This window comes from Rhinatrema bivittatum, chromosome 13 (assembly GCF_901001135.1).
Source record: "Rhinatrema bivittatum chromosome 13, aRhiBiv1.1, whole genome shotgun sequence".
Lineage (NCBI taxonomy): Eukaryota > Metazoa > Chordata > Amphibia > Gymnophiona > Rhinatrematidae > Rhinatrema > Rhinatrema bivittatum.
In genome coordinates, this window is record NC_042627.1 from 1,588,263 (window position 1) to 1,660,351 (window position 72,089).

At 41.4% G+C, this 72,089-nt stretch overlaps 1 protein-coding gene and 2 pseudogenes across 1 annotated transcript; 1 reads left to right on the top strand and 2 right to left on the bottom strand.

Moving 5' to 3' along the window:
- Nucleotides 1–2,915: 2,915 nt before the first annotated feature.
- LOC115075268 lies at nucleotides 2,916–3,851 on the top strand (annotated as a pseudogene).
- Nucleotides 3,852–10,768: 6,917 nt separating this feature from the next.
- LOC115074716 (olfactory receptor 1020-like) lies at nucleotides 10,769–11,632 on the bottom strand. Its single transcript, XM_029574475.1, has one exon. It carries the CDS (start codon nucleotides 11,630–11,632, stop codon nucleotides 10,769–10,771), a length of 864 nt encoding a protein of 287 aa, XP_029430335.1.
- A 6,169-nt stretch (nucleotides 11,633–17,801) lies between these two features.
- Nucleotides 17,802–39,131, bottom strand: LOC115075269 (annotated as a pseudogene).
- Nucleotides 39,132–72,089: the final 32,958 nt, after the last annotated feature.

Below are 72,089 nucleotides of genomic sequence, written 5' to 3' on the forward strand. Positions count from 1 at the left end.
TATATTGCAGATCTTAGTATCATCCGCAAATAATTAATTAATTAATAATGTCACTCACAAAGATATTGAACAAAACCGATCCAAAAAACATACCCAGTGGCACTCCACTTAACAGAATATTCTCTTCAGATCAGGTTCTAATTACCATTACACTCTTTCTCCTATCAGTCAACCAGTTTGTAATCCATGCCACCACCTTGATGCTTACTCCCAAGCTTCTCATTTTATCCACAAGCCTCCTTTGAGGGCCCATATCAAAAGCTTTGCTGAAATCCAAGTAGATTACATCAAGTGCTCTTCCTTGATCCAATTCTCTAGTCTTCCAATCAAAAATCAATCATATTTGTCTGACAGGACCTTTTCCTGGTGAATTCATGCTGCCTCCGGTTATAGATAGTTCACTATCCTTTCCTTGAACATCATCTCCATTAATTTTACCACCACCAAGGAGAGGCTAACCAGCTTGTATTTTCTGGCCACCTCTCTGCTACCCCTCTTGTGAAGTGGGAATACCGCTTCTCTTTTCAATCCCATGGCACCACCTTTATTTCCAGGAATTCTTCAGCCGACCTGCCAGCACATCTCTGAGCTCTCTCAGTATCCTGTGGTGTATCTTATATGCTCCCATGGCGTTCTCCACTTTCAGTTTGCGTAGCTTCTCCCCATTCATTCTCTTCTGTAAATGAAGTTTTGTCTACTCCAAGCCTTGGCAATCTGTTGCGCTGGAGGTGGACCTTGGCCTGGTGCAGGATTGGTATGGCTCTCTGAGTTAGCTGCCCAAATGGGTTTAGCCAATCCCTTTTTGGATATATATTTTTTTGCTTAAACAAACACACAGCAATTTAATGTAGCAATATTAATATCTAGGAAAATATACAGATAAGGCAACCACTAAACAAAAAACAGAAAAATATAACAAGCCCTCTAAAATAAGGATAAATTAATCTTATTCCTTAGCTCTCCCCAAGAATTTGTACTTATATCTGTCTTCTTGACGTTCAAAGGACTGAGGACTGATTGCCTCCTGCAATGCACTATGGGGCGGATTTTAAATGCCCTGCGGGCGTAAATCCGGCCAGATTTACGCGCACAGGGCCCTCGCGTGCCGGCGCGCCTATTTTGCATAGGCTGCCAGCGCGCAGAGCCCCGGGATGTGTGTAAGTCCTGGGGCTTCGTAAAAGGGGTGGGGAGGGGGCGTTCCCGAAATGACACGGCGTTTCGGGGGGCGTGATGTGACGTTTCGGGGGCGGGCCCGGGGGTGTGGCACCGGCCTGGGGGCATGGTCGAGGCCTCCAGACCAGCCCCCGGGTCGGGTGATGGCACGCCAGCAGCCCGCTGGCGCGCGCAGATTTACGTCTGCTTTCAGCAGGCGTAAATCTGCCAACAAAGGTAAGGGGGGGGGGGGGGGGGTTAGGTAGGGGAGGGGAGGGGAGGTGGGTGGTAAGCGAAGGAAAGTTCCCTCCGAGGCTGCTCCAATTTGTTCGTGGGCGCGTGCACGTCTGCGCAAAAGTACACGATCGTGCAAAAGTACACGATCGCGCACATTTTTAAAATCTACCCCTATGAGTCACCTGCCCAGAGCTGAATAGCCAGATCTCTTTTTTTGTTTGTTTTTTAAATTTGCTTAAGCAAACACTCAGGAATTTCATGCAGCAATATCAATATCTAGGAAATATAGAGATTATAAGGCAAGCACTACAGAAAATCAAAAAATTAGGCAAGAAGCCTTCTAAAATAAGGAGAAATTAAACTTTTTACGTATCTGTTCACAAGAATGTGTAGTTATGGCTGTCTCCTTGAAGTTCAAAGTAGACTGAGGACTGATTGCCCCCTGCAATGCACTATGAGTCACCTGCCTAGAGCTGAATAGCCACATCTCTTTTGTTTTTTATTTTTTTTATTTTGCTTAAACAAACACACAGCAAATGAATGCAGCAATATCATTATCTAGGAAAATATAGAGATTATATGGCTTGCACTACACAAAACCCCCCCAGAAAAATATAACTAAGAAGCCCTCTAAAATAAAATAAATTACCTCTCTCACCAAATCCTGCACTCCACTAAGAAGTAGATCTAAAATATCTTCTCTCTCATCACTTCCTGACCCAAATTCTCCCTAAAACAGTAATTTATTCATCCAGGAACTTTATCTCTCTAGCATGTCCTGATATTACATTTGCCCAGTCAGTATTGAGGTAATAATCACCAAAAAAGAAGTGGAAACCAAAAATTACATATAGTATAGCCTAGAAGGTGTCAGCAAACCTGACGTTGTGAAACTTATAAAGCAATCAACCGGTCTTCTAATCATCCACCTTCAAAAACCTTTAATGCAAAAAAATATTTTTTTTATATTTATAAATTTTCTTAAAATGTCCTGTTTTCAAAACAGTGTACGGTGAAAGATCCTATAATGCTTTTTATCCAACCAGCCCAACACGGCCATTGTTTCGCTGTATAACTTCTTCAGGGGCATGCAATCATTTTATATATAAAGAGTCATAGAGCTTCCACCATCTTGAAATGGACATAGCATCTCGATGCCTCTTCACCAGGGACAGGGTAAAGGGAACCGATCCTTATGGGTGATAGCATTTAGCCCACAGTAGTCGATACAAGGCCTTAATGACCCATCCTTCTTCTTGTGATTACCACATTCCCATCAAACTCATGCTGCTGTCACCATTCAGAAACAGGACACCGGTGTTCATGCAAATTGTAAGGAAACTGATCATACATTAGGAGGGTCAGAGAAGGCCTGGATTAAAACATCTACTTAAAGGGTAGTGGTACTCTTGAAATATATTCAGTGCTCAGATCTATGCATTTACTTAAATGAATGTAGTAATAATTTCTGATTTTCTTTCCTTCTTATCCCAGCAGTACAGGTCTCACTCTCTTTCCTGGGGAAAATGGAAGCCAAAAACCAAACTTACGTGACCGAGTTCATCTTGTTAGGATTTTCTGATCTTGCCAAGCTACAGGATTTACTCTTCATTGTGCTTTTAGTCATGTATATTCTAACTCTTATGGGAAATAGCAGCATCATAACCGTAATTAGGATTGATCCTCACCTTCATACACCCATGTACTGTTTTATCAGTAACTTATCATTTATAGATCTCTGTTATTCATCAGCGATCACCCCAAAGGCATTAATCACCTTCAAAGCGGAGAAAAAAAAATATCTCTCTGCTGGACTGTGCTATGCAGATGTTCATTTTTTTTACCTTGGCAGCTGCAGAGTGTTTCCTGCTGGCGGTGATGGCTTATGATCGTTATGTGGCGATATGTAACCCCTTGCTTTATTATGTTGTTATGACTAGGAAAGTTTGTCTCCAGCTAGTAACAAGTGTATACATAGTTAGCATGGGATATTCATTGATACAAACTGGTAACATCTTTTCTATGACCTTTTGTGGCTCCAATGTGATCAATCATTTCTATTGCGATGTCACTCCACTGTTACAGCTCTCTTGCTCAAATACATTTTCAATGAGATTGTGCTGAATACTTTTGCTGGCATTGTTGCAGCTCTAATTGTTACAACAATATTCATCTCTTACATTTATATTATTTCTGCTATCCTGAGAATCCGCTCCTCAGATGGCAGACGCAAGGCTTTTTCCACATGTGCTTCTCACTTTATCACTGTGACTTTATTTTTTGGGACTCTTATCTTCATTTATGTAATTCCAACTTCCCGCTACTCTGTTAACACAAACCGCGTGCTTTCTGTGATATACACAATGGTAATCCCTATGATAAATCCAATGATCTACAGCCTCAGAAACAATGATGTTAAAAAAGCACTTAAAAAAGTGTTGGAGAAAAAATGTTTTTGTTAAGCAAAGAATTCCAATCCTGATTATATTAAAGCAGAAGTGTTAACGCTAATCAGCGGATGCAATTCTATGCCCTTGAATAAAGTTTTAAAGTTGATTTTTTTCATATATGTATATAAAACAGAGTTACTCAGGGGTGAGTTTAGCTTATTGGGATGTTAGTTAGGATATTATATAATTTGTAATAAGGTTATACATGGATTATAAATGAACTCTGATAAAATATGCTTAGTTCATTTAAATGTACTTTGAAGGTGGTTCACAACATTATAAGTACAAACAAAAATATTAAAACACATAGGGGCGGATTTTCAGAGCCCTGCTCGCGTAAATCCGCCCAAACCGGGCGGATTTACGCGAGCAGGGCCCTGCGCGCCGGGAAGCCTATTTTACATAGGCCTACCGGCGCGCGCAGAGCCCCGGGACTCGCGTAAGTCCCGGGGTTTTCAGAGGGGGCGTGTCGGGGGGGTGCGTTCGGGGGCGGGCCCGAACCGTGCGGCGTTTTCGGGGCGTGTCGGGAGCGTTCCGGGGGCGTGGCTACGGCCCGGGGCGGCCCGGGGGCGTGGCCGCGCCCTCCAGACCCGCCCCCAGGTCGCGTCCCGGCGCGCAGGAGGCCCGCTGACGCGCGGGGATTTACGCCTCCCAGAGGGAGGCGTAAATCCCCCGACAAAGGTAAGGGGGGGGTTTAGACAGGGCCGGGCGGGTGGGTTAGGTAGGGGAAGGGAGGGGAAGGTGAGGGGAGGGCAAAGGAAAGTTCCCTCCGAGGCCGCTCCGATTTCAGAGCGGCCTTGGAGGGAACGGGGTAGGCTGCGCGGCTCGGCGCGCGCCGGCTATTCGAAATCGATAGCCTTGCGCGCGCTGATCCAGGATTTTAGCAGATACGCGCGGCTCCGCGCGTATCTACTAAAATCCAGCGTACTTTTGTTTGCGCCTGGAGCGCAAACAAAAGTAGGCTATTCGCGCTCGTTTTAAAATCCGCCCCATAAAGAACAAAAAACAATACAATCTATAAAATAACTGTAAATCAAAAAGACATTATGAGTAAATTTTAAAAAGCCAGTTTGTAATCCACGAAACGACATCGCCTCCTATCCCATGACTTTTTAGTTTTCGTAGAAGTATCTCATGAGGGACTTTGTCAAAGACCTTCTGAAAATCCAAATACAGTACATCTACCGGTTCACCTTTAGCCACATGTTTATTAACCCTTTCAAAAAAATGAAGCAGATTTGTTAGGCAAGACTTCCCTTGGGTAAATCCATGTTGACTGTATCCCATTAAATCATGTCTTTCTATATGCTCTATGATTTTGATCTTGAGAATAGTTTCCACTATTTTTCCCGGCACTGAAGTCAGGCTCACTGGTCTTTTGTTACCCGGATCTCCCCTGGAGCCTTTTTTAAATATTGGGGTTACATTGGCCACCCTCCAGTCTTCAGGTACAATGGATGATTTTAATGATAGGTTACAAATTTTAACTAATAGATCAGAAATTTCATTTTTGAGTTCCTTCAGAACACTAGGATGCATACCATCCGGTCCAGGTGATTTGCTACTCTTTAGTTTGTCAATCAGGCCTATAACATCTACCAGGTTCACAGTGATTTTGTTCAGTTCGTCCGAGTCATCACCCCTGAAAACCATCTCTGGAACTGGTATCTCCCCAACATCCTCATTAGTAAACACAGACACAAGAATTCATTTAGTCTTTCTGCAATGGCCTTATCTTCCGTAAGAGCCCCTTTAACCCCTCTGTCATCTAATGGTCCAACCGACTCCCTCACAGGTTTCTTGCTTTGGATATATTTTAAAAAGTTTTTATTATGAGTTTTTGCCTATATGGCCAACTTCATTTCAAATTCTCTCTTCGCCTGTCTTATCAATGTTTTACACTTAACTTGACAATGCTTATGTTTTATCCTATTTTCTTCAGATGGATCCTTCTTCCAATTTTGAAGGATGTTTTTTTGGCTAAAATAGCCTCTTTCACCTTACCTTTTAACCATGATGGTAATCGTTTTGCCTTCCTTCCACCTTTCTTAATGCATGGAATACATATGGACTGCGATCTAGGATTGTATTTTTAAACAATGTCCAAGCCTGTTGAACACTTTTAACCTTTGCAGCTGCACCTTTCAGTTTTTTTCTAACTATTTTCCTCATTTTATCAAAGTTTCCCTTTTTAAAATTTAGTGTTAGAGCTGCAGATTTACTTATTGTCCCCCTTCCAGTTATTAGTTTAAATTTGATCATGTTATGATCTCTGTTGCCAAGTGGCCCCACCACCATTACTTCTTTCACCAAATCTTGCGTTCCACTAAGAATTAAATCTAAAATAGCTCCCTCTCTTGTTGGTTCCTGAACCAATTGCTCAATGAAGCAATCATTTATTACATCCAGGAACTTTATGTCTCTAGCCAGTCCTTTATGTCTCTAGCAAGTCCTCAGTAAACCAGGCCCTTGGTTAGCTCTCTGCTATATAAAGTTTTAATGCTTTTCTGGTAGCCCACTCCAGAATGAGAAGTTATTGAAAAACAGGTAAGTTGGTGATATGACATTTTTCCAAAGAGTCTCCAATGAGATAAAGGAATTTCCACAGAAAAGTTGACCCATCATTTGAAGACCCCCAGATTGCCAAAGAAAGAAATTCTTCCTACTAAAGTGACGTGGAAGATGAGGATTAAAAAAGGAGAGACTGAACATGGAAAAGAGAGCTTCATTAAGACAGACATCTTATTCCTTACTGTAAAAACTGAATCAATGAGATGATGAGAAGAAGGAAGACAATTTCTTAAGTTAGGAGAAGCCTAAAGAGGAATTGCAAGATTTTTGTCTATGACTTAACTCCCTTAAATCCAATACTTATCAGGAAAGTTATTTTATCAGTATACTCTTCAGCATGGTTACCCAATAATAAGCTCTAAAATCAGGGAGTCCCATATCACCTTCACCTTTTTAAGCCCAGCTAGAACCTGAAATCACACACTAGGCTTTCTACCCTGCCAAAAAAAAATAAAGACTGAGATCAGTTTGTGGAGCTTCTTGAAAAACTAGGCTCAGACTTGAATAAGCAGCTTATGAAATTAAAATATTAAAAACCTTATGTGCTTTTACCTCATCTGGAAAATTTAACCTCAGTAACTGTTGTCTTCAAATAGATGACAAAGGTGAAGTAATTGAAGAGATCACCCAAAACATGATGTCAATTGCTCATGTACCTGTGCAAACCTGGAAAGGCCTTGATGTCAGTGATCCATTTGGATCTCTTGGATCATGGTTCTCTAGCTTAGGTTCAGGATTCAAAATTCTAATTGGCTCCATGTATACGATTGCCTTACTGGGACTTGTTGTTTGCCTCTGCTTGTCATGCCTTTGTATCTGTTTACGGAGATGCCGTGACCAAGTATCTGAAATGTTGACATCTCAGACCAAAGCATAGATCATGTTAAACCAAGCTGAAATCTTGAACCTGATGCTCCAGGATTCCAATGACATCAACACATCATTCCCCACCACCAATAAGAGCTATCTGTGAAAAATGAGCACATTGGTACTAGGATGGGTAAGTCTCTAGCCACCAAGGAATAGCCTTGGTCAGGCGGAACAACCTAAGACAGGCGATGTGCAACGCAGATAGGTATGAAGGGTTCCTAGGAGAAACCCTTCAAAGGGGGGAATGTATGAACATGGCCAGTACAAGTAACACCAGTGCTGTGAAAATGAAACTTAAACAGACTGATTTCCTGGAAACTACAGCAAGTACAGCTGTCCCTAGCAACGAGGCACGTATACACATGCAAGATTTATTAATTGGACAAGGGATAAGGGGTGGATACATGCAGACACCTGTTGATTGGCTAAAGGTAACCCTTTATAACGCTTTGCACTAGCAGTGTAGGGCTGAGTAGGTTTCGGGCTTGCATCCTTTGCTTGTAATGTCTGCTGCTCCTGAAGAAACCATGCCTTTCTTCATAATAATAAACTTCTCGCTGTTTTGACTTTTAAGGCTGGTTTATTGGTCTTCATAGCCAGGGTTTAAAACACCTCCTATAGAGATATAAATAGATGCACACAGTAATCCCTCCCCAGAGGCTTTCTCTCTCTCCCCCCCCTCCAAAATTTATTGCAGATTGCGTTATGGCCCTTTCAGCATATCGCACAGCTTAACGCCAGGAAAAAAGGTGCATTTATTTCTGGTGTTATGCTATCAAATGGTGCGATAATATCCCTCATTTAACTAAAACCCGCCCAAACTCTTCCCAAAAATTTGCATTCACATCATGTGTTACAGTTTTTTTCCCCATGCGTTATGGAATTAATGCACTCGTTAACACATTATTGTGTGTGTTAAGGCCATAACACATTTTGATGAATGACCCTGCAAGTGTGGCAACATGAGTGATCCTTGGGTTAACCAGAGAAAAGATTCAGGCTGGACTCTGGCAAATCTAGAATAAACTTCTTTATTTAATGACAAGCAACAAAAAAAAAGCTACTCTGTTATTCTTCATAGTTCACCCAACAAAATCAGAAATATAGTTTACAATTTAGCAGTGTTTTCCTTCTCTATGCATCCTTGTCTGCCCAGGCCCTCCCTCTTTCTTCCTGGGCCTGCCTAGTTATACTTCTTTATGTTTCCACCCCAGACCAGGATTCCCTGCTGTATTGGACTTAAGGTGGACTGGACCAGATCCAGTTCTTTAAGATGTTGAGTTTTCTCCTATATACTCCTTCACAGTATGTTTATGAAATAAAAAGTTATTTAAAAGAAAATAATCTACACTAGAGAGTACAATATCTGTGTAAAAATACCTGGAGACCAAAAAGTAATTTGAGAAATATACGTGTTGAATTAAGGTTATATGGCCTTGAAATTTCACTTTATTTCATCTTACCTTCCATTTTCTGTGTGTGATCTAGATTTTCATCGTCTTTGTGTTTCTAATGACAATTAGGTGTTCAGGCATTTCCCATCAAATAGATGACTTTAATAGAAATGCTGAAAAAAATTTAAAGTTTAATTGGCTTTATAATTGCTCATCTTTTCAAAGCAGACCTGTATGGATAAAATGAAATGATTGGAAACCTTTTCACAGGAAGTTCACTTGGAAAGAAGAACATTCTTTTGATATATTCTAAAATAAGCTTCCTCTTAGGGAGAATAATTTAGCCAAATTCATGCCTTCTTAGGAGTGAATTTTCAAAATATTTTGCATGAAAAATGTGCATATACTGGAGAGAACAGAAGAAGATGTCTTCTCTACAACCTCATAAAGGTCTGTGGCATCTTGTAAGTCTTCTGCATCTTCCAAATTCTAAACAATACTCAAGACTTGCCTCTTGCAAAGGAGGACATGGGAGAGGAGGACTGGAAGGAGATAGAATACCAGACTATATGAAAGAAACACTCTGATAAAAACAAAGTTTATTAGTAAATGTGCATTTATTGACACATGAAGGGAGATGTATGTGCATTGGACATTCATTATATTTTTCTGGGCAATCTTCTCATTTATTTATTTTTTTTGTGGGGGGGGAGGATGGGGACTCTTATCTTTGACTGTGGCCTAGACTTGCGTGTGTATGAAGGGGTGCACAATCACTGCTGAGTGTGACCTTGAAGGCTACATATATCGAAGGCAGAGGGAAGGTGAGTGAGACATAGGAGTGCACAGGAGTGAGAGAGGCTTCTGAGAGCTTTGGTTTGGGAAGATCCCAGAGGAAGATGGACTGAGAGTTCTGGTGTGGAGGATGATGACATAATATGGTTAATACAGACAACTGTGTGTCAACAAGAGTAAGAGGCTTCCTGGAGGTGGCGAAGCCATAGAGGGAGGATGCATCCTTGGAGGTGTCGGACATACAGGAGATTGTCCAGACTTACTGTTGGTCCAACTGTTGAGGGAGCTTAAAACCATGACAGTGGTGTATCTGCAGGAAGGAAGAGGCTGTATCCAAGGGACCCGTGGCTGCCAGAGAGTATCTATGATGGCTATGGCTGCCATTAAAGCATGCTATGAAGCGTCTCCCACAAATGCATTGCTAATGTCATTTAGGGATGTGCATTTGTTTGAAATGAAATGGTAAAAAGAAACCAATGAGACCACTTTTGTTTCATTCATGGACCCCCAAAAAGAATGCAGGGTTCCCATGAATTTAAACAAAAAAATGTGGTTCATTTTTTTATAATTTCCAATCAAGTCTTTGTCACAATAAAAAGTGCTATCATGAGAAATCTGCAGGGATTAACTGGTAACTATAGCAACCAGCAATTGCCTGTGTCAGGTAGCAGCCAGAAGGGAGTCAAGGCAGGGGAAATAGGCAGGTAGTAGGCAGGATGGGGGACCAATCTTTGTAGCAGGTTTTAAACTTGCCAGTAACTGCCATCTGAATCGACTGACTCTTCTTGTCCTCCCACTGAAATGACTGAGATGTGAAAACACACCTCATTCTCTCTGTTGGACTTCAGAGGAAAAGCTTGTGTTTTAAAAAGATATCTTAGAATTAAAGAATTAGAATTAGTAAAGGGTTTTTCTAATCTTCACTGCTGCAGTCACAGTGCTGTTACTGTGACAGAGAGACAGTCATTATTTCTCTCTGTTCAATGGTGTAAGATAGGACTGGAGATACAGAAGCAGTGCCAATGAAAACTGATTTTCTTGTCTCTCTCTGTGTGCCTTCTCAGTTTATTCCCTTTCTATAAGTTTTGATTTCTGTGTGCTGGGAAACATTTTTATATACATATATGAAAAAAATGAATTTTAAAACATTATTCAAGGGCAGAATATTGTATCTGCTGATTATAGTTATCACTTCTAATTTAATATAATCATGACAGAAATGTTTTACTTAACAAGAACACTTTTTCTCCAGGACTTTTTTAAGCGCTATTTTAACATCATTGTTTCTGAGGCTGTAGATCATGGATTTACCATAGGGATTACCATTGTGTATATCAGAGAAAGCACACGGTTTGTGTTCTCAGAGTAATAGGAAGTTGGGATTACATAAATGAAGATAAGAGTCCCAAAAAATAATGTTACTGTGATAAGATGAGAAGCACATGTGGAGAAAGCCTTGTGTCTGCCCTCTGAAGAGCGGATTCTCAGGATAGCAGAAATAATATAAATGTAAGAGACACATATTGCTGTAACGGTTACAGCTCCAACAATGCCACCAACAGTATTCAGCACCACCTGATTGAAAAAGGTATCTGAGCAGGAGAGCTTTAACAGTGGAGTAATATCACAATAGAAATGATTGATCATGTTTGAGCCGCAGAAGGTCAAAGAGAAGACATTACCAGTTTGTATAGAAGAATATATCATGCTAAGAATGTATGCACTTATTACTAGCTGTATGCAAACTCTCTTAGTCATCACAACAGGATAAAGTAAGGGGTTACATATCGCCACATAACGATCATAAGCCATCACTGCCAGCAGAAAACACTCTGTAGTTGCCAAGGTAACGAAACTGAACATCTGCATAGCACAGTCCAGCAAGGAGATGGTTTTTTTTTCCACTTTGATGTTGACTAATGTCTTTGGGGTGATAGCTGAGGAATAACAGAGATCTACAAATGATAAGTTTCTGATAAAATAGTACATGGGAGTGTGAAGATGAGGATCAATCCTAATTATGGTTATGATGCTGATATTTCCCAGCAGAGTTAGAATATACATGACTAAAAGCACAATGAAGAGTAAATCCTGTAGCTTGGCAAGTTCAGAAAATCCTAAAAGGATGAATTCAGTCACATAAGTTTCATTTTTGTCTTCCATTTTCCCCAATAAAGAGATCGAGCCTATACTGCTGGGATAAGAGAGAAAGAAAAATCAGAAATGAATCCCACATTCATTAAAGAAAATCCATGGATCCAAGGCCTGAATACTTTTTAAGAATGCTGCAAATCCCTTTAACTAGAAATTTAAATTGTTATTTATTTCTTTAATAGTTTTTTTTTCTTCAAAATAATTTTTATTGTATTTTAATAAATACAAAAATATAGGACAACTTACAAAAATCAAAAACACATAAAAAACCATAATATCAAACAAATATCCCAATATATAAATCATAGTATCAATCAAATATCCTCAATCACACAACTTTCATACATTATCTTTCACCCATTTAAGACCACACCACATTCAACACAACATTCATACATTTCTTTCCACCCATTACAGAAACCCTATTTAAGACCAGTTATGTTTATAACCAGAATCAATCAAACCAGCTTGTAAATCTTTAGGGAGTATGTGTAATAGGCTTGCCAACAAGCACAATACAATTTATCAGGTTTACGTGTACCGCTAAGGAAGTCCATAAATTCCATTTGTAAAAGTAATATCATTCTATTTGTCCACGCTGCTAGGGTAGGTATAGCCATTGGATCAGTCCAACCCGCCAATATGGTACTACATGCTAGCATAATAGCCATGTGCTCAAATTTCCATTTTGAAATGTTGCCTGTGAGTCTGATAAGTGAGAGCTATCTAATAATATTTGCCAGTAACAGGTATAAGCACATCTGTACATTTGGCAATCATATGAAAAACAGAATCCCAAAAGGTAGTTAATTTTGGACAAGTAAACAAACGATGATATAATGTACCAACCATTGTTCCACACTTACTACAAAGAAGTAGAAGTCAACTTCATTTTATTTCTTCGTATATCATCGTAATAAAAACAGTGAAGTATTTTAAATTGGACTTCCCGTAATCCTAAATCAGGTAGAGATATGTACAATGTCTAAAGCAATATTTCAAATAAGATGGTGTATGTATTTGTATTCCTATCATATTAGACCAATGAGATGCCAAGGAACCAAACAGGTAACATTAACGAATTTCTTCACTAGTTTTCCCCAACCTGTGATTGAGTTTGTCGTACATGCTGTATCAATTATATTTATAGCAAAATTTAATTCAGCAGCTAACTTTTCAGAGCCCCATGAGAAAGACTGTAAATAATGACGAACTTGTAGGTAAGCAAAAAATTGTTTTGTTGGAAGCTGATATGTACGTGCCAATGTATCATAGTCATAAGATATGAGAATCAGCATCAAATAGATGAATTGGAAACATTAATCCACGATTTGCCCATGATAAATAAATACATTTATTCTCAATCCCAGGAAGAAAATTAACATTACCAAGAAAGGGATTTAAAAGAGAAGCTTCACCTGATAGATGTGCACGACGTCGCACCCATCTCCAAGCGCGTACACATGGAGCCAATAATATTCTGGAAATGATACAGTGCATCTATAGCCTGGACGTAATTGAATAATACTAAGGGGAGAACTTGGGCGAGACATACAATCCAACATTCCTTGCTCAATAATGATAAATTCCCGTAATCCATTCACTAATAAAACGCAATTGGCAAGCTACATTATATAATCGAAAATCTGGCATATTTAATCCGCCCTGTTCTTTAGGACCTACCAAAATATTATAAGCCATACGGGCTCGACCACCTTTCCAAAGAAAATTGTGAATAATAGATCGCAATCGTTGAAGATCTTTAACTCTCAACCAACAAGGTAATATATGGAGAAGATATAAAAGTTTAGGAACAATCACCATCTTAATCAATGCACAACGACCAAATAAAGAGATGGAAGAGATATCCAAACCTTCAACTGCTCCTCTAAGCGTGTTATGCAGGGAGGAATATTTAAATCATAATTTATCTAGCTGTCTAGGAATAAAAGCTCCTAAATACCTCAATTTTTAAGGAGCCCACTGAAAAGGAATAGTACCATGCCAAGTAGTAGATAAATTATCATTAAGAGCCAAAGCTTCAGATTTAGCAAAATTTATTTTTAAACCTGCTACTAAATGAAATTGTTCAAATAAGTTAATAATAACAGGAACACTTTTGCGTGGATTTCCTACAAAAAGTAAGATGTCATCAGCAAACAGAGCTGATTTTAATGGATGACCATTTAAACTAATTCCAACAAATTATCCACAGCTTTCACATTGTTCAGTGAGAGTATACCATTAAGAGAAATAGTCAGTTAATATGTAACAAGAAATACAACAAAAACCAAAATATAATCAATCCTTACACTTATTTACCTAATATACGATCAGTTTCATTACAATTTGCATGAGCATCAATGTCCCTTTTCTTACTAGTGACAATGCATGAGTATTTCAGGGTTGTGTCCCTCACAGGGAATAATTTTTACAACTGACCACATAAACGAGATGGGAAATATAACCCAAATTTTAAAAGTCCGGCATGCGCAAAAACCGGGGGATAAGCACATGGGCTGGCCGTGTGTGTGCCGAGCGCATTTTAAAAATGGCCCAGCCAGACGTGTATCCCTGTATGCACGGTAGTGCCGGGCTCCTTGAAAGGGGCAGGTTGGGTGGCAGGGTCGGGGTGGGTGGGGGGAAGGGCAGGGCAGGGGTCAATGGGAGCGGCCATTAGGCCCTGTCCCAGGGAAGTTCATACCAGCAGCCGGCAGGTGCGTGGAACATACTTCATCTATTCAGATGAAGTAAGCTCCAAAATTTTAAAAAAAGGTAGTTAAGGGGTTCTAGGGGTTGGGGAGGATAGGGGAAAAGGGAGGAAAAGGGAGGAAAAGTCGGTCGGGAGACAGTAATGTTCCCTCCCAGTCCACTCCTTAATTGGAGTGGACTGGGAGGGAACTGGTGTGGGCCCTATCGTGTCGCTGCACATATTTTTTAAATCCCCCCCCCCCCCCCCGTGCACGTGAGACACCATCCACCCACACATGCGCTCATCGATTTAAAAATTGAGCAATGTTGAATCTGTGGTCCCTTGGGCTGGCTAGAGGATGAAGTAGACTCGCTGAGGTAAGGCTCATAGCCAGGAGGCGGATCAGGGCCAGGAGACCACACAGGACTTAGGCGGAGTCTCCCGGTGAAGAGGAGTCTGAAGAGCTGTCTGAGTCGAGGCAGGCATTGGTGAAGAGGATCCAGCAGAAGTCCAGAAGTCATGGCTGGCAGCAGTGATGCAAAATGAGGAGACGGACCAGCGGTCAGGGCAGGCGGCAGACAGCAGAAACCGGAGACGGACCAGGAGACGAGACGGACAGCGAAGCAGGAATACCAGAGGATGTACCGAAGTCAGGAACCAGGAAGATGAGCCAAGGGGAGAGCAGGAGCAGGCGAGGACGGAACTGGAATCAGGAACAAGCTGGAATGGAGCAGGAATCGAACAAACTGGAATCAGGAACAAGCTGGAATGCAGCAGGAATCAGGAACAAACTGGAATCAGGAACAAGCTGGAATGGAGCAGGAATCAGGAACAAACTGGAATCAGGAACAAGCTGGAATGGAGCAGGAATCAGGAACAAACTGGAATCAGGAACAAGCTGGAATGGAGCAGGAATCAGGAACAAACTGGAATCAGGAACAAGCTGGAATGCAGCAGGAATCAGGAACAAACTGGAATCAGGAACAAGCAACTCACTTCTCAGCAGAGACGACCCGTTGCAAGGCAAAGAATGGAACTCACAGCTGGCTTTAAATAGCTGAAGGCGTCAGACGTCATTCCCCAGGGTGGAGCTAAGTTTCCCTCTCTGGTCCCTTTAAATTCCAGGCCCCTGCATGCGCGTGCCTAAGGGGCAGGGCCAGCAGCAGAGAGTCGACGGCGTCTTCCTCATGGAGGGAGCACCGCGGGAAGGCCCCGAGAAGGCCCAAATGGGCACTGAGGATGCCACGCTCAGTCGGAGCAGCCCCGAAGTAGGGAGAGGGACCGGCCATGGACCTCCGCGGACAGGAACCGCAACAAGCACTCCATGTGCGCGCAGGAATCGTATTTTATAACATGTGTGTGCTGACATGTGCATGTTATAAAATCACTGCATTCATGTGCACACACCGGGAACCATGTGCACAAGGATGCACACAGGTGTTTTTGAAAAGCTACCCCTAAATGCATACATTTTTCCAATTTTTAAAGGAAAGGTTTGTGAATCATGTTCGCATCACATGTACTTTCCTATTTGTAAAGTATCCCATAAAAACTAAACACAGACATGATTATACCTGATAAATATGTCATTATGCTTGCTGAATTGTGAGCAGAAATATTTTGGGAAATTTTAAGCAAATACTTATGAAAATGCAAAAGTTTATAACAAAGACCACTGACCATTTCAATAGCCACACTCTACACTAGCTCCATCCTTTTTATATCCTTTGAAGGTGTAGTCTCCCGATTTGAATGCAATATTCTTTCAGCAGGAACCTATAGCATTGCCTTTTTATATAGTGTGTATTCTGTATGATATTTTGTTCATTCTCTTATAATATGTCACAATATTACAATTTTAAGATAAACAAAATATATTTTGCTCGAAATCCTTTTCAACAAGGGTCACTACTATTTTAATTGTTCCCTGCAATCAGAGGATTTATAGGATATGCTCTGAGGTTTTAGAGTCTATTATGGTCCGCTGCATAGAAGTTAAGTGGCAGACAATTGCACTAGAGAAGAAACAGAGGAGGTAGAGAGTCAGAGGTACCAAGTGACAGGGTGAGGGGTTAATGAGGAAAGGCTCAGATGGATAAGAAGAGGAAACTGTTTAATCTTTGCATGTACAGTCAGCCCAGGAAGGAGGGGAAAAAAGGGAGACCATATAAAGCTAAAAAGAAAGATAATGAATTCATTAAAAAGCCAAGAAGTGACTTCACCAATAGGGGACATTGTAACCAAGATGCAAGTGACCTTTCGGAATTTGCTGTTAAGAAGTTGTCAATAACTCAATAAATACAAATAGTTTTGCCTGAATTTAAAAGAAAGAAATAGGAAAACTAGGAAGTCAATATTCACTTGCAGGCTGTCTGGGAAAGTTATCCAGATACATTTACCAGGGTAACATAAACCAGAGCTGCTGAATACACCCAGGCAAACCCCAAAAGTGACTTGCAGGCCATGGGTACAAAGGACATCCTGCGCCAGGAAGCTCCCGGCATTCTCCAAAAATTGCTAAGGACCTGATTTACGAAACTAAGCTTTTCTGCTATTCTGTGTTTATGGGGGAAAAGGTAATAAATCAGGCAAAAAGTCTTATTTATCATGAGAGAGGGAGAGAGAAGAGAGAAGTAGTTATTTCCTGCATTAGATGGCCCTCATTTTAATTAATCCTGCCCATTCAAAGTAACATTTATTATCACATGACCGTAATGCATTTTGATGAACCACCCTATAGGTTCTTGCCGTGAAATGCCTCTGATTTATATGATAATCTTTATTCAATAGAAGACATAACTGGATACATCAGACGTTCTTTACAGCAGGATTTTGAAATCCAAACTTAGCCAAACAATCTCAGTTTATATGACTAAAAGTTTCAGCAATTTTAGAATGTGTAGCTTGACGGAGGGATCAGAGTCATTCACAGGGCTGTTTCTCAGGGGTACCTGCTGACACTCAGTGCCTGCACCTTTTCCTCCACCTGCTTGATTTGCCCTGTGCTCTCTCAAAATAAACTCAACCTATTCATCCTGCATACGAGCACCAGAAGGAATGCACTGGTCATACATGAAACCAAGTTCAGGAAGGGGGGAGAGGGACTTTAATACTCTAGTAAAATCCTGAAATCCTTTATTTATTCACAGTCAAGGTTACATCCCAGACAGTGGCACTGCAGCACCCTGACCCATATCCTGGTCACTTTCATCAGCAATGCAATCCTTACCTGTGCTAGGAGGAACTGGAGCTTTCTTTCCTCTGATGGTTCTGTGATAAAGCTAATAGTGCAAGCAAATATAAATATTTGCTGTGTGTTTTGTGACCCGAGGGACCCCTGGATCCCTGAAGTATTCCAAGGAGAAAAAGTTTTGAATCAGCAAAGAATAAATTGAAACATTCAAGTAATTCCTGTGGAATATTATAATTGTGCACTGTGGTATTTGTTTAGGGACAGTTTGTAAGTGATTTAGATCTAACTGATACTTACAATAGTCCAAATTTTTTGCAATTTTTTTTTATTTCTTGGTAAACGAAGATAACTAATATAAATATTAAATGCCAAAAAATCCTGAAAGATAAAAAAATGAAAAGCCTTAATTACATGGACGGAGTGAGCCTTTCACATTAAACAAATAAGTTTACTTGGAAATTTTTTTCCAGTGCAGAGGATACAGGCAAAATGTTTCCTATTTGAAAGTTTTGGCAGAGGTGGCAGTGAAGGGTCTGCAGCAGGAGTGAAATATAAATCAGTCAGAAAGGGTCTTCAGAATGAGTGACTAGCTGTGTTTAAAAAAGGATTGGATAAGTTCTTGGAGGAGAAGTCCATTACCTGCTATTAATTAAGTTGACTTAGAGAATAGCCACTGCTATTACTAGCAACAGTAACATGGAATAGACTTAGTGTTTGGGTACTTGCCAGGTTCTTATGGCCTGGATTGGCCACTGTTGGAATCAGGATGCTGGGCTTGATGGACCCTTGGTCTGACCCAGTATGGCAAGTTCTTATCTTCATTTCCTCTCACAATTTTCCCTCTGTGCTTGGCTCAATCAATTGCACCCATGTTGTGCTTTGGCTCCCATCTCAGTATAAGAAGATTTATAGGAACAGGAAAAAGGTTCCCCTCCATGAATTATCCCAGGTGACCGAGCCAGGATTGATATATTCTCTCCCAGTCTGCACTGGCTGAGGACACTGAGAGCGAGGTGTAAGGAATGCTTGGCACCCACTTCACTTTTCAGGTCTTTTTAAACAAACTCTCCCTCTTTCCAATTAATTTTCTATCTATCTATCTGTACAGAATTACCATATAAACTGGATGGAGCAGATGAAGGTCACAGCAGTCAGGACCTTTCACCTTTAGGCTACCAGTTTAAATCTCAGCTCAGGTCTCACCCAGTATAGCAAGCCTCATGTTCTTATGTTTACCCAGGTAGAGAGTCCATCAAGCTAGGTTGAGAGAACATTGCACAAATCTCATCTTGGAGTGAGTTTCCTCACTCCGAAGGCCATCAAATCTTCACAAGAGACCACTGTTCTGTTCGTACATCTCATGTTGAATGTCAAAGTGGCCCCTACCCCCTACACTAATACTTAACCCTCACCTCGAGTTACTAGGTGGGCCTCCCATAGGGATACAAATACCTGTCTAGGGAGGAGACACTATAGCAAGGTTCTCTCTCTCTCTCTCTCTCTCTCTCTCTCTCTTTCTCTCTCTCTCTCTCTCTCTCTAAAACTAAGCCTGCTGCATACTGAAACAGGCCTGTTCAGAACCATGATATATACTGGCAATGTAGCCCAAACTGGGCTAATAGTGCAATAACAGCCTTTTGCATAGCTGATATCGCAATTTGCGATACACATGCTTATTAGCATAAGGGACAACCCTTTTTGGTATCGCATGCGATACCAATGCGATATTGGAAAATGAGGCCCTATATTGGAAATATGGACAATCTGGGGACTCAAGTGGACTCTGGAATTCAATTATTACAAAAGTTTTCTCAATTTGGTAATGTAGATTCCGAGTCTATAGATGCTCAGAATGTAACTCTGGGGATGTGTGGAGGGTGCTTATTTATATGCAAAAGTCATTGTCTTGTTCTATATCTCAGTTTAGTAAATCTACAGCTGAAATTAAAAGTACTTTAGAGAACCATAGTGTAGTGAACAGGATAAAAACCTGGTACTTCAGAAATATTTTATTTTTTTATTTATTTTATTTATTTAACATTTTTCTATACCGAACTTCATGACAAGATTCATATCAGACCGGTTTACATGGAACTTAGGGACTAACTAACATAAACTATATAACAGAAGGCCGAAGCGCAGTTACATATAACAAGGAGATAGAACTTGGGGGGCTAGAGCAGCCAGGAAATAAAAGGACAGTAACGAACTAGAAGTTGAGGAAATATATCTATACTGTGGCTGGACCAGATGAAAAGCCGGTCCAGCCACAGTATAGATATATATATCTTTATTTTAAGAATAAAGATTTCCTTTTTTGTGGCCAAAAAATTCAAATTTTTCCAGATGTGGCTCGATGTACTCAATTAAGGAGGAAACAATTTATTTTGCTGAAACCAAGGGTTTTATCCCTTGGAGAAGTTTTCTTTTTTAAAATTCCCATGCAAATGTCTAGGATGCATCAAAAAAATAAGTTTATTTTTCAGGACCCTACCCATCTTGAGACCTTCTTAGCAGATAAGGAGCAGAGTTGAGGTGTGTATATGGCATTGAATAATGTATAATCTCTTACTTCTGTGTGTTACCTGAGAGGGTTGTCCCTAAATTATCCTCCCATAAATGGGGACTATTTGTTTGGAGTAACTATAATTTATAAATTACTTTCTTTTTTTCCCCCCTTTTTTATTGTTTGCTTGTATTCCAATACGATTACCTGTGGATTTTTGCAATATAATTTGTTAAAATCTTTAATGAAATATAAATTTAAAAAACCCAAACAAACTGATAAGCATGAGGGTAATAGGGAACTGGATTCAAACAACAACTAATAAGGGTTCTGACTTTAATGGGCTTGGAAACTGATAAGCATGGGAGTGCAGCAAATACTATAATAAGCTTTCTGGGCAGACTGCATGGACCTTTTGGTCCTTTTCTGCCATCATTTCTATGTTTCTATGGCTTAGATTATCATTCCGCTATAAATATAGCAGAATGAAAAGCCACGGCCAAAAAATGGAGTGGGGAGCCGATAGTGTGCATATGGCTGCATTACGGCAGTGCAATTTTGCCCACTGCAGTTGTGCCTGCACCATACACTATTGCCCCCATAGCGCCACTGCAAAAGTTGGTGTTATTTCCGGCACTACTGCCGGCGATAATATGTGTAAAACATTATTATCAGCAGTGGTACCAGCATCATAATTTGTTTAACCATACCCAAACCCCTCCCTAACTCCTCCCCTTTCCCTCATTTAAATGATAAAGTTGTGATGCGGTTACAATCGTGTGCATTAGGACTTTTCCGCATGTGATAATGCCCTAATGCACACGGTAACAGCCCATTGCATTTTGAAGAATGCCCCTGTATGTTTCTAGTATTCTATGAATATACCTGATTATCTTAAAGTTAGCCAGATAAGTTTATCTGGCTAACTTTAGAACAGCCCCGTAACCCAAACAGAATTAGCTGTATACATTAACCAGCTAACTCTTCTTTTACTTTATTTTTATTAATTATAACATATTCTCAAATATAGAACATAATTGAAAGCAAATAAGGCAAAATACAAATAGGAAAAGTTAACATAGACATTTAAAAGAAGTATTGGGGTTCACCACTAGCAGAATTAAAAGTTATTACCAGGGGATCCTGCTTGGATGAAAACCCTATACTTAAATCCTCCCTTCTACCCTTCTTGCCTTATAGACAAAAAGTTTATTATTCAAAGAGATGTGTTTTCGTTTTTACTCCAGAACTTTATTGACCAATAATTCATGCAGCACTTAGAATAAAACCAAACAATTTGTAGTAAAAATATGTTCTTTATTTCAGATAAAGAAATATATCAATATTAAAATCTCTAAATGATTCTAAGAAACATTCTATGTTCAAACCTTAATTTTATCAGACTATACCCTATAATCAATGTGAAAACCATTAATAGGGTGACAGATAAAATTAAAATTAGATAAATGTCAACTAATGACATTATCTTTTAATTAATTAATGCATTTCTAATACATATGCCAATCTAGAAACAATAGCAATTAACGGTTCTCATATGCTTGAATATAAGATAATATCTTTATTAAATATCTGAAGCAGTCCTGTTCTTTGTCTCTCTCTCTCTCCATGTGTAAGGAAAAAAACAAAGTCCCAGATTTTTCTTTGTCTGCTTCCCGTTTTATACCCTTAAAATCCTCTGATCTAAAGCAACTGTATTATTTCTGTCAATACAGAAATCTTTAGCCTTTGAAGAAGTTAGTTTGAAAACCTTGAAAATGGTTCAAACAATTTAATTAATATCAGGATATGGAAAATAAAAATATAGAAGTTTTTCCTACCCGATTAAAGTGTTGCCCATTTTCCAGTCTTTTATTCAATGCCAAGGTGTACCAGGCAAAAATACTCTTAAAGTCTTTTTCTTTTCTTCTAACAGTTCATAGACAAGAGACCACGCACTCCCCTCTATCCTAGGATACACACCTGAGCAACCAAATGGTTGAGGCTGCCCAAGGCCATAAAATTAAACATTCCTTTCCTGCTATAGATAAGGGATTAGCTGTAAACAGCTCTTCTCAAGGTCTGTAAAGGGGGAGAAGAGGGGACTGCAATTTTTCCAGCAGAGGCCTTGACTAATGCTATGGTTTCTCTTATGGCCTATTGATTACTGACTACACTGAATATAGGTAATTCTCAATAACATATTTCCTGACAAAGGTTAAAACCATGACAGTGGTGTATCTGCAGGAAGGAAGAGGCTGTATCCAAGGGACCCGTGGCTGCCAGAGAGTATCTATGATGGCTATGGCTGCCATTAAAGCATGCTATGAAGCGTCTCCCACAAATATATTGCTAATGTCATTTAGGGATGTGCATTTGTTTGAAATGAAATGGTAAAAAGAAACCAATGAGACCACTTTTGTTTCATTCAAAGACTCCCAAAAAGAATTGAGGGTACCCATGAATTTAAAAAAAACATGTGGTTCATTTTTTTATAATTTCCAATCAAGTCTTTGTCACAATAAAAAGTGCTATCATGAGAAATCTGCAGGGATTAACTGGTAACTATAGCAGCCAGCAATTGCCTGTGTCAGGTAGCAGCCAGAAGGGGGGAGGCAAGGCAGGGGAAATAGGCAGGTAGTAGGCAGGATGGGGGACCAATCTTTGTAGCAGGTTTTAAACTTGCCAGTAACTGCCATCTGAATCGACTGACTCTTCTTGTCCTCCCACTGAAATGACTGAGATGTGCAAACACACCTCATTCTCTCTGTTGGACTTCAGAGGAAAAGCTTGTGTTTTAAAAAGATATCTTAGAATTAAAGAATTAGAATTAGTAAAGGTTTTTCTAATCTTCACTGCTGCAATCACTGCTATTACTCTCTGTTCAATGGTGTAAGATAGGACTGGAGATACAGAAGCAGTGCCAATGAAAACTGATTTTCTTGTCTCTCTCTGTGTGCCTTCTCAGTTTATTCCCTTTCTATAAGTTTTGATTTCTGTGTGCTGGGAAACATTTTTATACATATATGAAAAAATGAATTTTAAAACATTATTCAAGGGCAGAATATTGTATCTGCTGATTATAGTTATCACTTCTAATTTAATATAATCATGACAGAAATGTTTTACTTAACAAGAACACTTTTTCTCCAGGACTTTTTTAAGCGCTATTTTAACATCATTGTTTCTGAGGCTGTAGATCATGGGATTTACCATAGGGATTACCATTGTGTATATCAGAGAAAGCACACGGTTTGTGTTCCCAGAGTAATAGGAAGTTGGGATTACATAAATGAAGATAATAGTCCCAAAAAATAATGTTACTGTGATAAGATGAGAAGCACATGTGGAGAAAGCCTTCTGTCTGCCCTCTGAGGAGCGGATTCTCAGGATAGCAGAAATAATATAAATGTAAGAGACACATATTGCTGTAACGGTTACAGCTCCAACAATGCCACCAAAAGTATTCAGCACCACCTGATTGAAAAAGGTATCTGAGCAGGAGAGCTTTATCAGTGGAGTAATATCGCAATAGAAATGATTAATCATGTTTGAGCCGCAGAAGGTCAAAGAGAAGACATTACCAGTTTGTATAGAAGAATATACCAGCTAACTATGTATGTACTCATTACTAGCTGGAGACAAACTTTCCTAGTCATAACCACAGGATAAAGTAAGGGGTTACATATCGCCACATAACGATCATAAGCCATCACCGCCAGTAGGAAACACTCTGCAGTTGCAAAGGTACAAAACTGAACATCTGCATAGCACAGTCCAGCAAGGAGATGGGGTTTTTTCCCACTTTGATGTTGACTAATGTCTTTGGGGTGATAGCTGAGGAATAACAGAGATCTACAAATGATAAGTTTCTGATAAAATAGTACATGGGAGTGTGAAGATGGGGATCAATCCTAATTATGGTAATGATGCTGATATTTCCCAGCAGAGTTAGAATATACATGACTAAAAACACAATGAAGAGTAAATCCTGTAGCTTGGCAAGTTCAGAAAATCCTAAAAGGATGAATTCAGTCACATAAGTTTCATTTTTGTCTTCCATTTTCCCCAATAAAGAGATCGAGACTTATACTGCTGGGAAAAGAGAGAAAGAAAAATCAGAAATTAATCTCACATTCATTAAAGAAAAATCCATGGATCCAAGGCCTGAATACTTTTTAAGAATGCTGCAAATCCCTTTAATTAGAATTTTAAATTATTTATTTCTTTAATAGTTTTATTATCCGCAGCTTTCATATTGTTCAGTGCAGAGTATATCATTAAGACAAATAATCAGTTAATATGAAACAAGAAATACAACATAAAACCAAAATATAATCAATCCTTACACTTATTACCTAATATACGATCAGTTTCATTACAATTTGCTATGAGCATCAATGTCCCTTTTCTTATTTATTTATATTTATTTATTTATTTTTAATTTTTTATATACCGGTGTTCCTGTATAGAATAATATCGCTCCGGTTTACACAGAACTGAACTGTCGCCTCAGAGGCGGATACATTGAAACAGTAATTGAAAACTGAAAACTTACAGAGAAACCAATGGGATGCACTTCAAACATGACAAGCAAAAAGAAGTATAATTCAAAGCCTAAACACTAATAGTGACAATGCATGGGTATTTCAGGGCTGTGTCCCTCACAGGGAATAATTTTACAACTGACCACATAAACTAGATGGGAAATATAACCCAAATTTTAAAAGTTGGCATGCGTAAAAACCGGGTGGTAAGCACATGGTCTGGCCATGTGTGCGCCGAGCGCATTTAAAAACATGGCCCAGCCAGACGTGTATCCCTGTATGCATGGAAGTGCCGGGATCCTTGAAAGGGGTGGGATGGGGGCAGGGCAGGGGTCAATGACAGCGGTCATTAGGCCCTGTCCCAGGGAAGTGCGTGCCAGCAGCCGGCCGGTGCGTGGAATATACTTCATCTATTCAGATGAAGTAAGTTAAAAAAGAAAAAAAAGGTAGTTAAGGGGTTCTAGGGGTTGGGGAGGATAGGGGAAGAGGGAGGAAAAGTAAGATGGGGATAGCAATGTTCCCTCCCAGTCCGTTCCTTAATTGGAGTGGACTGGGAGGGAACTGGTGTAGGTCCTATTGCGTCACCGCACGTATTTTTTAAAATTCCCCCCCTTGTGCACGTGAGACACCATCCACCCACATCCGTGCTTGCCGATATAAAAATTGGGCACACATGTGCATGCAGGAATCGTATTTTATAACATGTGCGCGTTGACATGTGCATGTTATTAAATCGCCACTTCAATGTGCACACACCGGGAAACCATGTGCACATGGATGCACACAGGTGTTTTTGAAAAGCTACCCCTAAATGCATACATTTTTCCAATTTTTAAGGGAAAGGTTTGTGAATCATGTTCGTATGCACACGTACTTTCCTATTTGTAAAGTATCTCATCAAAACTAAACACAGACATATACCTGATAAATATATCATTGTGCTTGCTGAATTGTGTTGTGTCCGTCGGTCTTCGCCCCGCCTACCTCTCTCTACTTTTGGCTCCTCCCGCTCACCTTGGATTGATGGCCGCCATGGCGTCTGCTTGCCATTCTCTCCGGCTTCCCCGGAGTGGCTTTGGTGCTGCCTCCTGCCATTCTCCTTCAAGGTACCTTTAGGGTCCGTGTGCACATGCCGCCCTCATCTTTAACTCTACATTGGTGCGAACTTCAGGGGCGTCCCCCTGTTCTGACGTCACGTCTTCCGGGTATATCAGCCTACAGTATTTGCTAGCTCGTTGAGTTAGCAACAGGAATTCTTACGGATGGAATTCGCTCTCCGTTCCTAAGCTACTCTGTCACTCCAGTGCTATCTGGAACTCTTACTACTCTTCGGGGTCTCTAACGGGGTACCCGCTCCTCGGGGGCCTTTTTGCTTCTTTCAGGTGCTATCAGGAAACCAGTACTCACTCCTCAAGGGCCCATGTTCCCTGTATTGCTGCCTGCAACCTCTACCCTTCTACTTGGAAGAACTGACTTACAGCTACCATCAGTGAGTACAGAAACCATCTCTTTCCACAGTACTGCTTCACTGGAACCAGGTACTCACTCCTCGAGGGCCTGCCCTCTGTTCCGGTGCCAGACTTCTCATCTATTGGAATTACTGTTACTGCTAAGTGAGTACAAAGCTACTGAGTCTCTCTGCTCTAAGGGATCAGGTACTCGCTCCTCGAGGGCCTGTTCTCCCTGTCTCGGAGCTTCGCCTATTTCTACATTGGGACTCTGAATGCTATTCTTATTGTGTGCTCATGGCTCTCAGTCTCTTTCCACTACAGCACTGCTCTGCAGAGGAACCGCTGTTCCAGGGCAGGTTCCTCTGTGTGAGATGCGCCCAGCTGGGCTCTACAACCATTACTCACTAGTGCCACCTCTGGTGGTCATTCAAACTGTTTAATAAAAGATTCAAATTTGTGTTTGTGAGTCCAGAGTCTAGCCTGACACCATGGTCCCTCATGGGACTGCCCCCTGTGGGTGTGGTCAGCTGCCACAGTGTCCAAGGATCCACCCAAACACCATTAACCATAACAAATTTAGGCAGATTTTGAAAGGGTTACGTGCATAAGATATGCTTGTAACCCCCAAAAACCTGCCCCTTCCACCCCTGCACATGCCGAGCAGGGGGTGGAGCATTCCGGGGGTGGGGCCGTGGGCGTGGTTCTGGCCCAGGGGCATTCCAGGGGCATGGCTGCGGCCTCTAGACTAGCCCCCGGACAGGAACATGGCGCGCCGGCAGCTGGCCGGCACATACAAGTTACGCCTGCCTCGGGCAGGTGTAACTTGTAAAATAAAGGTGGGGGAATTAGGGCGGGGGGGTGGGTTAGAAAGGGGAAGGGAGGGGAAGGTGGGGGGGGGCCGGAAGGAAAGTTCCCTCCGAGGATGGCTGCGCGGCTCAGCGTGTGCAGCGTGTGCCGGCTGCGCACGCTGACCCTGTATTTTATAACATGCGCGCGGCAGCACATGCATGTTATAAAATCGAGAGTAGATTTGTTCGCGCCGGGTTGCGCAAACAAATCTACTCCCGCACGCACCTTTTAAATCTACCCCAAAGTGAGCTGAAATATTTTGGGAAATTTTAAACAAATACTTATGAAAATGCAAAAGTACAATCCCCTCCCAAAATATGACCCCAGGAAGGTCTCCACTCAGTCTTGGTAAACGTATGTGCAAATGTGTCATATGTTCCTAAATTTAGCTGCATACTGGGAGGGCAATTTTATCACTGGCAAATTCCACAGATAAAGTATAATTTTACCCACGGAAATGCCTTGGAAAAGTACCCTCATATGTTGGGCATCTTCTAATTTGTGAATTGTTCTGAAGGGTAATCTTGAGAGCAATACTTAATGGTTGTATGGTTGGAGTAATTTTTTTATTAGTAAAGTTTTTATGGAGTTGAAGGCATTCTGGCAGCCTTCACTAATGTTGTGTATCTCCTTCAGCTGGCTCACTTGACTCAGAACATGGGGGCAGATGTGATGGTAGTGATGTTTGTGTGTAGTGGCAGGATGAGTAGGTACAGGAATTCCTCCGGAGGTCGGAGTAGGTTCAACTTGGAACCTCCTCAAATAGAACAGGTTACCCAGCTGGTAAAAAGCAAGGGCTCTTGTTGTGGGTTTGGATGGGTTTGAGTTATGTGGTAGCCTAACAGTTGGGATCAGTAATCTGAGAAACACATTTGGTGTAAAATATGGCCCAGTTAATGTTGGTGCTTTGTGGGAGGAAGTCAGCCACTGCTTGTTTCAGTATAGTAGATTGATAAGGGCAAATAGAGGGCAAATAGAAAGACTGCTTGTTTCAGTATAGTAGATTGATAAGGGCAAATAGAGGGCAAATAGAGTAGAACTTAGTTTTTGGGTACTTGCCAGGTTCTTATGTCCTGGATTGGCCACTGTTGGAAACAGGATGCTGGGCTTGATGGACCCTTGGTCTGACCCAGTATGACCTGAGCACACACGCATGTGTGCCTAATTTTTAGTGAGTGTGTGCCTTGCTAAATAAATCCTGATTCTACCACATAAGTCAGTGTATTTTATAATGGGCATGTATCCAAGCATTGCCAGTTCACCAATTCATCCACCAGGTCACCACTTAAAAGCTAGATTCTCCAAAAGATCTTTATTCAAAAATTGGAAGAAGGATCCAACAGAAGAAAATGGGATAATGCATAAATGTTGGCAAGTTAAATGTAAGACATTGATAAGAGAGGCTAAGAGAGATTTTGAAAAGAAGTTGACCGTAGAGGCAAAAACTCACAGTAAAAACTTTAAAAAATCTATCCGAAGCAGAAAGCCTGTGAGGGAGTCAGATGGACCGTTAGATGATCGAGGGGTTAAAGGGGCACTTAGAGAAGATAAGGCCATTGCGGAAAGATTAAATTATTTTTTTGATGCAGTGTTTACTGAAGAGGATTTTGGGGAGGTACCCACACTGGAGAAGGTTTTCATGGGTAATGATTCAGATGGACGGAACCAAATCATGGTGAACCTAGAAAATGTGGTAGACCTGATTGACAAACTTACGAGTAGTAAATCACCTGAAGGAACTAAAAAAATGAAATTTCAAACCTATTAGTAAAAAATTGTAACCTATCAACCTTTGTACCTGAAGACTAGAGGGTGGCTAATGTAATCCCAATATTTAAAAAGGGCTCCAGAGGTGATCCAGGAAGCTACAGACCAGTTAGCCTGATTTCAGTGTCAGGAAAAATAGTGGAAAATGTTCTAAACATCAAAATCACAGAACATATAGAAAGGCATGGTTTAATGGAACAAAGTCAGTATGGCTTTACCCACGACAAGTCTTGCCTCACAAATCTGCTTCACTTTTTGAAAGGGTTAATAAACATAAACCAGTAGATGTAGTATATTTGGATTTTCAGAAGGCATTTGACAAAGTTCCTCATGAGAGGCTTCTAGGAAAAGTAAAAGTCATGGGATAGTCGGCGATGTCCTTTCGTGGATTACAAACTGGCTAAAAGACAGGAAACAGAGAATAGGATTAAATGGTCAATTTTCTCAGTGGAAGGGAGTGGGCAGTAGTGTGCCTCAGGGATCTGTATTGGGACATGTACTTTTCAATATATTTATGAATTATCTGGAAAGAAATACAAGTGAGTTAATAAAATTTGCAGATGATACAAAATTGTTCAGAGTAGATAAATCACAAGCAGATTGTGATAAATTGCAGGAAGACCTTCTGAGACTGCAAAATTGGGCATCTAAATGGCAGATGAAATTTAATGTGGATAAGTGCAAGGTGATGCATATAGGGAAAAATAACTCATGCTATAGTTACACAATGTAACTATAGCATGGAGCTACCACCCAAGAAAGAGATCTAGGCATCATAGTGGATAATACATTGAAATCTTCAATTCAGTGTGCTGCGGCAGTCAAAAAAGCAAACAGAATGTTGGGAATTATTAGAAAGGGAATGGAGAATAAAACGGAAATGTCATAATGCCTCTGTATCGCTCCATGGTGAGACCGCACCTTGAATGCTGTGTACAATTCTGGTCGCCGCATCTCAAAAAGATATAATTGCGATGGAGAAGGTACGGAGAAGGACAACCAAAATAAGGGGAATGGAACAGCTCCCCTATGAGGAAAGACTAAAGAGGTTAGAACTTTTCAGCTTGGAGAAGAGACGACTGAGGGGGGGATATGATAGAGGTGTTTTAAAATCATGAGAGGTCTAGAACGGGTAGATGTGAATCGGTTATTTACTCTTTCGGATAGTAGAAAGACTAGGGAGCACTCCATGAAGTTAGCATGGGGCACATTTAAAACTAATCGGAGAAAATTCTTTTTCACTCAACGCACAATTAAACTCTGGAATTTGTTGCCAGAGGATGTGGTTAGTTCAGTTAGTGTAGCTGTGTTTAAAAAGGACTGGATGAGAAGTCCATTACCGGCTCTTAATTAAGTTGACTTAGAAAATAGCCACTGCTATTACTAGCAATGGTAACATGGAATAGACTTAGTTTTTGGGTACTTGCCAGGTTCTTATTGCCTGGATTGGCCACTGTTGGAAACAGGATGCTGGGCTTCGTGGACCCTTGGTCTGACCCCGTATGGCATGTTCTATTGTATGAAATGATTGCCTTAAGTTAATGGAATTACATTGCTGCCTGTGCAGGAGAGGATGCAGGTTAAATTTCTATAACAGGGTACTATCAAGCTAGGGCAAGAGACATAGTAGAAATCTCAAATTTGTGAGACTTTCCCTCACTCCAAATGACATAAAATCTTTACAGAGGTGAACTGTGCTGTTTGTATATCTCACTCTGCTTATAAAACTGGCCCCTAAACCCTAAATCACCACCACCACCACCACCTCACCTCGAGCTATTAGCTGGCCCTTCCATAGAGATATAAATATTATTGAATACTGTGAAGTTCTCTTTCTCTCTCCTTTAACACAAATGGTGCTAGGGCCATTTCAGGCGTATCACACAGGTTAACACCAGGAAAAAAGGTGTAGTTATTTCCTGCATTAGATGGCCCTCATTTTAATTAATCCTGCCCATTCCAAAAATGTGCATTAGCACATGCGGTAACATTTATTATCACATGAGTTAACACCGTAATGCATTTTGATGAACCACCCTATAGGTTCTTGCCGTGAAATGCCTCTGATTTATATGATAATCTTTATTCAATAGAAGACATAACTGGATACATCAGACGTTCTTAACAGCAGGATTTTGAAATCCAAACGTAGCCAAACAATCTCAGTTTATATGACTAAAAGTTTCAGCAATTTTAAGAATTGTGTAGCTTGACGGAGGGATCAGAGTCATTCACAGGGCTGTTTCTCAGGGGTACCTGCTGACACTCAGTGCCTGCACCTTTTCCTCCACCTGCTTGATTTGCCCTGTGCTCTCTCAAAAATAAACTGAACCTATTCATCCTGCATACGAGCACCAGAATCTTGCTTTCCAGAAGGAATGCACTGGTCATACATGAAACCAAGGTTCAGGAAGGGGGGGAGAGGGACTTTAATACTCTAGTAAAATCCTGAAGTCTTCTATTTAGTCACAGTCAAGGTTACATCCCAGGCAGTGACACTGCAGCACCCTGACCCATATTCTGGTCACTTTCATCAGCAATGCAATCCTTACCTGTGCTAGGAGGAACTGGAGCTTTCTTTCCTCTGATGGCTCCGTGAATAAGCTAATTGTAGAAGTAAATATAAATAATATACATTGTGTGTTTTGTGACCCGAGGGACCCCTGGATCCCTGAAGTCTTCAAGGAGAAAAAGGTTTGAATCAGCAAAGAATAAATTGAAACATTCAAGTAATTCCTGTGGAATATTATAATTGTGCACTGTGGTATTTGTTTAGGGACAGTTTGTAAGTGATTTAGATCTAACTGATACTTTCAATAGTCCAATCAAATTTTTTGCAATATTTTTTTTTATTTTTTGGTAAAGGAAGACAACTAATATAAATATTAAATGCCAAAAAATCCTGAAAGATAAAAAAATGAAAGCCTTAATTACATGGACTGCGTGAGCCTTTCAAATTAAACAAATAAGTTTACCTGGAAATTTTTTCGAGTGCAGAAGATGCAGGCAAAATGTTTCCTATTTGAAGGTTTTGGCAGAGGTGGCAGTGAAGGGTCTGCAGCAGGAGTGAAATATAAACCAGTCAGAAAGGGTCTTCAGGCCCAGAATTCATTACTTTTATCTGTCAGAAGAAGTCTTCACTAGGTAAACATTCAAGAAACAAATTATTTTGCATCTGTGTGACCAGTTTAAAGGGGATCAGGAGAATCTTCAAGCAGAAGCCTCGCTTTGCCTGTGCACATCAAAGCCACCGCTGCTGTGACTTCCTTAGCCTCAATCAGATCCCAGACAACAGCAGAGGACACAGCAGGAATTCCACCGTCTGCCATGTCACACCGCATACCCCAACTTATTAAAGCCTTCTCTAAAGAATGAGTGACTATATTTCATTTCCTCTCACAAGAGAACAGAAAGAGCAAACTCTGAGGGACTTCTGTGACACAGCTGAGTTATCCCTCTGTGCTGGGGGCAATCAGTTGCACCCATGAAGTGCTTTGGCCCATAAGGAGAGTTATAGGAACAGGAAAAAGGTTCCCCTCCATGAATTATCTCAGGTGACCTAGCCAGGATTGATATATTCTCTCCCAGTCTGCACTGGCTGAGGACACTGAGAGCAGAGGTGTAAGGAATGCTTGGCACCCACTTCACCTTTCAGGTCTTTTTAAACAAACTCTCCCTCTTTCCAATTAATTTTCTATCTATCTGTGCAGAATTACCATATAAACTGGATGGAGCAGATGAAGGTCACAGCAGTCAGGACCTTTTCACCTTTAGGCTACCAGTTTAAATCTCAGCTCAGGTCTCACCCAGTATAGCAAGCCTCATGTTCTTATGTAATGCAGAGCCACAAAGTACTTACCTAAATATAATCTGCTTTGAAATGCTGAAAAAAAGTGCAAAAAGCAGAATCTAAAAAAAAAATCTCAAAATCTTTGTAGTGAAGTGAGGTTCATCTGAGTCATTCTGTGCTTACTCAACAAAATCTTGGTCCTGAACCAGACAGAACCCAGTTCAAACCAGAATTACACTTTTTTTTCCTTCTGACAAATCCTCCCCCACTTTCATAGAACCTCAAACTTTCACCAGGATCAGGTGTCAAACCACAGTCCAGTGTGGAATGAAAATCTGCAAAGGAAATGAATGTATTTGTTCTTGATGGGAATACACTTCTATTGCTAGAGGCATTTCAGGAGCCTGGGAGCACAGGGGCAGTTTCTTGATCAGTGGCTTCTGACAGAATAATTAGTTACACTTGCTGATTGTGATAAACTGCAGGAGGACCTTGCGAGACTGGAAGATTGGACCATCCAAATGGCAGATGGAAGATGCTAGGAGTGTCAGAGGGACGCCATATGTTGCATTCGGGATTCATATTTGTCGGGGGGCAGATACGTTGCATTCAGCAAGGGGGCCCCGATACATTTATACGTTAATTCTTATATCATTTCCCGGCTAAAATTAAATTAACTACAACCCCCCACCCTCCTGACCCCCCCAAGACTTACCAAAACTCCCTGGTGGTCCAGCGGGGGTCCGGAAGCCATCTCCTGCACTAACACCCTTGGCTGCCGGTTTCAAAATGGCGCCGATAGCCTTTATCCTACTATGTCACAGGGGCTACCGGTGCCATTGGTCAGCTCCTGTCACATGGTAGAGCAATGAATGGCCTGGGAGAGAACAAGGTGCATAAGCTGCCGGAGTATCGTCCTTGGACCTCCAGGATGTTCAATTCTACTAGAAGTCGATTCCGGGGTCGGTGGCATTTTTGACAATCAAGACCGGCCTCTCAAAAACCTCCTTCCTAACGGTCCTAGTCTTGGTCTCATTCCTTTCACAGTCGAACACCAGCTCGAGACAGCCTTCCTCAGGGGGCCTCTTCCAAGTCTTTCCAATGAAGAATTGCAGCCCACTCTTCAACCCCTAGGATAGGGGGACATCTCTCCCTCTTCTACGAGGAGTAAGTCAAAATTACCTCAGACCGATGGGTTCTGGATATTCTACAGCACGGCTATGCTTTCCAATTTGCTCAATCCCTAAGGGACAGGTTTCTCTTCTCTCCCTGTGGCCCAGTGAAGAAACAACATGTAGTGCGTCAGACGCTTGACAGGCTCATGGACTTAGTGCCATCCTCCCTGTGCCCCTGAAGGAGCAAGGTTAGGCCATTATTCCATCTACTTTGTAATCCCCAAAAAGGGAGACTCCTTCAGTCCAATCCTGGATCACAAAATGGTCAACAGGGCCCTTAGGATCCCACATTTCAGGATGGAGATGTTACGCTCCGTAATAGCGACGGTACACCACAGAGAATTCCTAGCCTCCTTGGACTTGATGGAGGCTTATCTCCACATCCCCATCCTCAAGGAACATCAACGCTTCCTTCGCTTCAAAATCCACGGTCAACATTTTCAATTTCAGGCCCTACCCTTCAGCCTAGAGACCGCTCCTTGCACCTTCACGAAGGTCATGGTGGTGGTGGCAGCAGCCCTATGGAGGGAGGGGATTCTAGTCCACCCCCTACCTGGACGACTGGCTCATTTGAGCGAAGTCCCTGGACCTTTGCCAGTGGGCGGTCGACAGAGTCATGCAGCTTTCTCCACTCTCTCAAATGGGTTGTCAATTTGCCAAGAGCAGCCTTACTTCCTCTCAGACACACAACTTCTTAGGAGCAAGATTCGAAACCAATTTGGGCAAAGTCTTCCTGCGTCAGGACCATGCTCAGTCACTTATCTCTCAGGTACAGTGCTTCCATTGCCTCTCACTCCCCACAGCATGGGACTATCTCTAGATCCTGGCTCGATGGCTTCAACTATAGATTTGGTTCCTTGGGCCTTTGCGCATATGCGTCCTTTGCAGAAGGCATTACTGTCCTGCTGGAAGCCAGTGTCTCAGGAGTTCCAAGAACTCCTTCCTCTGCCAGAAGTTGCCAAGGACAGCCTGAGCTGGTGGCTCAGTCTGGATCACTTGCTGCAGGGAGTGGACCTGGAGATCCCACAGTGAGTTATCATCACCATGGATGCCAGCCTCTTTGGATAGGGAGCTGTGTGTCAACGCAGTCAGCACAGGGACGATGGATGTCAGTGCAAGTAATGTGGCCGATCAATCATCTCGAAACCAGAGCGGTTCATCTTGCTTTGAAGCGTTTCTTCCCCCTATTTCATCGCCAAGCCGTCAATTCCACTAGGTAGCACACATCAACCTTCAAGGAGGAACAAAGAGCTGCCATGTCTCTTAGGAGATGGACAAGTTAATGGCATGGGCGGCACTTCACCTCTCCCACTTGGCAGCATCCACATAGCAGGAGTGGACAATGTCCAAGCAGATTTCTTAAGCCATCAACACATAGATCCCAGAGAGTGGAAAACTCTCCGAGAAAGCAGTGGCTCTCCGCCCGGTGGAGGACTCCCCATCTGGATCTGATGGCCATTCAAAATAATGTGAAGGCTTCAGCGCTTCTTCAGTTGCAGAAGGGAGGCATGGCGCGGAAGGAGTGGATGCCCTAGTCCTCCCATGGCCACGAAACCTCCTACTTTACATGTTCCTGCCATGGCCCCTGGTGGGAAAGGTGCTTCAAAGAATAGAGATTCACCAAGGTCCTGTAATTCTAGTGGCACCGGAATGGACACAAAGACCGTGGTTTACAGACCAAGTCAACCTCACAGTGGACGGACCTCTCCACCTGGAACATCTTCCCAACCTTCTGTATCAGGGTCCTGTATTTTTTGACGGGGCAGATCGCTTCTGTCTTGCCTTTTGAGAGGCACAGGTTGAGGAGACGGAGCTACCCGGAGGATGTTATTTCGACCCTCCTGAAGGCTAGGAAGACTTCCACTTCCACCTTCTACGTGCAGGTGTGGAAAGTCTTTGAGGCCTGGTGTGAATCCACAGGTGTATCTCCATGTCGCACTTCAGTAGTCCAGATACTATCCTTCTTACATTGAGGCCTGGAGAAGGGGTTGGCATACAATTCCCTGTAGGTTCAGGTGGCAGCCCTTGGTTCCCTCATCCGTCACCTGGATGGAGCTCCTCTTTCGCCACATCCTGATATAGTCTGGTTTCTAAAGGAGTTCAAATTCTAGGTGGTCCTCCTTTCAAGCCACTGAGAAGAGCTAGCCTCAAAGACCTCACTCTGAAGACAGTTTTCTGGTGTCCATCTGTTCTGCCCGCTGGATCTCGGAGCTTCAAGTTTTGTCATGCAGGGAGCCTTCCCTCCATTTCACAGATTCGGGAGTATCCTTGAGCACAGTTCCATCTTTCCTGCCAAAGTTGGTCTCAGCCTTTCATTTGAATCAATCGGTGGAACTTCCATCTTTCCCTGATGAGGATCCCGGAAAACTTAGACGACTTGATGTCAAGTGAGTTCTAATTCAATATCTGGAGGTTACGAATGAATTCTGCCTATCAGACCATCTCTTTGTCCTGTGGAGCAGACCCAAAAGGGGGGGAACAAGGCTTCTAAAACCACAATTGCTCGCTAGTTAAAGGAAGCAATCTCTTCAGCATATGTTGGTGCTGATCAGCCACCTCCAAAGGGCATCAAGGCTCATTCGCTCTGTGCTCAAGCAGCTTCCTGGGCAGAAAGCCAGACAGTCTCACTGCAGGACATATGCAGAGCAGCTACCTGGAAATTGTTGCACACCTTTGCACCTCATTATCGCTTAAATCTCCAATCACCGAGTTTTGGCTCCTTTGGCGCTCAGGTCATTTGAGCAGGGCTATCTGGGGCCCACCCTACGTAGGGAAGCTTTGGTACATCCCACTGTCTGGACTGATCTGGGTACCTACAGGGAAAAGAAAATGATTCCTTACCTGTTAATTTTCGTTCCTGTAGTACCACGGATCAGTCCAGATGCCCACCCTAAGCGTAGATATGGCTTTTGGGATCGTCTGCACAGTACTTTTGAATATCAGCTTGAATGATTAACACTATGAAGACTGTTCGTGTATTGCCAATGGTTCCTTTTGCAAGTTTGTTCTCACTACAATTTCTAATCAAAATATTCTTGTACATAGTTACAGTCTGAGGCTGGTTTACTTGATTCAGTTCATGGTTTCTTCTTGCTTTGATATACTCAACACTGAAGGGACGCAGAGGGTGCTCCAGGCTATAAGAGAGTAGGGATGTGAATCGTGTCCTCGATCGTCTTAACGATCGATTTCGGCTGGGAGGGGGAGGGAATCGTATTGTTGCCGTTTGGGGGGGTAAAATATCGTGAAAAATCGTTAAAAATCGAAAAATCGAAAATCGAAATCGAAAACCGGCACATTAAAACCCCCTAAAACCCACCCCCGACCCTTTAAATTAAATCCCCCACCCTCCCGAACCCCCCCCCCAAATAACTTAAATAACCTGCGGGTCCAGCGGCGGTCCGGAATGGCAGCGGTCCGGAACGGGCTCCTGCTCCTCAATCTTGTCGTCTTCAGCCGGCGCCATTTTCCAAAATGGCGCCGAAAAATGGCGGCGGCCATAGACGAAAAAGATTGGACGGCAGGAGGTCCTTCCGGACCCCCGCTGGACTTTTGGCAAGTCTCGTGGGGGTCAGGAGGCCCCCCACAAGCTGGCCAAAAGTTCCTGGAGGTCCAGCGGGGGTCAGGGAGCGATTTCCCGCCGCGAATCGTTTCGTACGGAAAATGGCGCCGGCAGGAGATCGACTGCAGGAGGTCGTTCAGCGAGGCGCCGGAACCCTCGCTGAACGACCTCCTGCAGTCGATCTCCTGCCGGCGCCATTTTCCGTACGAAAACGATTCGCGGCGGGAAATCACTCCCTGACCCCCGCTGGACCTCCAGGAACTTTTGGCCAGCTTGTGGGGGGCCTCCTGACCCCCATGAGACTTGCCAAAGTCCAGCGGGGGTCCGGAAGGACCTCCTGCCGTCCAATCTTTTTCGTCTATGGCCGCCGCCATTTTTCGGCGCCATTTTGGAAAATGGCGCTGGCTGAAGACGACAAGATTGAGGAGCAGGAGCCCGTTCCGGACCGCTGCCGTTCCGGACCGCCGCTGGACCCGCAGGTTATTTAAGTTATTTGGGGGGGGGGTTCGGGAGGGTGGGGGATTTAATTTAAAGGGTCGGGGGTGGGTTTTAGGGGGTTTTAGTGTGCCGGCTCACGATTCTAACGATTTATAACGATAAATCGTTAGAATCTGTATTGTATTGTGTTCCATAACGGTTTAAGACGATATTAAAATTATCGGACGATAATTTTAATCGTCCTAAAACGATTCACATCCCTATAGAGAGCATCCTTCAAGCTTTTCTCTGACTCCATCTGCTGGAAGGGAGACACAACCCCCTCTGTCTGGACTGATCTGTGGTACCACAGGAATGAAATGAGCAGGTAAGGAATAATTTTCTTTTACATATGTAAAACCCAATTTTGAGTGTGTAAATGCTTTTTAAAATCAGGCGATATGTGTTTTAATATTTTTTTTACATAATCCAAACACATCCCCAGGGAACTCTGTTTTATATACTTACATGACAATTTTAAAACTTTATTCAAAGGCACACAATTGTATCAGCTAATTACAGTTATCTCTTCTGTTTTAATATAATCAAGATAGAAATTGTTTTCTTAATAAAACCATTTTTTCTCCAAGACATTTTTAAGGGCTTTTTTTACATCATTGTTTCTGAGGCTGTAGATCATGGGATTGACCATGGGTATTACCATTGTGTATACCACAGAAAGCACACGGTTTGTGTTCCCAGAGTAATGGGAAGTTGGGATTACATAAATGAAGATAAGAGTCCCAAAAAATAAAGTCACAGTGATAAAGTGAGAAGCACATGTGGAGAAAGCCTTGTGTCTGCCCTCTGAGGAGCGGATTCTCAGGATAGCAGAAATAATATAAATGTAAGAGACACATATTGCTGTAACAGTAACAGCGCCAACAATGCCACCAAAAGTATTCAGCACCACCTGATTGTAGAAGGTGTCTGAGCAGGAGAGCTTTAACAGTGGAGTGACATCGCAATAGAAATGATGGATCACATTGGAGCCACAGAAGGTCATGGAGAAGACATTACCAGTATGTATAGAAGAATATACCAAGCTAACTATGTATGTACTCATTACTAGCTGGAGACAGACTCTCTTAGTCATAACCACAGTATAAAGTAAGGGGTTGCATATCGCCACATAACGATCATAAGCCATCACAACCAGCAGAAAACTCTCTTCAGTTGCCAGGGTTCCAAAAATGTAGAGTTGTGTAGCGCATTCAAGCAGGGAGATGTTTTTTTTTCTCCACTTTGAAGGTGATTAATGCCTTTGGGTAGATAGTTGAGGAATAACAAAGATCTACAAATGATAAGTTATTGAGGAAATAGTACATGGGTGTGTGAAGGTGAGGATCAATCCTAATTATGGTTATGATGCTGATGTTTCCCAGTAGTGTGAGAACATACATGATCAAAAACACAATGAAGAGTAAACCCTTTAGCTTGGTAAGATCAGAAAATCCTAACAGGATGAACTCGGTCACAGAAGTTTGGTTTTTGCCTTCCATTTTCCCAAGGAAAGAGAGCTGGACATGTGCTGCTGGGATAAGAGAGAAAGAAAAATCTGAAATTAATCCCACATTCATTAAAGAAAATACGAGTCAAGGGCCAAATCTGTTTTCAGAGTACCTTAAATCCATTTAACTAACTTTTTTCTTCCAGTCCCTACTCTGGCACACCTAATGTATGATCAATTTCTGTACAATTTGCACGAGCATCGGTGTCCCTTTCATCAATGGTGGCAAAGCATGAGCGTGTTAGGGCTGAGGTACTCACAGGGAATAATTTCCCAACTGCCCACCTAAACTAGATGGCAGGCATGTGCAAGTTTCTCCAGCTTTTATAGGAAAAGTTTGTGAATCATGTTCGCATAAATGCATGCTTTCCCTGCTTGAAAAGTATCCTAACAAAACTAAACACACACATGATTACATCCGATAAATTGTGTGCAGAAACGTTTGGAGTCATATTGAGCGCACAATTTTGAAAATGCAAACCCCCTCCCCAGTTCTGACCCCAGAAAATCCTCCACTCAGTCTGGGTAAACTAATGTGCAAATCATAATATGTGCCTAACTTTAACTGTATATTGGGTGGGCAAATTTATGACTGGCAAGTTCCAGGAATATAAGTAACAATGATTTACCCATGGAAATGCTTTGGAAAATTATCCTCATAGCAACAGAGTAACACAGAGGTCAATATTTAGTTAAAGGCTGGGAAGCAAACATATCTAGTAACACTTAAACATCTAATTTTTTCTGGTAATTCAGTGGGACATAACACACAAGCCTTCCCCTCAATATATGTGATCACATTTATCTGGGTAAATTTACACTTGCTATTTTTCTGACCATACACGTGCACAAAGCTTTACCTGGAGAGCCCTGAATATGTGCGCTCACAGGCTAAAATTTAACCCCATCCCTGTAACTCCTCTACTCATGTCTCGTTTTGTGCACATAAAAAGTGATGGGCACAAAATGTATGCATTAGGAAGGGGAAAATATTGAAAGCTTATTTTTTGTGCATGTAACTTAAAAAGCCATCCATGCAAAGGCTTTCAATATTTAGGAAGGGGGAGGGAACAGGGAAAGCCATTGGGGCTCCCCTAGGTCTCGGCGCACGCAAGGTACACAAGTGTACACCCCCTTGCGCGTGCCGACCACGGATTTTATAACATGCGCATGGCTGCTCGCGCATGTTATAAAATCGGGTGTAGAATTGTGCGCACCGGGTTGCGCGCACAAATCTACGCCTGCGTGTAAGTTTTAAAATCTGTCCCATGATGTTTCTGCATTTTTATGAAATACGCTTAATGTACCTGGAAACATATGTGCATTTGTAAGGCTTATGTGTGAATTCAAATAATTTATTGAGCCAACTTATATAAATGCATTGAACACATGTACTTTACTAACCTATTTTAAAAATATACATGCGTAGATTTTACACGTTCAAATAAAATGACATACTCATGAAAGTCATGTAAGTCAATGTGTTTTAAAACATGCATGAAATTACCAGTTTTATCAATTATTTTACCAGTTCACCCTGTACTTTTATAGCTCATCAAGACCCTTCTGGTTCTTCAGCCTGAACTCTCCCAGTTCACCCAGACCTCCCACCCAGACAATTGTACATAATTATTACTACTTACACTGGATAATTGCAGGTGTAAACCTACACAAGTGAGTGCACATACTTGTCTTTTAAAATAGTGACTTTCCTGTGTAAATGTTGACCCCACCCAGAAAATCTATTTACAAGCCCAGTATCCTGTTTCCAACAGTGTTCAAACAAAATCACAATTTAAGATATATTCAGCAAGGCTGCGCTACTGAATAAGTTGGCTATTTTAGTTGTATGAGTGCCCCAGGAAATGCTACAGGGCTAGAGACAGGCAGAGGCAGTGCCATCGAGAAAGAAGAAGTTAAGGCTGCCTGTTCCTACCATTAACTTTAATTCTAAGCTGCAGGGCTTGAAGAAAACCGAGTCACTGCAAGATTGCATTGGGAATGACAGTGATTGAGAACATAAATCTGCCATACTGAGTCAGACCAAGGGTCCATCAAGCCCAGCATCCTGCTTCCAACAGTGGCCAATCCAAGTCACAAGTACTTGGTAAGTACCCAAACATTAAATACATATCAAGTTACTATGCTTATTAATTAATAGCAGTTTATGGATTTTTTCCTCTAGGAACTTATTCAAACTTTTCTTTAACCCAGTTATACTAACTGCTGAAACCACATCCTCTGGCAATGAATTCTAAAACTTAACTATGTGCTGAGTGAAAAATAATTTTCTTTGATTTGTTTTAAATAAGCTACTTGCTAACTTCATGGAGTGCCCCTTAGTCCTTCTATTATCTGAGAGAGTAAATAACCAATTTACATTAACTTGTTCAAGTCCTTTCATGATTTTGTATACGTCTATCATATCCCCCCCTCAGTCATCTCTTCTCCAAACTGAACAGCCCTAACTTTCCTTAGCCTTTCCTCATAGGGCAGCCATTCCATGCCCCTTATCATTTTGGTCGCCTTCTCTGCACTTTCTTCAGTGCAACTGTATCTTTTTTGAGATGCAGCAACTGAATTGCACACAGTATTCAAGAGGCGGTCTCTCCATGGAGTGATACAGAGGCATTATTTTGCTTCACATTCTATATGCATCACCTTTCAATGCATATTCCAGCATAGCTCTCTGCTTCAACGGCAGGGGAGAAGTAAAACTAATACTTCACAGCATATCCAGCGTAGCTCTCTGCTTCAATGGCAGGGGAGAAGTAAAACTAATACTTCATGCATATCCAGCATAGCTCTCTGCTTCAACAGCAGGGGAGAAGAAAAACTGATACTTCAGGCATATCCAGCATAGCTCTCTGCTTCAACGGCAGGGGAGAAGAAAAACTGATACTTCACACATATCCAGCATAACTCTCTGCTTCAACAGCAGGGGAGAAGAAAACAACCAATAAGGGCTGAATAACATAGTCTGGGTAAACAAATAAGCAGGGTGTAGCTTGCTTATTGCGGCGGTTACTACCCCTACTACCCCTAACTAATCAAGCTTGATATTTCACTTGGATGCAGCTCCATCACTGCTCTCTACATTAATGGTGGGGGTGGAAGGGAAATAGAACCAAAGGTTACTAAGAGCCAAGAGAAACAGATAAGTATGAGAAAAAAGAAGTGTGAAGCTTGCTGGGCAGACTGGATGGGCCGATTGGTCTTCTTCTGCCGTCATTTCTATGTTTCTATGTTTCTATATTATGACATCCATCATTTTATTTGCAGTGAGGAGGACCGGAAGGCTCATCTGCATACTGCTCCCTGCATCCCCCAGGAGACGAGTCCAGTGGTCACTGCAAGCGATCCAGGGATTGAATTCCACAGCCCCAGCTTCCAGAGGCCCCTAACCCTTTGCAGTAGAGGAGGACCGGAAGGCTCATCTGCTGGTGCGCGAATCTCAAACCCTTCCATTAACTGAGTGAAGATTAATTTAAAGGTAGTTGAAGAAGATTGGTAAGTATAGTTTTCAGAAACTTTTGGGCTACAAAAGTTTGGTGAAAAGTGAAATTAGGGGATATATTCTTTAGAGTTTGTGTGTGTCTGAGGTAATAAGCAAGGCAGAGATAGTTAATTTTAGTGTCTGTCTTTCCACCCACTCAACCCTTGATTTTTAGGTATGAGACACTTTATTATCTAAATCATACTATTCTACCAGCCCTTATTGAAAGCTTAATCATCCCCTTGTAGGACACTAGCTGATTAATTAGTAAATTCATCTATAAATTTAAAGTACTATCATTACAACTCCCTTAGTATCCTAAACTTAACTAGGAACTCAATAAAACCAAGATGAAGGCAGCAGCCCAGCAGCAAGAGGGGGGCTTTCCAGTCTTTTGCATTGAGTGTCAGATGAATCCAACTGGGACCAGTAGTAGGTAGATAAATCAAGTGAACTCGTTGCCAAGTTGCCAGCTGTCTGGGCAGGTGAGTTTAAATATCGGAGTTGAGTGACGTCATCTGTTGGGGATGCCCCTGAGGTTCCGTCATGACGTGGTTAAAGCAGGTCGGGGAGCGCACGCGCATGCCTATGGAACCCCGAGGGTAAGATGGCAGTCGGCAGCATTCACGCTGCTCTGGTAGGCCCAGGAACAGAGGCTGTGAGGTCGGTGGTAGCCGGCAAAGGCCGTGAGTTTGCCCAACGGAGCCAAGGTAGCAAAAAGATAGGTGAACAGAAGTGGTCGTAGCCATCTGCGGTCGTGGAGCGTAACACCCAATGGCTTTGTCCACTTTCAGTTTTCCTAGCTCTTCCCATACATTCTCTTCTGTAAACGGAGTTTCATCTACTCCACTATCCTCCAGTTTCTTGTTAACTAGCAATGGTCCTTCTCCAGGGTCCTCTTTAGTGAACACCGAACTGAAGTATTCATTTAATATTTCTGCCATTTCTTCATCTCTCTCCACACATTGATCCTTTTCACCTTTCAATTTCCCTATACCACTTTGGACTTTTCTCCTTTCTCTGATGTATCTGAAAAATGTATTGACACCTCGCTTTACCTCTTTGGCAATCCTTTCTTCTGCTTGACTTTTTACCATCTTGATTACTTTCTTCATCTCCTTCAGTTTCACCAGATATTCTTCCTTGTGATCCCTCCCTTTGGGATCCTTTATATTTCTTGAACGCTGTTCTTTTAGCTTTTATTTTATCTGCCACCTCCTTTGAGAACCAGATAGGTTTCATTTTTCTCTTGCTTTTCTTTACTTTTCTAACATATAGATTAGTTGCCTTGGTAATTGTTCCTTTTAGTTTGGCCCACTGTTGTTCTACATCTCTCATGTTCTCCCAGCCTTCTATTTCTTCCTCCAGGTACTTTCCCATGTCAACAAAGTCCATGTTTTTGAACTGCAAAACTCGGATCTTTGTGCGACTTTCTCCATATCCTATTTGTGATATGAAACCATACCATTTGAGATCACTGGTGCTGAGGTGGGCTCCCACCTGGACATTAGAGTCGTTATCTCCATTAGTGAGCACTAAATCGAGTATAGCTCCTTCCCTCGTGGGTTCCATTACCATTTGTTTGAAGAGAGACCCTTTCAGGGCATCCACTATCTACTACTGTTAGATTCTGCAGAAGGGATTCTCCAGTCTACATCTGGCAGATTAAAATCTCCAACAATCACCACTTCTCCCTTCTTTCCCATCTTTTGGATGTCTTCAATCAGATCTCTGTCAAGTTCTTCCATTTGATTTGGAGGCCTGTAAACCACTCCAATAAAAATGGATCTTTTTTTAGGACGGCCCATAGTGTTTCTTCTTTGCCCCATCTTCCTTGCAGCTCAGATGCTTGGATATTGTTTTTGACATAAAGAGCCACTCCTCCCCCTTTTCTGTCCTTAAAAAGTTATAGCTTGGTATGGCCATATCCCAATCATGAGATTCTGTGAACCACGTCTCCATGACAGCAACAATATCCAAGTCTGCCTCCCCCATTAGGGCTTGCAGATCTGGGATTTTATTGCCCAAACGATGAGCAGTTGTGCCCATAGCTTTCCAGCTTTTCTCATTCAGGTTACTGCTTTTCTTGTATTCCTTGTTAGGATTTGTGGGTATGTGGGCCCTGGGCCGAGGTGAGAGATGGTACCATCCACAGGGAGGAGCCCCGTCAGCTTCACCATCGGGAGTCAAGGTCTCAGCTGCAGGGTGCGTAGAACAGCAGGTACTGGAGAGAGTGCAGAGAGAGAGCAACACTGCCCGTGGAGCAGGAGTGTAGCAGGAAAGTCACACAGACATAGAGGTGCCATGGAGTCTTGTGAAGTGGGCTAAACCCAGAGAAGATTCCTCTGTAGAGATGATCCAGCAATGATCCGCAGAGCGGGGTACACCGATGAGGGTTCTTCAGTAGAGATGATACGGCAATGGTCCGCAAGCGGAGCACTCACTGTAGAAGTAGCTATGGTTCCAGAGGAAGCCCCGGGAAATGGGGGAGGCAGCAGTCTTAGGCGCAAGGCCCTCTGAGGAGCGGATAGCCAGAAACGAGGAGAGGGCCCCTGAGGAGCGGGTACCCGGAACGTCTCACACTGAGGAAGCAGGAGCTGAAACGGGAAGTCCGTAGTGAGTGAAGCGGATTCAGCAATGAGGGAACTTGTTGTCAAGTCGTAGGCAGACAGGGCCAGCTGGCTTAAGAGTCCATGATGAATGAAGTCATCCGGGAGGATGCCCCTGAGTTTCCCGCCAAGACATGCATAAGACTGGCCCGAGAGCGCGCGCGCCTAAGGAACTCTGAGAGAAGATGATGATCGGCAGCATCCACGCCGTCCAGGGTGGCCCGGTGACAGGGGCAGGAAGGCCGGCAATAGCTGGCAGAGGCCACAAGTTTGCCCCAACGAAGTCAGTGCAGTGAGACAAGAGGTGAGCAACAGTGGTCGCAGCCGTCTGCGGCCGATGGGCGTAACACTCCTATCATTCCAACAACCATTTAATCTAAATATTATAAGGAGTAAATTCCAAATAGGAACCAAAAGAGAAGAAAATGGCACAAAACCTTGTAAGACATCAAGATACAATGTCTACCAGCACAGATCACAGAATACTACAACTACCCACATGGGAAAAGATGTTCAGAATAGAGGTTCACATTCATGCTTTTCTATGAACATTGTGGACATGATCAAATGTAAAGAAGATGCTACATTGGTGAAACTAGCCAGAAATTAAGGACAAGAATCTGTCTTCAAAGATAATATATAACAGAGAAAAATAGAATGACAGCCCAGTAGGTAAGCACTTTTAAAGGAGGATCATTCCCTTAACAACCTCACAATCAGGATACTAAAAGGATTATTTAGGAATACATTTTTTTCTTTAGGATGATCATCAAACCCTTTGAAAGAAATAATAAAAGGACTTAATAAGGACATTAGCTTTCTTACCCATAATCAGCTATAGGAAAAGTGTACAGGATAAGAGATATCTGATCAATGCAGGAAATTTCTCTTTATAAAGCAGTCCCATGTATACAAAGCACAAATGGACCAAGTACATCTCTGCAATCTATAAAAATTACTAAGGAGTGGGTTTACTAAGGTTTTTCTGCTGCTCTGTGTGCAAGGGACCCTACCCCGCAACACTCCTCTAGCTACAAAACAGCATTACACGAATACAGACTATCTACACTCAAACACAAACGTGACTTCTACTCAAAAAAAATCCATGACTATAAATTCAACCCCAAAGTGCTTTTCTCCTATGTCGCCAGCCTCACCACCCCCATCCCTCCTACCATACCAGACTCTGAGGCAGCCGCCAAATGTGAGGAACTGGCCATCTACTTCCAGAGTAAAATTGCCAACCTCCTCTCCAGATTTCCGTTCTCCAATCTCTGTGCCCCCACCACCCTTACTCCTATCCCCGCCTCATCCCAACCCACAATGGCCACTCTTGACTTCACTTCCTCTAAGGAAATCATTAGCCTCCTTCGTAAACTTAAGCCAGCTTCTCACCCTAGCGACACCATCCCCACCAAAGCGCTAATAGCCATCCCAAACAGCATGACTAGAGCCATAGCAGACCAGTATATCAACTGCTCCTCACCCATGGGAATGGTCCAGACTCACTTAAGCAAAGCACGCTGTCCCGTCAAACCCTTCTTAAAAACAACCCTCCTAGACCTAAAAGACCCCTCTCCAATTTCCGCCCATTCTCCAACCTCCCTCTTATTTCCAAGCTAATGGAAAAAGTTGTTAATTCGCAACTGGATGGATTACCTTGAAGATCCACGCTATCCTCCAATGTTTCCCAATTTGGCTTCAGAAACATTTTAATACCAAATCCCTACTCCTCTCCCTAGCCGACTACCTCCTCAGAGGTCTGGGCCCAAGGCCACAGCTACCTCCTTGCCCTCCTTGACATTTCGGCGGCTTTTGATACCATCAGCCCACCACCGCCTCCCTGACACGGCTAGAAAGCATCGGCATCTCAGGAATAGCTCTTCGCCTGGTTCAAATCCTATCTTTCAAACAGAAAGTTCTCTGTCAAAATTGGAAACAACCTCTCTGCTTCACACCCTTTACAACAAGGAGTCCCGCAAGGCTCATCTCTTTCCTCAACCCTCTTCAATATTTATATCACCCCCCCTCTGCCAGCTCCTCACTGACCTTAAACTCAAATTCTATCTCTATGCTGATGATGTTCAGATCATCATTCCCATTCATAGCTCTATATCTGACGCCCCTGGAGCACTGGGAAAATTGCCTTGCAGCCATCAACCCCCCTCCTCACCAACCTTCAGCTTGCCCTCAACGCAAACAAAACGGAACTCCTCCACATCTCCTCGCAAACCGCCTGACCTCATACCTAATGACCCTAAACTTAACCTCCTCTCAGGTCAACCAGCTGTTAGGGACCTCGGAGTTCTCCTTGATCCCAACCTTAGCATGAAACCACAAATCAAATCTATCCTCAAAGCAGGCTTCTTCAAACTCAACGTTCTTAAGAACTCCGACCCTGCTGTACACCCAAGATCTCCGCACAGTGATCCAAGCCACCCTTACCTCCAAACTGGACTATTGTAATGCCCTCCTCCTAGGGCTCCCCTTATCTTCAATAAAACACCCTTCAACTTTTGCAAAATGCCACTGCAAGGCTCATTACCAACACAACGCCATACATGACATATTACCCCTGTCCTCAAGGATCTACATTGGCTTCCCATCCTTTTCCGTATACACTACAAGACCCTGACCATAGTACACAAATCTATCCACACACACAACTCCAACTGGCTTGACTCCCCTTTCACTGCGCCCCTGTCCTCCCGAGCCACCAGATCTGCCAACAAAGGTAATCTACATGTACCGTCCTTGAAGGCAGCTCATCTCTCATCCACCCGTGACCGCTCCATATCCATTGCCGCCCGCCCTCTGGAACTCCCTACCCATCCACTTGCGCCTTGAACCCTGCGCCATCAATTCAAAAAGAACTAAAACATTCCTGTTCAACCAAGCCTACACAGAATAGACCTCCCTTCCCTCTATTGCTCATACCCCCGTAGGTGACCGCCCTTTTCCTTATATTAAGGAATCTAATCACAATGTACATTGTTGTCTTCTTGTTATGACCTCTTGTTGATTTCTTGTTGTTTAATCTATTTTCCCTACTGCTCTAGGTTAACCCCCTGCCCAGTTCGCCTCCCCTGTTGAAATGTACTTCTAAATCTTTTGTTAATATGTGAACCGGTATGATGTCCCCACTAATACCGGTATATAAAAGTTTCTAAATAAATAAATAAATAAAGGGACAAAAAATAATAAATCAGGTAATAAATATTACTTATCTGTATAAAAAACCATACAGCTCAAGAGCATGTACACTTAAGACGTTATATTACTAGAACCATATTTGTTAAAATTTTTAAAGAAATTTTCAATAGCAAAATTTCAAATTCATGACCAGATGTACAAAGGGTTTCTCTTATGGACAAAGAATAATTTTTAAACAGCCCAATAACAGTAAAGTCTTCACATGCATTGTGCACACAAACTTTAGTGCATTTTTACAAAATGAAATTACATGTGTAAATTTGCTTTGAAAATTGACTGAGTACATGTGCACATTCCCTCCACGTCAGAAGGCATTACTTACATGTACACACATGGATGTGAGGGCTGACTCTCCACACCCTGGAACCCCTATGCTCAGTTTGTAACCTGGTTCCATGCACATTCAGCCCTGCTCTTTCTGCGTGTATAAACCTGGTATTAAACCAGTAAAAGGATTTGAAGATTCAGCCCAAAATGGAAAAAAAAATCTTTTTGTATATCTGGCTCCAGTTTGTAACTTTTCTATTCAGTCATTTGTGAGATCAAATATTTTAAAAGCTAATACAATTTAACTGAATTAAGAATGGAGCTTTCATAAGTCAAAATAACTCTCTTATTATTTAGATTTTTTGTTAATTTAGAGAATTTCTAAAAATAATACTGATAGTTTTTCTAATTTTAGATAAATATTCATACACAATACAATTGTATTAGTAAGTATATTTTATGTTTTCTCTTCCAAAAGCTTCTCTATGAAACTGGATTAAAGTTTTAAATAAGGTTTATAAGGTCAGGTTTGAAATTCCTTGAAAGTCATGTTTCATTTATCCCAAAATTATATAGGCTAGAAAACTGTTGCCCTGCTAATAGGATTTAGTTTTTTGGGTTTTGAAGTTTAAAAAGTTCAGATATTATGACATAGGAACTATCTGATTCAAGACAAATTTAAATGTATGAAATTTTAGATCATTGAATAAAAGTGCTTTTTTACTACAAAAAATGTTAACATTGTAAAATAGAAACATGGTGACAGAAAAAGTCTATAACCTAACCCCTACCTAGTCTCTCCACCCACAAAGCATCTCAGTCCTACAATCCCTGCCACTCCCTCAGAGATCCTTGGTGTTTATCCTATCCTTTCTTGAATTTGGATACTGTGCTTCTCGCTTTCACCTCCACTGGTAGGCGATTCCATGCATTAACCTTCCTATCTTTAAAGAACCTTCAGCACTTTGTTATCTCAAAAGTAGTTAAATGACTTTATCATCTCTCTCCTACCCTGCCTTTCCTCTAAGGTATATATGTTTAGAATTTTGAAAAATTTCCCAAAGACCACTGACCATTTCAGTAGCCGTGCTCTGGACTAGCTGCATCCTGTTTATATCCTTTTGAAAGTGCGGTGTACTGAATTCTAAATGAGGATGCACCAGGGACTTATAGCATTGCATTTTTTATGTAGAGTGTATTCTGTATGAAATTTTGTTCATTCTTCATATAAAATATCAGAATATTGCAATTTTAAACCAAACATTTTGATCTAAACCCTTTTTTTTTAATTTAAGTTTTTTATTAAAGTTTTAAGCAAAAAACTTGCACAACTGTATACAGGCTTTCCAACATATTGAGATACAAGCAGTGCAAAGTTGTTAACATGTCCCCTTCCTGTCCCTGCACCATTGGAACTGGTGATTGTTGATTATTCATTGCAAATAAATGGATGAATACAAAATAGTTATCATGAATTTGAAATGAACAAACACAAATCTAAGAGTTTGGATAGGTAGAAATAGGCTGCCTCCTAAGGATAGGTCCCTCTTGTTTTTAGGAAAATGTAGAATTCCTGATTAGGCAACGGAAATATTACATTTCTTGTAGAGGTTGAAGGACAGGACAAGTTCTAGGGCTAAGCAAGTTGAACTAATGAAATTTGCTGCCAGGCTGATCGCAATAGAATAAGAGGATTACCCTGAGAGGTCAATATTCATCTGCGGGCTGTCTGGGTAAGGTATCCAGATACATTTACCAGGGTAACATAAACCAGAGCTGCTGAATAAACCCAGGCAAACCCAAAAGTGACTTGCAGGCCATGGGTACAAAGGACATCCTGGGCCAGGAAGCTCCTGGCATTCTCCAAAAATTGTTAAGGACTTATTGGGACAAAAGATTAGGAAATCAGGCAATAAATCCTGTATTAAAAATCATAAAAATCAAGAAACGTTTTCCAGGTAAGTTTAGAACTGACTTGTGTGACAAGTAAAGTTATTTGGATAACTTCCTGGATGCTTCTGAATATCAGAGTTATCTGAGTATGTTTATTATCTGAATATCTGGCTAACTTCCTGGATGTCTCTGAATATCAGAGTTATCTGAGTATGTTTATTATCTGAATATCTGGCTAACTTCCTGGATGTCTCTGAATATCAGAGTTATCTGAGTATGTTTATTATCTGAATATCTGGCTAACTTCCTGGATGTCTCTGAATATCAGAGTTATCTGAGTATGTTTATTATTTGAATATCTGGCTAACTTCCTGGATGCTTCTGAATATCAGAGTTATCTGAGTATGTTTATTATCTGAATATCTGGCTAACTTCCTGGATGTCTCTGAATATCAGAGTTATCTGAGTATGTTTATTATCTGAATATCTGGCTAACTTCCTGGATGTCTCTGAATATCAGAGTTATCTGAGTATGTTTATTATCTGAATATCTGGCTAACTTCCTGGATGTCTCTGAATATCAGAGTTATCTGAGTATGTTTATTATCTGAATATCTGGATAACTTCCTGGATGTCTCTGAATATCAGAGTTATCTGAGTATGTTTATTATCTGAATATCTGGCTAACTTCCTGGATGTCTCTGAATATCAGAGTTATCTGAGTATGTTTATTATCTGAATATCTGGCTAACTTCCTGGATGTCTCTGAATATCAGAGTTATCTGAGTATGTTTATTATCTGAATATCTGGCTAACTTCCTGGATGTCTCTGAATATCAGAGTTATCTGAGTATGTTTATTATCTGAATATCTGGATAACTTCCTGGATGTCTCTGAATATCAGAGTTATCTGAGTATGTTTATTATCTGAATATCTGGCTAAACTTCTCCTGCCTTGAAATGCCCCTGCTTTATATGGTGAGCTTTAATCAGATGAAAACTTGCCTGGATAAATTGGACACGGTCTTCACAGCAGGATTTAGAAATGAAAACATATCCAAACTAAGGAGGAATCAGAGTCATACGCAGAGCTGTACTTCAGGGTTTTTTTTTTTATTAGCCCTGTGTTCCCTAACAATAAATAAATAAATAAACCTCACACATTCATCCTGCAGGTGAGCACCAACACCTTGTTTTCCAAAAGGAAAGCACTGGTCATACAGGGAACCATGTTCTGGAAAGCATGGGGGAGGGGACATCTTTAATATGCAGTGACACTGCAGCACCCTGACCCATATCCTGGTCACTTTCATCAGCTCTGTCTAATCCCAGCAATGCAATCCTTACCTGTACCAGGAGGAACTGGAGCTTTCTTTCCTCTGATGGCTCTGTGAATAAAGCTAATTGTATAAGTAAATATAAATAATATACATTGTGTGTTTTGTGACACGAGAGACCCCTGGATCCCTGAAGTATTCCAAGGAGAAAAAGTTTTCAATCAGCAAAGAATAAATTGAAACATTCAAGTAAATACCTGTGGAATATTGTAATTGTGTACTGTGGTATTTGTTTAGGGACAATTTGTAACTGATTTAGATCTAACTGATACAATAAAATATTTTGCTATTATTATTATTTTTTTCTTAAATACCTACATTACCTGAATATAATCCAAATTGAAGTGGCTGAAGGTGGAATATAAATCTGCTGGCACTAACTTTCAAAAAGGAGATAGACCAGCTTTTAAACTATAACAAGGGGGAAAGCCAGGATACTAATGAAATAGGAGAGTTAGGCATCCCAATAGAGAGGTTCCATTAAAAGCAAATGTAGTTCATATGCCTGTATGTAAAAGATCACCAAAGTTAATGATTTCTGAATTATCCCAAACAACTGAAAAGCAGGTTGTTAAAACAAGCAAAAAACACACTTTGAAATGTCTGTATGCCAATGCCAGAAGTCTAAGAAGTAAGATGGGAGAGTTAGAGTGTATAGCAGCAAATGATGAGATTGACATAATTGGCATCACAGAGACTTGGTGGAAGGAGGATAACCAATGGGACAGTGCTATATCAGGGTACAAATTATATCACAATGATAGGGAGGATCAACTTGATAGGGGTGTGGCACTTTATGTCTGGCAGGGTATAGAGTCCAAAAATTAATAAAGAACCAAAGCACTTGTTTTGTCAATCAAAACGTATACAACCAAAAAAACAAGTATCTTGTAGTGTAAACCGTATCTTCAATGTGCTATCATCAAACAAATTTTCAAAGAATGTATTGTGTTTTACTTTGAATTTGTAACCGCATCAGCAAGCCAGACAACGGCAGTGAATACACTTGCCGTCCGGACTACTCGTCATTTGCGGCAAGGTGGTAAATCAACTGTCTTTGTATCAGCTAGGTGTAACTGCAAAATGCCTTCAAGTCCCGTTTAGAAATACTTTGCATCATATGCCCCGAAATGTCAAACAATGACACCCGACAACGGCCGGTGTTTCGCGATGAAAATCGCTTCCTCAGGAGTAATTTATGTAAACATTATCACGGCAGATGCTATAGAGACATTTGTTATACATAGGCAAGACCAAACGAGCACTCAAGACCAGGCTCATTGAGCACCGGTCATGCATTTCAACAGGCCGGTTATCTGCTCCATTAACTCCCCACTGTATGGCTTTTCAACATACTTTTGAACATCTGAAGGTTTGTGTATTGGAACAATTATCTCCTAATTGGAGAGGAGGTAATTTTGACAGCCGCCTCTTACGTGCAGAACAGCGATGGATTCACCGTCTGCAAACAGTAGAGCCTGATGGGCTCAACTCCGCATTAGAATTACAAGTCTTTCTGTGAATGACTATGATCTCTCTTTTTTGACAGCCTTGAATATCCAGCATAGCGATTTGCAGAGCCGTCAGGCTCATTATGTGATTAACATCGATTGCATTCACAAATTAGTTTTCATTAAGACCGCTTGTTTGACGGCAGCACCGTGATGACGTCATCATGTGCAGGAAAGCGCGGGCTTTTTAAGATTTAAGGCGTCCAGGGTTCTTCTGTCCCGAGTTGCTGAATAAACTTCAGAGACATTCGTGTCCATCGGAAAGGTCTGTGATGCTGCACTCATGCAAAGCTAAGTATCCACTTTGATTCTATCAGCTTGTCAAATTCGTTTTTGTCCTTATTTGTCTCTATAGCATCTGCCGTGATAATGTTTACATAAATTACTCCTGAGGAAGCGATTTTCATCGCGAAACACCGGCCGTTGTCGGGTGTCATTGTTTGACATTTCGGGGCATATGATGCAAAGTATTTCTAAACGGGACTTGAAGGCATTTTGCAGTTACACCTAGCTGATACAAAGACAGTTGATTTACCACCTTGCCGCAAATGACGAGTAGTCCGGACGGCAAGTGTATTCACTGCCGTTGTCTGGCTTGCTGATGCGGTTACAAATTCAAAGTAAAACACAATACATTCTTTGAAAATTTGTTTGATGATAGCACATTGAAGATACGGTTTACACTACAAGATACTTGTTTTTTTGGTTGTATACATAGGGTATAGAGTCCAACAGGATAAAGATCATACAAGAGAGTAAATGCTCAGTAGAATCTATATGGGTAGAAAAAATCCCATGTGTGCTGGGTAAGAGTATAGTGATAGGAGTATACTACCGTCCACCTGGACAAAATGGTCAGACAGGGGCATCTGAACAATATCAACATCGGAGTATTTGCCTAAGATAGAGCATTGTAAGATTTGCCTAAGATAGAGCAATGTAAGATTGTTTTTGCTCTATCTTAGGCAAATACTCCGATGTTGATATTGTTCAGATGCCCCCAAGGAAGCTTGTTTTGCGAAACACCGGCCGTGTAGGGCTGTGTTTATACCTTGCATTGAGAGATTGCTTATCAATTCTTCTTCACATTGTCAACGGAGTTGAGTGTCTATCAAAGACTGTTTTTGAAAGTCTTTCTGACTGACTTTTTAACTTCACGATAAAATTTAAAAATTTTTTTCAAAAATTCAAAAAATTATTTTTTCAATTAATAAAATTACATTTTTTAGTGATGGTGAATGATTAGAGGACCGGTTGGGTTTTGGGTTAAAATCACAACGTCTGGCTTGATGACACCGTCACTTAGGTTATAATTTAAATCTTATTCGGTTGCCCTTGTTACTGACAGATTTCAAATACCCCAATATTGACTGGGTAAATGTAACTTCAGGACTTGCTAGAGACATAAAGTTCCTGGATGTAATAAATGATTGCTTCATGGAGCAATTGGTTCAGGAACCAACAAGAGAGGGAGCTATTTTAGATTTAATTCTTAGTGGAACACAAGATTTGGTGAGAGAAGTAACGGTGGTGGGGGCACTTGGCAACAGTGATCATAACATGATCAAATTTAAACTAATAACTGGAAGGGGGACAATAAGTAAATCTGCAACTCTAACACTAAATTTTTAAAAGGGAAACTTTGATAAAATGAGGAAAATAGTTAGAAAAAAACTGAAAGGTGCAGCTGCAAAGGTTAAAAGTGTTCAACAGGCTTGGACATTGTTTAAAAATACAATCCTAGAGGTGCAGTCCATATGTATTCCACGCATTAAGAAAGGTGGAAGGAAGGCAAAACGATTACTGTCATGGTTAAAAGGTGAGGTGAAAGAGGCTATTTTAGCCAAAAAACATCCTTCAAAAATTGGAAGAAGGATCCATCTGAAGAAAATAGGATAAAATATAAGCATTGTCAAGGCAAGTGTAAAACATTGATAAGACAGGCAAAGAGAGAATTTGAAATGAAGTTGGCCATAGAGGCAAAAAACTCATAATAAAAACCTTTTTAAATATATCCAAAGCAAGAAACCTGTGAGGGAGTTGGTTGGACCATTAGATGACAGAGGGGTTAAAGGGGCTCGTAGGGAAGATAAGGCCATTGCAGAAAGACTAAATGAATTCTTTGCCTCTGTGTTTACTAATGAGGATGTTGGGGAGATACCAGTTCCGGAGATGGTTTTCAAGGGTGATGTGTCAGACGAACTGAACGAAATCACTGTGAACCTGGAAGATATAGTAGGCCAGATTGACAAACTAAAGAGTAGCAAATCACCTGGACTGGATGGTATGCATCCTAGGGTTCTGAAGGAACTCAAAAATGAAATTTCTGATCTATTAGTTAAAATTTGTTACCTATCATTAAAATTATCCATTTACCTGAAGACTGGAGGGTGGCCAATGTAACCCCAATATTTAAAAAAGGCTCCAGAGGCAATCCGGGTAACTATAGACCAGTGAGCCTGACTTCAGTGCTGGGAAAAATAGTGGAAACTATTCTCAAGATCAAAATCGTAGAGCATATAGAAAGACATGATTTAATGGGACACAGTCAACAAGTATTTACACATCTTCTAGACTTTATGGCTCCACAATGTTTATCTCACGCCCCTTTGAAATCCTTCACAGTTTAAGACTTAAGGCTGCAAGAAACCCCTCTCTCAAAGAGGTATTCACCATTGCAAATCCAAGCCTTCCCCTGTTAAAGATTTAATTAAACAAGGGAAACAGGGATCTAATGAGCTTCCTGAAGGATGCATATTATTCAACATATACTTCAAGCTAAGTAATGTGACAGCTTTAAACTTGACTAACCATGCATGATTAAATATTCCTCCATGATCACCAGTCACAACTGACCAAGATCTTCCTACTCTGCTTAAATTTGTTTCCAAATTAGTACCATCTTCCTAAAGAAATCTACAAAATGGAAACATGTAAGCATTCCGTTTAGATTCTCATTCTTCTTCAAACCAGTATCCAATTGAATACTCTAAAAAGCTCCCCACTAGCAATATCCACAAATTTTATACATCACGAAAAAACTCTTTTTTCCTAGCTTCAATAAACCATTGATAACCTTTAGATGGCTTTCTCCACTCCACAAAAACTATATCAAATCTCATCCTCTTTCATACCCGCTCTAAATGTCTATGTTATGAACTAGTCTGACTGTTTTGTAATTGCTTATTTGCAGTTAATGGCAAATTATTCATATTTGACTTTTCTGCCTCAATACATATAAAAAACAGTCTGTCCAAGGACCTGATTCACTAAGGGGTACATTTTTAAAAGCTCACGCAGGCATCCATGTGCGAGCAGTTCCCAGAGTGCACATGGATTCGCTGATTATATAACATGTGCGCATAGCCACATGCACGCTATAAAATCCAATACACGCGTACACACCTGCGCCCAAATTTTGTATCTGCGCACACATGTGCGCAGGGTGGGAATTTTTTCACTCATGTGCGGCAACGCAATCGGTCCTCTGCCCAGGTCCCTTCCAGTTTGCTCCAATTAAGGAGCGGACTGGGAGGGAACTTCCTTTTCCCCCTCTCCAGGCTAACTCCTGAACCCATGCTATCTACCTTATTATTTTTGTTTGAAAACTTAACTGCTCCTTTGAGCAGAAGAGGGTTGAGCATGCTGGCCAGCTGCTGGCACGTGCTTCACCAGGACAGTGCAAAATGGCGCTGTATCTGCCAGCCACCCACCCTGCCCTCGCCCCGCCCATCGCCCCACCCATCGCCTACCCCTGGCGCACCCCTTTTCAACAACCAGCACATCCGCACATACCGGGAGATACCCGTGTGGCTGGGCCATTTTGAAAATACGCTTGGCGCATGCTCGGCCCAGCCACACGGGTATCTCCCGGTATTTGTGCGCGCCAGGCTTTAAAATTGTACCCGTAAGAACTTTTCCCATAGACACAGAATGGGGGAAAAGTCTTAGTGAATCAGGCCACAAGTTTAATAAATAAAAAGTTATTAACAATATAAAGAATTTACGCTAGAGTTGAGGGACTCTGTTAACTTCGACTGTGACCTAGACTTGTGCTTCAATGAAGGGGTGCACCAGCATTGCTGAGTGTGCCCTCAAAGGCCATGTACATGGAAGGAAGTGGTGAGGGATATAGGAATGCACTGGAGGTGAGGGAGGGATAGTCAGAGGCAATCTTTTCCCAGGTGGGCTTTCCTGGTGGGAAATTTTCCAACACTGTTACTGCATTATTTATAATATTATTTTTGTATTTTCAGTTGTTTTATTGCTTTTATTGTTTTCTCCTATGTATATGTTTTAATATTATTGTGTGTATTTATAATGCTGTGAGCCACCTTGAGTTCACAGAGAAAAGCAGAATGCAAATTTAAATAATCTCATCTAAAGTAAACATGTTTTATACAAGTACCCTAAAACCCATAATCCATTTATATAACTCATCGTCAATTTTATAATATCCTAACTCACTTCCAAATAAGTTAAACAGACTGAGCCGGATTTTACCCGGCGTGCACACATGTACGCCCGATTTTATAACATGCGGCACACCTGCTGCCTTCCCTTGTTTCTTCTGAGGCCGCTCCGAAATCGGAGCGGCCTCGGAGGGAACTTCCTTACCCCCTTCCCTTCCCCTCCCTCCACCGCCCTTTCCCCCTACCTTTTTTGCTTTCTTTTTTTTGTTTTAAAACTTACTTCAGCCCAGTGGCCATGCAGAGGCCTCTGGCCATGCCCCCACCCCACCCCAGAACACCCCGGACCGCCCACGCCCCGCCCACATCCCTTTTTTCAAGTCCTGGAACTTACACGCGTCCTGGGGCTTTACGCACGCCGCCAGCCCTTTTTAAAATAGGCCCGGTACGCTTAACCCCCCTACGCACGTAAATCCTCCTGGAGTTATGCGCGTAACCCTTTGAAAATCTGCCCCACGCTGCGGAATTCTGTTTTATGTTCTTACATGAAAAATATTAACTTCAGAACTTTATTCAAGAGCAGAAAATTGTATCAGCCGATTAGAGTTATCACTTCTGCTTTAATAACATCTTGATAGAAATTATTTTCTTAACAAAACCAATTTTTCTCCAACACTTTTTTAAGTGCTTTTTTAACATCATTGTTTCTGAGGCTGTAGATCATGGGATTGACCATAGGGATTACCATTGTGTATACCAGAGAAACCACACGATTTATGTTCATAGAGTCACAGGAAGTTGGGATTACATAAATGAAGATAAGAGTCCCGAAAAATAAAGTCACAGTGATAAAGTGAGAAGCACATGTGGAGAAAGCCTTGCGTCTGCCCTCTGAGGAGCGGATTCTCAGGATAGCAGAAATAATATAAATGTAAGAGACACATATTGCTGTAACCGTTGCAACCCCAACAATGCCAGCAAAAGTATTGAGCACCAGCTGATTGTAGAAGGTGCCTGAGCAGGAGAGCTTTAACAGTGGAGGGATATCGCAATAGAAATGATTGATCACATTTGAGCCACAGAAGGTCATGGAGAAGATGTTACCAGTTTGTATAGAAGAATATACCAAGCTAACTATGTATGTACTCATTACTAGCTGGAGACAAATTTTCCTCGTCATAATAACAGTATAGAGTAAGGGGTTACATATCGCCACATAACGATCATAAGCCATTACTGCCAGCAGAAAACACTCTGCAGTTGCCATGGTTACAAGAGTAAATATCTGCATGGTGCAACCCAATAGGGAAATATATTTTTTCTCCATTTTAAAGTTGGCTAATGCCTTTGGGGTGATAGCTGAGGAGTAGCAGAGATCTACAAATGATAAGTTACTGAGGAAATAGTACATGGGAGTGTGAAGGTGAGGATCAATCCTAATTATGGTAATGATGCTGATGTTTCCCAGTAGTGTGAGAACATACATGATTAAAAACACAATGAAGAGTAAATCCTCTAGTTTGGCAAGATCAGAAAATCCTAACAGGATGAACTCGGTCACAGAAGTTTGGTTTTTGTCTTCCATTTTCCCCAGTAAAGAGAGCTGGGCATGTGCTGCTGGGAAAAGAGAGAAAGAAAAATCAGAAAATAATCCCACATTCATTAAATAAAATTTATGAATCCAAGGCCCGAATATGTTTCAAGAGTACTATAAACCCCTTTAACAAGTTTTTTTTTAATGCAGTCCCTGTTCTGACCCACCTGATATATGATCAGTTTCTAGAATTAGTAGGGCTTGGTTGGATATCCCTTGCTGTGCAACTGATTACAAACTACTCCAAGAAAGGCTGGTAGGTAGAGCCCTGTATTTTTCTCTTAACACATAGGAAATTTAAAATAATGACTAGCAAAATAATACCACAACACACAAAACAGATTAAGAACCAGGAGAAATAAGAACACTATTGTAATTATTCAGCCACACACAAGACAGAAGCAAAATAGCAGAAATAAGCAATATCTATTGGGGATACGATAACCCTGGTACACACAAGAACAGATTAAAAACACCAGAGATAAGACCAATATATATTGGGAAAAATAAAGATTAAAGGTTATATGAAATTATGTGGTTCCAAGATGCTGGGAGCTGGAGGTGGCTGCCAAGAAGGATGGTCCAGGCCCTGCGGAGGAACACCCGAGGTGAGCCGTGCCGGCCCTGGCACCAGCACGGCTGGGACGTGCAACACTGAGTACACGTTGATGCTTGTAAGTATATTCGCACACATCTCTTGGCCATATCCTGGAATGGTCCAGGCCCTTTTTTAGATATGCACACCACAGGAGATACGCGTGCATCTAGGTGCCTTTTAAAATTTGGTGGGTGCTCATGGGCCCAATGTGCGTGTATCCCCTAACTGATGCGCAGGTTGGGCTTTTAAAACCTACCTCTTAATGAGGACTCTCCAGAAACGTATTCTTTAGCAATATCACTTCCTTCTTCCTTTTGTCTATTCTTCTAACAATGCATACAAATATGCTTCTGACGTTTGCTGTCATTTTCTCTAGCTGTTTCAATAACTTAACATCATCAGATATGATCACAACCTAAATCCTGTTCTTGTTTTGTACAGTGAACTTCATTCCTCTCCCTTGGATCTTTACATGCCAAATACATATCCTTGCATTTTTTAACATGAAAACTTAACTGTAAAACTCTAGAATATTCCTCAAGTTTCATTGTTTCCCTCCTCGTGTTTTCCACACATTCCTGGTGCTTATGCTTCTAGAAATTTTGGTAGCATCTGAAAACAGGCAAATCTTTCCTAACAGCCCTTTTGCAATATTGCCTACAAAAAAGTGAAATAGAAACAAATCAAGGAGCAGTCCCTGCAGCACAACACTGGAAACTCCTCTTTCCTCAGAATGAACTCTGTTAACCACTACCCTTTGTTGCCTCCAACTCAGCTTCTTTCTAACCCATTCTGGCACTTTGGAGCTCATACCTAGACAACGTATTTTGTTAATAAATCACCTATGTAGAAATATGTCAAAGGCTTTACTGATATCCAAGTACCCTACATCTAATGTGTCCCCTGATCTAACTCTCTAGTCACCCAAAGATTTATCTGACAGACCGACCTCTTGTAAAACCATACCACCTTGGATCTTATAATCCATTGGATTAAAATACTGTATTACCATCTGTTTTAGCAGAGACTGCATTAATTTACTCACCACTGAGGACAGAATAACTGACCTGCAGTTCCTAGTCTCATCCTTACTTCCACATTTATGAAGAAGATGAGCACTGGGCAAATAAAGGAAAATGTGGACTATCTCATCCATCCAGTAAAGATTCGTCCACTTTCCTATACACATTCTGACACCAACTTCACTTTCTCCATGTCTTTTACCAAACCTCTGAAACTTTTATTCCCGTCACTGACCTCCATATCTGTCCTATGCATGTCCAAACTCTGTTACATTGAGGTCTTCCATCACATATCATGAGAACATAAGAGCATAAGATGTGCCATGTTGAGTCAGATCAAATGACCTTTGAGCCCAGTATCCTGTCTCCAGCAGTGACCAGTCTGGGTCACTAGGCATGTGCAGTTGAAACATTTTTTTTTTACATTTGTTCATTCATATCATTAGACAGCTCCATTTGGTTCATTAGTTTCAAATTTTAAAAAAATGTTTGTTCTATTTCTACATTTGTTTACCATTAAATAGGGGAAGCACTGTAGCCAAAATCAGGCTAATCATTTCTAATGAAACGGATGGTTAGTCATAATCAAATGAGTGAAGACATGTCACTGAATCAAGCCTATGCCAACGTAAGGCACTGTAATAGGGCAAAGGGGAACCAGCAGTAGCAGGAGTTCACCAAGGCACCATCAGAAAAGCAAATCTTCAGCAACTGGAGGAAGAACACATCAAGACTTCAAAAAAGGAGCACGAATCCTCAAATTCAGCACAAGAGATAAAATAGCACCAAAAGTGGCTTCAATATCCTAAGGCGCCATGAAGGAGGAATGGATCAGAAAAGTTGGCATGAAAATCCCCAAAGCAATGGTAAAGGGATGATGCAGCACAAAGAGTGTCATCATCAACACAGCACAGCACCATGAGAGGTGCAAAGCAAACCTCCACAGCGTAGAGTCCGGGGCATGAGAGCAAGGCAGAGGGACAGCAAGACCTGCAAGGTGAAAAGTCTGGGTATGGCAGCAAGGCAGAGTGGAAGAACGATTCCCGAGATTTAGGATAAGAAGTAGGCAGGGTGCATGGGAGATGTCTGTCCTCCTGCTGAAGCACTTGCCACTTGTCACATTTAGTACAAGAGATAAGAGAATGATCTGTTATAAGCATTATTTCTGGAACATTCCCATCAGCCTACAATCAGGACAATTTCCCATTTCCAACTATTGGGTATAGTTGCTCTTGTGCTCACTGTTTCATCAACTGCCGAGTGATTTGATAGCTTCCCTCTTCTACCCCATAGTGACTTATAGCTACTCTCACATCTCCAGTAATGTCCCTGGGCGTGGGCGTGAAGAATGGGCAGGCGTGTGTTGCTCTTCATATACACCCTTGTGTTGCACTGTACCTTCTACTTATGTCAGGCCAAGAATTGTTGACCATTCTGTCATTCAAAGAATACAAAGTACAGGAAATTTGAAAGAGGTCATTTTCAATATTGGTTCCTACTTTGTGGGAGTCCTTGGAAAGTGAGCTGAAAAAAGTAGATTATTTGAGTTTTAGAAAAAAGTAAAAGCTAAACCTTTTTGTCAGGCTTGCGAGTGACGCATTGAGACTCGAACAGTTTAATTCATTCTGCATCTTGTTTTATGCATGTTTATTTGTATTTATGTTTTCATATATGTAATATGTACATGGTCAGTATTTTTATGATTGCAAGGACGGAATCTGTGATAAATTTGCAGAATATCAAAATGATAAACAAATAAATGGGAACGACGGGAGAGCAGCAGAGTTCTGCGAGGAATGGAATGGGAAAGAACTGAAGGGAAGAGTGGAAAGTGTGTGAAAGACAAGTTAAGGTGCAGATGATTGATGCATGAAGAAGTTCAGCAGGACAAACACTGAGAGTGGTTAATTTTGAGGACACTGAGAGATCAATATTCATCTGCAGGCTATCTGCATGAGTTATCCAGATACATTTACCAGGGTAACATAAACCAGAGCTGCTGAATAAACCCAGACAAACCCCAAAAGTGACTTGCAGGCCATGGGTACAAAGGACATCCTGGGCCAGGAAGCTCCCGGCATTCTCCAAAAATTGCTAAGGACCTGATTTACCAAAATAAGTTTCTCTACTCTGCTGTGTTTATGGGGAAAAAGGTTATTAATGTTATTTATCTGTATTAAAAATCATAAAATGCAAGAAAAGTTATCCAGGTAAGTTTAGAACTGATTTGTGTCATAACTAAAGTTATCTGGATAACTTCCCGGTTATCTCTGAATATCAGTGTTATCTGAGTAGGTTTGTTATCCGGATTTCTTATTAAGGTTCTTGCCCTGAAATGTCCCTGATTTAAGTGGTAAGTTTTATTCAACAGAAGACTTGCCTGGATAAATAAGATTATGTTCTTCACAGCAGGAGATGACATTTAAACTTAGCCAGTCTCAATTTACATGACTAAGCGTTTATGCAAATATGCAGAATTCGAAATGTGTGGCTTGACGGAGGGATCAGAGTCATTCACAGGGCTGTTTTTCCGGGGGTACTGCTGCCACTCAGTGCCTGCACCTTTCCCCACCCTCCAACAAACACTTTCACCCTGAGCACCAGAATCTTGTTCTCCAGAAGGAAAGCGCTGGTCATACATGAACCAAGTTCAGGAAGGGGGGAGAGGGACAATCCTACCAAGACGGAAAGTCTTCCAAATAAGAAGTATCCCCTAATTATGGTCACCATACCAAGTCCTACCTTCAGGTCTCTGTAACTGGACAACAATCTTTGAGTTCTAAAAATTAATCTTATTTATATTTTCCTCTGCAACTGGACTACAATTTCTAAGTTCAAAATTCATTTTATCTTATTATTTATATTTGGCATGGTTAATATGTCACTATATCCAAGTTAAATATTTAAAGTATACAGTTTATATTACATAATTTTATTAATTACAAGTAAAACTATTCTATATTATTTATTATCATTATGTTAAATTGTCATCCAGTTATAATGTTCCATATGTACCACTGTTCTATGTAAAGCCCCCTTATCTCTGTTGGGCAGTTTATCGTTATATGTAAACCGGAGTGATTTATAGTCTCTATAAGAACATCGGTATATAAAAATTAAAAATAAAATAAATAATAAATAGTAAAATCCTGAAGTCCTTTATTTACATCTCAGACAGTGACACTGCAGCACCCTGACCCATATCCTGGTCACTTTCATCAGCAATGCAATCCTTACCTGTAGTAGGAGGAACTGGAGCTTTCTTTCCTCTGATGGCTCCGTGAATAAAGCTAATAGTGCAAGCAAATATAAATATTTGCTGTGTGTTTTGTGACCTGAGGGACCCTGGATCCCTGAAGTATTCCAAGGAGAAAAAGTTTTGAATCAGCAAAGAATAAATTGAAACATTCAAGTAAATACCTGTGGAATATTGTAATTGTGCACTGTGGTAATTGTTTAGTGACAGTCTGTAAGGGAATTAGATGCTTACAATACTACAATCAAATATCATGTGGTATGGTTTGTGGGTATGTGGACCCTTGGCCCGAGATGTGAGTTGTTACCACCTGTGGGGAGGGGATGCACAGGTCCGCACCGTCGGGAGCCGAGGTCAGACACAGCGAGGTGCTCTGGTGAAACTTATGGAGAGATCCCGGGGAGACAGGAGAATACCCCAGTAGGGAGGCAGGCTGGAGGCAGTTCCTGGGCAGGGACCCCGAAGGGAGAGGCGCCAGACAGGCCGCGCAGGAGGTACTCCAGAGAGGCAAACCCAAGGGGAGGAGCTGCGCAGCGTAGAGGATACTGATGCAATGCCGTAGGCCAACCCACAGGATAGGGAACATAAGAACATAAGAACAGGCCATACTGGCTCAGACCAAGGGTCCATCAAGCCCAGCATCCTGTTTCCAACAGTGGCCAATCCAGGCCATAAGAACCTGGCAAGTACCCAAAAACTAAATCTATTCCATGTTACTGTTGCTTGTAATAGCAGTGGTTATTATCTAAATCAACCTAATTAATAGCAGGTAATGGACTTCTCCTCCAAGAACTTATCCAATCCTTTTTTAAACACAGCTATACTAACTGCACTAACCACATCCTCTGGCAACAAATTCCAGAGTTTAATTGTGCATTGAGTGAAAAAGAACTTTCTACGATTAGTTTTAAATGTGCCCCATGCTAACTTCATGGAGTGCCCCCTAGTCTTTCTATTATCTGAAAGCGTAAATAACCGATTCACATCTACCTGTTCTAGACCTCTCATGATTTTAAACACCTCTATCATATCCCCCCTCAGCCGTCTCTTCTCCAAGCTGAAAAGTCCTAACCTCGTTAGTCTTTCCTCATATGGGGAGCTGTTCCATCCCCTTTATCATTTTGGTTGCCCTTCTTTGTACCTTCCCCATCACAATTATATCTTATTTGAGATGTGGTGACCAGAATTGTACACAGTATTCAAGGTGTGGTCTCACCATGGAGTGATATAGAGGTATTATGATATTTTCCGTTTTATTAAACATTCCCTTCTTAATAATTTCTAACATTCTGTTTGCTTTTTTGACTGCTTCAGCACACTGAGCCGACTATTTTAAAGTATTATCCACTATGATGCCTAGATCTTTTTCCTGGGTGGTAGCTCCTAATATGGAACCTAACAACATGTAACTACAGCAAGGGTTATTTTTCCCTACATGGAACACCTTGTTTCCACTATTTTTCCCAGCACTGAAGTCAGGCTCACTGGTCTATAGTTACCTGGATCACCCCTGGTCCATTTTTTAAATATTGGGGTTACACTGGCCACCCTCCAGTCTTCAGGTACAATGGATGTAAACAAATTATAGCAGCAAAAGATATCCATTTTAGAGGTTTTTTTGTTTTAATTGGTGGTGAGATCTCACAGAGCTGTGAGATCTCACCACCACCAGCATCTTGGTCGCTGCTCAAGAGCGCCCCCCAGCTCATGGCATTCTTGAGACCAATATGGAAGTTTACTAGTATTTATACTTCTGTAAGAGGGGGCACTATTAACTTGGGGTTAGATTTCGGGGGGTGGGGAAAGTTTTGAGGAGCAGTTTTACATACACAATCAGAGGTATGAGCAGCAAAGTTGACATAAGTGAAGATTTTCTGTCATTTGGAGTGATGAAAGGTAAAAGAGGATTTGATTTGTACAATGTACTCTCTACCTATCTTGATTGCAACTAGCTAGAGAGTGCATCAAGCTAGGTAGAGAGTACATTGTACAGATCATCTCCTCTTTTACCTGTAAGAAGTGCTTCCTACTAGACTGTCTTGCCCTAGAAACATCTGGAAATACTTGGTGTTACACCGGAGGTGGACCCTTGGCCCAAGGTGGGTTTGACACTACCTGCAGGGCAAGCCCTATGGGTCCCCACCGTTGGGAGGTGGAGCTGGCTGAGAGACGGAGGCTGACTAGATCTTTGCCAATACCAGCCCACATTCCCCACAGGTTGAGCCCTTGGGTGCCGGGGCCGGCTGGTCTTAGGCAGGCCTGTCAGTCGACTTCTAGAGTGCCAGCTGCTGCGTACCACTGCCGTGTCGATCTTATAGGCAGCAGGGAGCCTCTCAGTGATGTCAAGAACCAATTCCAGTGGTAAATGGGAGAGTGGAAAGGGCCGTTTCCCAACTCACTTTGTAGTCTCTCCTCCATTTCCTCCAATATGCACCTCTGTTGCATCGATGTTATAGGCAGCAAGGAACCTCTCAGTGACATCAGACACTGATTCCAATGGTGATTGGGGGAGCAGGATGGGGAGCTCCTCGCCTCAATTCTCTGGCCTCTCCTCACTCTCCCCCAATATTCACCACTGCTGCACTGATATAGGCAGCGGGAAACCTCTCAGTGATGGCAGGCACCAATTCTGAAGGTAAATGGAATGGAGGAGGCAACATCCCGCTTCAGTTCTCCAGCCTCTCCTCGCTTTCCCCTGCGTCAATCTTAAGGGCAGCAGGGAACCTCTCAGTGATATCAGGTGCCAATTCTGATGGTAAATGTGGGGTGGGGATGGGAGGCAGCTCCCCACATCAGTTTTCCAGTCTCTTCTTCGTCTACACCCAGACTATAGAAATTTAATTGATAGATGTTGGCAAGTGAGTTTGGGTGGTAAAATAATTGACTGGTTTTTTTTTGTGCATGTGTCAGATCAGAGATGATTCAAGTAGGGGAGGAATGCCCTTATTTGTAGAAAGTGCAGATGGAAGCGTCACAAGGTACTTGTCTATCTCTCTTACTTTTTTTATTTGCATTTTCAAAAAATACAGGCAGCAGTAGCATGTCTTAGAATCAGGGTATGATTCATAACAATACAAAGAAAATCAAATTACAAAACAAAAAGATTAAACCATAACCCATGGTACTCTGAAGTAGGAGGAGATCAAAAGAAAAACAAGGAGCACTATATAAGGCAATAAAGAAACAGGAAATAATGGAGGGGAGATACATTTTAAATAATTAATCTACCACAACTGCTTGGCTAGCATCACCAGGAGATCGATAGGAATCTAAAAAGAGACATAATTGAGACGGCTCAAAGAAAACGTAACAAGCATTAATAATATTCAGAGCACATGTACAAAGATATCTAATAATAATCTGAGCACCAAGCTGCCGAGCCTGAGGAACAGAGCTAGAAATTTTCTCCATTGTTGTTGAGTGGCTCTGGATATAGCAGGGTAAATCCAAATCTTTTGGCCAAAGTACAAGGAGTCTCTATTTCTTAGAAAAAGTCTAAAGTACAGAATCACGAAAAAACAAAATTAACCAAAAGAGTTCCCTGACTTTCAACCTGACCCTCGGCAGATGTTTCCAAAATTTCAGAAAGATTAGCGGGAACTGTTAAAGACAATGATGTAGAATAAATATTTTGTTTCTTTTCAGTAGACAAAAAATAAATCCTGGAAATAGATGGAACAGCTTCAGGTGAAAAATGAAGAACGTCTTGTAACTATTTCCTAAATTGTTCTCATGGAGAAATTCAAGACTCTTGGATTTAAATATCTTGACGAGTTCTCCAAGTTTTCCAATCTTTTAGAAGTAATAAGTTCTCCTTGAACTAATCCATTCTGAATGGACTGAAACTGGTTCATTTTTAGATCCAGTTCACCTATCTTAGACGTGTGAGCAGTAATAAGCAGATCCATTAAATGAACATGCTGCTGAGTATCTTTCATAAATAATGTTAGTGATGAAATAGAACGTTCCAATGATAGGAGCGCATTCCAGACTGAGTCCAAGGTTATGACAGCCGGCTTAACCAGAGAAGGTTGAAAAGAAGAACTTACCGAAGTGACTCAGCAAGAAACTCTATCAGCCACCTGGGAAAGGTCCAAGCGATCTCTCCCCATAGGAGTGGAAACCAGGGGTTAGCCTTAATGTTCCGCTTCAAACCTGAAGAAGGTAGTTCCAACAGCGATGGTGCAAACACTGCAGCGTCGCTGGCTTTGAAAGACACAGAATTGTGGCTGCCACCAAGGTGGCAGCCACAACTAAAGACACCATCCATCCAGTTGGTGAACCAAGCCTCAAAGCAATGTTGTGCAGGGGGAGAGGGAATAGTGGGAGCTCCAGGGCTAAGGGATGTTTGTTCATCCAGGAGCATTGGTGCATGCTCAACACTGGCATTCACAGTGGAGCAGACAACTGGAGCAGGAGAATCTGAGGCGTTGAAGAAGCCCTCAATACTCGGCTGGATCAGAGTACGTAAGAGAGGGGCCGAGGAAGCTTCCCTCACCTGTCTTTCCCTCTGTGTATGTGGCATTGGCAAGAGGAAATAAAAATTAACAATCTTAGGGCCGGATTTTAAGAATTGTGCTTGGGCTTAGATTTGTGCGTGCAACCTGGTGCATACAAATCTACGCCCGATTTTATAACATGCACGTGCAGCCGCGCGCATGTTCTAAAATCAAGGGTCGGTGCATGCAAGGGTGTGCACAATTGTGCAACTTGTGCATGTCGAGCCACGTAACCTTCCTCCGTTCCCTTCGAGGCCGCTCCAAAATTGGAGTGGCCTCGGAGGGAACTTTCCTTCTGCCCCCCACCTTCCCCTCCCTTTCCCTACCTAATCCGCCCCCCAGCCCTACCTAAACCCCCCCTTACCTTTAACTTATGTTGCCCCTGCCTCCGGGCAGGCGTAGGTTGCATGCACCGGCCGATGGCCGGCCTGCGATCCCAGGCACAGCGGCAAATGACCGCTGTGCCTGGAGGCTCCGGCCCCACCCCCGGACCGCACCACCCCACCCACACCCCGCCCCCTTTTTAAAACCCCGGGACATATGCGCATCCCAGGTCTTGCGCGTTTCGCTGAGCCTATGCAAAATAGGCTCAGCGCGCGCAGGAGCAGGTTTCCGGGGTTACGCGCATAATAATCACGCGTAACCCTTTGAAAATCCGCCCCTTAGAGTACAGAGTTTCAAACACAGTGTCCTCCCCTCATGATGCCATTCTGATCCCCCACCCGCCCTTACGTTTTAATATTTTATTAGCCCCTGGTGAAGATTTTTTAGGACCTGTGTGTTAGGTGATATATTTATGTCAGTGATGCCCAGTCCCTGATTCCAGTTCAGCAGGGTTTGGAAGAGACAATATAATTTTTTAATGTTTAGATAAAATTTACCTGTGCTTACAATTTCTCTTTAAATAAAAAGAATCCCATAAGGACAGAACTCTAAAGGTGAATTTTAAAAGCCTGGTGCGTGCATCAACTGGGGGATGTGCTCACAAGTCAGGCTCATGTGCACCCTCTGAATTTTACAAGCCACCCAGATATGCTCACGTCTCCTGCATTATGTAAACCAATTCCTGTGAAGACTTCTTGTGGCCAAGTGGCATTCATGTACTTGTGGTAGCAAGTGTTAGGTGTTAAGGTCACAGAAATATGGTTTTCCATAAAATATTACACAAATTACTTCAGCAATATAGACTCAAAAATTTATTTTTATTTCTCTCATAGCAATTATCTCAAACAGCTTACTTTAAAATATACTAATAATGAAAAATGAGATGTAACATTCTGTTATATAATTATAGTCTTTCAGGTATTAAATAATCATGAACTGACTTCAATCAAGAAAATATATCATATTTCTGCTTTCAGAATTAGACACTTTATATAAACATTCACATATATGAATTATTTTGAAACTATTTCTTTCTAATTAATAATAGTCTCTTTTGATAAGGACTGATACTTTGTGTAAACTTTCATTTTCTTTAGCAATGAAGACAGTCTTTAAAGTATGGATGATGTCCTGGTAAGTATTTCTTTCTCTTTGTTTTTCTTCTCTATACACTTTACTCTTTCTCTTCCCCTTCTCTTTCTTGAATAGAATTTGTTATTTCCTAAACCTGAATTCAGGCATGACTGATGTCAAAGTCTTAGCTGTGTATGTGTATGGTACCATTTATCTGTTTTTCTTATTTTTTCTCTAGCCAGGTATTTCTTCTTTCTTCATTCTTTTCTCTGTCTTTCTTCTTCTTACTATCCTATTCTTTAAATAACTCAAAAATGAAAAACTACCTCCCTCTACTGCTCCTGGATCTTCTGAAATCTATGTCTGTAATGTTCCCTACAATGTGTGCCTGTTGAACTGTAAATTTTCTAAGTAAAAAATTAAAAGATAATTCTTGGCCCTATTTCTAATATATAGAACAACTAATGATTCACATTCACTGCTTCAATCTTTCTTCTAGGACATAGATTTATCTTTTTTGTTGTTGTTGTGAATAATTGTATTGCTGAATTTCAAAATTAAAAAAAATTATATAGGGAATTGTTTTAGCTTTATTGCCTGTGGATGAATATTTTTTGTATTATGTGATTTGATATTTATTTCTGTTGTATATTGTAAATTTAACTTGTAAGCCTCCCTGAGTTATCCTTTGTTGGACTAGATGGGTCAGATATAAGTTGAAAATAGAAATAATTGCACAAAGTTTCTGGATTCGATTAGGCCCTTGGTTAGCCTTTGTTCAGTAATTTTAACTCAAGAGATCCTTGATTTGCAGTTGAATCCTCTCAAATCTTTTAAGGATGATAACTCACAAAGAATTTTGGAGGCTGGCCAATATCTATACAATTTGTATTCTTTTTTTTATATATTACATTTTCATTTTATTCAGTGTGTAAATTGCTTTTACCCATAAATACACAGGGCTAGATTTTAAGACGTCTGAGTGGGTGTAGTGTTTAGTGTAAAGGGAGTGACCCCTCCCTTCCATTTTGCACTGCTAGTTCATTTGTATATAGCTATTATAGCTACCTATTGACTAAAAGTAGGAGGGAAAATAAACCTATTAATTTAAGTGGCCAATTCAAAAATGATGCAAATGAATATTATGCATAATATATCAAACAAATTCTAGTCACATGATTGATGACCTAATCACAATATCCACAGACACACTACTACAGTAGGATTAGAACTTCAAGCTAATAGCTCTATCCCCCATTCCCATTCCCCATCCCCCATATAAAACAATCTGTAAAAAACAGCACCTTGGCTGTTGGTAACCTTGGTAATGAATAAAAAACAAGAAGACACCCAATAGGAATACATATTCAACCTTCAATTTAAAAAAAAGTGTCAATTTAGTATCAATTTACGTTAGTGCGCACTAACATATATCACCGCGCACTGCCATGTACCGAGTGCGCACTAATAATCCGTTAGTGCGCAGTATGGTGAGGCGCCATGTACTGCGCACTACGTCCAGCGACTGCGCGCTAACGGATAGTCCATGCGCACTAACATCCGTTAGTGCGCAGTAATAAAAAACCGACTTTAACCCGAAAATTCGTGGAATTTTGATTCTTTTTCCCAACTTCCCCAACAATGACGATTTAGACAATGTCGTTGGCATTGACTAAATCGTGAAAAACGATTGCACATCTCTAGTGGTTAGTGCAGTTAGTATAGCGGTATTTAAAAAAGGATTGGATAAGTTCTTGGAGGAGAAGTCCATTACCTGCTATTAAGTTC

Excerpts from the sequence above, each read along its gene's own strand:
- LOC115074716 (XM_029574475.1), bottom strand. The coding sequence starts at position 11,632 with ATGGAAGACAAAAATGAAACTTATGTGACTGAATTCATCCTTTTAGGA.